General features: G+C 34.6%; 3 protein-coding genes, 1 non-coding gene and 2 pseudogenes across 11 annotated transcripts; 3 read left to right on the top strand and 3 right to left on the bottom strand.

Annotated features, from left to right (window-relative positions):
* Positions 1–26,050: 26,050 nt before the first annotated feature.
* Positions 26,051–34,198, top strand: LOC132601872 (UDP-glucuronate:xylan alpha-glucuronosyltransferase 2-like; annotated as a pseudogene).
* On the bottom strand, positions 32,240–32,312 carry TRNAR-CCU (transfer RNA arginine (anticodon CCU)). The gene has a single exon. It is a non-coding gene; the product is annotated as a tRNA-Arg (tRNA).
* Positions 34,199–35,414: 1,216 nt separating the features above from the next.
* On the top strand, positions 35,415–42,216 carry LOC132604099 (protein WEAK CHLOROPLAST MOVEMENT UNDER BLUE LIGHT 1-like). 6 transcript variants are annotated; one of them, XM_060317436.1, is made up of 5 exons: positions 35,415–35,605; positions 35,714–35,821; positions 38,351–39,258; positions 39,771–41,597; positions 41,723–42,216. In XM_060317436.1, exons 3-5 carry the CDS (start codon positions 38,386–38,388, stop codon positions 41,816–41,818), a joined length of 2,796 nt encoding a protein of 931 aa, XP_060173419.1. In that variant the 5' UTR covers positions 35,415–35,605; positions 35,714–35,821; positions 38,351–38,385; the 3' UTR covers positions 41,819–42,216. The 6 variants fall into 6 exon arrangements, with proteins under 6 accessions (XP_060173419.1, XP_060173421.1, XP_060173420.1 ...); XM_060317438.1 differs by lacking the exon at positions 35,714–35,821; XM_060317437.1 differs by lacking the exons at positions 35,415–35,605; positions 35,714–35,821 and adding an exon at positions 35,899–36,458.
* A 387-nt stretch (positions 42,217–42,603) lies between these two features.
* On the bottom strand, positions 42,604–49,934 carry LOC132604098 (uncharacterized). Of its 2 annotated transcripts, none has more exons than XM_060317432.1 (12): positions 49,537–49,934; positions 48,596–48,770; positions 47,495–47,578; positions 47,104–47,345; positions 46,648–46,864; positions 46,335–46,499; positions 45,899–46,030; positions 45,529–45,642; positions 44,757–44,804; positions 44,209–44,287; positions 43,738–43,815; positions 42,604–42,882 (listed from the first exon to the last, which is right to left on the bottom strand). In XM_060317432.1, the coding sequence occupies exons 1-12, from the start codon at positions 49,686–49,688 to the stop codon at positions 42,827–42,829; spliced, it is 1,542 nt and encodes a 513-aa protein (XP_060173415.1). In that variant the 5' UTR covers positions 49,689–49,934; the 3' UTR covers positions 42,604–42,826. The 2 variants fall into 2 exon arrangements, with proteins under 2 accessions (XP_060173415.1, XP_060173416.1); XM_060317433.1 differs by having other exon boundaries at positions 43,738–43,794; positions 49,537–49,933.
* Positions 49,935–53,905: 3,971 nt separating this feature from the next.
* On the top strand, positions 53,906–61,029 carry LOC132604097 (uncharacterized). 2 transcript variants are annotated; one of them, XR_009568635.1, is made up of 11 exons: positions 53,906–54,230; positions 54,337–54,376; positions 55,304–55,343; positions 55,467–55,552; positions 56,256–57,288; positions 58,004–58,235; positions 58,686–58,821; positions 59,034–59,128; positions 59,220–59,343; positions 59,934–60,133; positions 60,267–61,029. XR_009568635.1 is itself a non-coding variant. In XM_060317431.1 (10 exons), exons 1-10 carry the CDS (start codon positions 54,142–54,144, stop codon positions 59,997–59,999), a joined length of 1,941 nt encoding a protein of 646 aa, XP_060173414.1. In that variant the 5' UTR covers positions 53,906–54,141; the 3' UTR covers positions 60,000–61,029. The 2 variants fall into 2 exon arrangements, 1 of the variants encoding a protein (XP_060173414.1); XM_060317431.1 differs by having other exon boundaries at positions 59,934–61,029.
* A 440-nt stretch (positions 61,030–61,469) lies between these two features.
* On the bottom strand, positions 61,470–64,482 carry LOC132601871 (triacylglycerol lipase OBL1-like; annotated as a pseudogene).
* Positions 64,483–72,089: the final 7,607 nt, after the last annotated feature.

The raw sequence follows: 72,089 nt of genomic DNA, 5'->3' as shown, positions 1-72,089 counted from the left end.
CAAATATCTGATAACTATTATTAACATGGGTGAGAATATCATCCAGAACAACAACAATTTAATAATCAATACAAATTTATTAACTATTTCTGAATAATGTGTGATAAAGATTTTTAAAAAAATTGGGTTAATCTGATTTTTTTGAATAATTTAATTTGTAATCTATTTCTGAGCTGTCTACCTTAAATGTTGTGTACTCGAGCAAAGCGTAAATGAGTTTGTTTCTTTAATCTATTTTTTTTCATGAGTCTTTATTAATTTTTGGGAATATATAGTTAGTACTTTGGTTTGAGAAGTTAAAAAAGAAGAGATATGCACTGTCATTACAGTGACATCAGCAACTTAGAGGAATGAAAAGAAAAAGAACAAATTGTGGGCCCACCATGAAATGTAATCTTTCAACGTGCTAAATGACGAAAATGCCCCTCAGATATATAGAAGGACGGACGACGATCACTGACGACGAAAAAAGGCACCAACTGGTGCTTATATATAATAGTAATTAGCACTTCTACCCCAACATATAATTACTTATTTTTATATAATCAAATTTAGCATTTAAAAAATTATTAGTATTGCGTTTACGTTACTTCTATATACTATTTGTGAAGTTGAGAAGATATTCAAGTCAATTCCTACTCAAAAGAGGAAAGAAATAAAAGGAAACTTTTTTTTTCTTTATTGGTTTTCAAGTGTGATTGGGATTTAGATCCTTTCTAGGAAAGGATTAGACCTAGTAGTATAAATACATGTTAGCTAGGATTTATTATGACAGAACATAGAACCTAATAGTATTCGATCTTGTAACTTACTTTCTCCCTTGATATTAATAAAAGTGCCGGCCGTTCTCTGTGGACTAGGATCACATTGATCCGAACCACGTTAATTACTGTGTTTTTATCATACCGCGCTAACACTAATTAACAATGTAAAATAATTACTCACAATTATTACATCTAGGTTAATGTAGATGGTCGTTTAACTTCATTTTTTTCCAAGTTATATACCAATTAAGGATTCAAGCTTTAAAATTAATTGACTTGATAGTAAATATCTTTTTATGAATTGTCAATGCATAAAACTTAAATACTTAAATACGTATCTTTTTCTTGAATAGGCGGAAGGTGAGGTAAAGATGAAAGCAAAGTTGAAAGAGGCAGTGATGAATGGCAGAAAGGAAAATGATGAACAATCAGTTACCTCTTTCTTGGATACAATTATGGGAAAAAGTACGAAGGGTACCGAGAGATCTCCGGTATTCGAGCCAGAAAACCTTTATTTGGTAAGGAATAGTATACCTCCTTACTGGTTCTACATGGCTTAGAATTCGGATTACTCGGACCAGTAGATTTCATACGTGATGCCTAAGGAAATTAAAAAGAAAAAGAAGAAACATTACATATATAGACAAATTTACACTTAGTTATGCAATTGTAAAGCCCCATTTGATAGCATATTCAACTAGTACAGCCATCTCATCATCAAATATAAGACCATCTTTGTTTTTATCAGCATGTTGCATTGCCTGATAAGCTCTCAAACAACAACACCATGACCCCAAATCTTTGAAAGCAACCTTCAATTCTTGCTTATTCAATTTCCCATCTCCGTTTTTGTCGTAACTCTTAAGAAGACATTTTAGTTCCTCCTCGGATAGCGATTCTTTGAAGTAAGACATGCTAATCTAACGTTTGTTTTGAGATGGTTTGTGTTATAATTTCCAGGAACCACATTGAGGGGGTTTTTTATAGGTGCAAAAAGTGGTAACAATGTTCGTAAATAGTTGGGTGTGTTGTTTTCAAGAATTGGATTCTTGATCTAAAAAAGACTAAAGGATTTATCTTTTTATCTGTAGATAATAATAGAATCTAGTTCTTCGTCTTGGGACTTGGGGTAACTTCTTACTTACATGTTACATTTTATTTAGAATATATGATTGAGTGATCTAAGGTGATGGTATGTTGCATTCTTCCTACTAGAGGTCTAAAGCCTTCTAAAATCTTCGAGATTCTCTTGAAAAAAGAAAAACAAAAAAGTTAAATTGACTAAATGAAAACCAAATGTAATAGGAGAATTAAGTTCTGAACCCTTGTCAACTAAGATGTTAAATAAGAGACGTCGTAAAGTAATCAAGGGAACTAACAAATGTGAATTAATTAAAAATTATACAATAAATTATTTTGACCCTAATTTGGCAAGTTTAAAAGAGAAGGGAGCATAGTACTTTTGATCATTTGGTTATTGGTGAATTCTGATTTTGGTCTTTGTGATATGTGGCCCAGTATATTTAATCTTCAATTGATTAAAATGTGTAATTTTGGTCCCTTTATGAAAAATTGTGAATATTTCCAAGCAAAGGAATTAAAAGTGTACATTTCAAATAATTGATGGAGTAATTAAATATGACTTGTCAATTATCACAGGGACTAAAAACAAAATGTATCAATAAAGATGTGAATTGTGTGAAATGTGCACTTAATTTTATCTATTCCAATTCGTTTTGAAAAGTCTAATTTATCAACAAAAGGAATTTCAATTTGGGTAAGTAAAACTTGTAATTATGTAGCTAAAGTACCCCCTCTGTCGAATTCATATATGGCGGTGATTAGATACAAAGCTTAAAATGTTAATTTAACATATTTAATGTAATTTACTAGTTATAAATGAAAGAAACATATTAAAATAGTATTCGAATGTTAGAAAACTTCAAGTTGGAGTTAAATCTGAACAGTGATAAGTTTAAATTTCTGAAAGTCATAAATATTATTAACAAAAGTGACATATAAATTCGATTATCAGAAAAAGTGACATATAAATTGAGGTAATCAAAATATATGATTCTAAATTTTTTGCGGTTAATTTACACAAAATGTCACTCTTTTTGGGTTACATTAGATTTATGAGCAATTTGCAGGACTGCCCTTCGCAGGGGGTCTTTAATTTTTGCCCCTCAAATCAGTGGTCTTTAATTTTTATTTTTTATTTTTGCTTCACTACAAGCCTCTTGGTTCCAGGTTCGAACCCCCCGCTCAGTCAAAAATTTTAAAAAAAAATTGCAAGGCATAAGTTGGGATTCGCAAAGCATAAGTTGGTTTCAAACTCTACCTTAGGCAAAAAATATATATATACATATATTGCTGGAATTTGCAAACCTCTCTTTAAGGCCTAATTTTGGATAACAATTTGCCTTAAGCCATAAGTTGGGTCCAACTTATGCCTTGCGAATCCCAACTTATGGCTTGCGTTTTTTTTTTTTTTACTGAACCTGGATTCGAACCCAGGACCTCTGGGTGTTAAGCGAAGGGCAAATATTAAAGACCACCAATTTGAGGGCAAAAATTAAAGACCACCCCAAAAGAAGGACAATCCACGCAAAGAAAATGTAGATTTATCTCTATTTTAAAAAGTTGTGCACTGTAGCCCTTGGAACTAATAAAACTTCTAACTATTCTCTAAAGTTTTAGAATTTTAAATCGCCGTGTAATATTTTCTCATAACACTATTAGCTTACTCAAATGATATTTTTAACTCGTGATTTAAAAGGTATATAAATTGTAAGACAATTAAAAAAATAATCATTTCTTAAACAACTATACCAAAAAGGGTCATCCTCGAAAATTTCTTATTTTTTTGCGCTAAGATCACATAATGTTGAGATACCAATTTGTCCATTATTTGCTGCATTGTTGCAAATTTTGTAATAAGAGAAAGAATCGTACAACAGTTCAAAGGAAGAATTTGTTCCACTATCCATAGGTTCTTGACGCAAGCTACTTATCGTCATCTTCTATGACGTCATCAGTTAAATAAAAATATTTTCTGATGGTTTAACAACAACAATAACATGCCGAATTAATTCCTTAAATGGTCACTCAATTTAATCAAATTACCTAGTAAAGTTATTTAACTTTTTTTTTTTTTGTTCCTCATATGATCATGTAAGTTTATACATTTGAATAGGTGGTTCTGGATTTTTAACTCCCGATTGCCCTATGAGCAAACCTTCAAATTCAAAAGTCAAAAATTTTGTATACGGAGCAAAACTTATTAAACTTGAAGTTTTGTCCCCGCAGAATCTCACCTGTGATGCTATTCTTGTAAATCATGGTTGAGACTTGGACTCATATGCAGCTCAAATGACCCAATTCTTAATTTGGTGAACTTGTAATATTTCCAAAATGATTCAGCAATGAATATAGGAGAATTTCCATAAATAGCATTATTTAATGCCCCTAATGACAAATTATGATGATATTACTAAGTTTTCAAAATATATATATAGCAACAGTTGTTTTTCAAAGGTTGAATACATATGCGGCCTCTTAAACTTGTTGTTTTTTTCTATTTAAACCCCTGAACTAAGAATTGTACCTATTGAATGCTTCAATTTGAGTCAAACTATGCCTATTAAACACCTAAAAACAACCAACTAGAAATGTAAAACGAGTGTGTTATACGCGAATGATGTGGAAAATAAAACCATTCAGAAAAGACACATCAAAAGGAGAAAAAAAAATAACGAAAAAAGGGACATCTCCTCCATTTCACTGGCCGCCATGTCCTCCACCGTCTTCCTCCACCAGCTATACCTTCAAATTATAGCTGGAATCAATGAGGTTTTAACTCACAACAAAACCCAATCAAATTCAGGTTCAAAATTAACGCAACGCCGATTTCGAACTCAAAGTTGAATCCTTAATTAATTTTAGCAATGACTTGTTGACAAAAAGTTCATGTAAACCCTTCGGAGTTTCCAGACGTCTTATTCCATCATTCTCAGTTGTGTAAAAGTGGTGATGACAATGGTAACATGAGAGAGAATACGTGGGATGGTGGTGGCAGAATGGCATTCTCATGCACCCAAAATTAAGCGTAGTTCCCGTATTGTGCCACTTCAGTGGAGTGTGTCTAATAGGCACATTTTGTATATAGATCAAGTGTTCAATAGATACTGGTCTAAGTATAAGTGACTAAATGAAAAAAAACATACATGTTTAAGGGGCTGCCTATGTGTTCTTTTTCCGCTAAAGTCATCGATGGACCTCCGAACTTGTTTTGATCTTTCATGTAGACCCCCCAACCGAGACGTTGACCATTTGAACCCTCAAACACAAGCTAAACTGTGTCATTTGAACACAATCTAGATCAAGTGTGGTGCATGAACTAACTTGTTGTGACATGGAAAAATAGACCAATAAAAATAAGCCATGTCAATAAAAAAAAATTAAGAAAAATTAATTTTAAAATCTATTTAAATAATTAAAAAAAAAACTGAAAAACCCAATCCATCCTCTCCGATCTGAAAACCTAGCCCACTTTGCCGCCTCCGCCGCTGCCCCAGCAGCTGCCACCCCCACCGCCGCCGCCGCTTCAAAATCTATTTAAATAATTAAAAAATGGTGTCATTTTTCGTCGGAGATTTGTTTAAATAGATTTTGAAGTGGAGCGGCGGAGGCAGCGGAGGCAGTGGCGGCGGCGAAGTGGGGTATCAGAGAGGATGAGTTGAGTTTTTAAGTTTTTTTTAATTATTTAAATAGATTTTAAAATAGAGTTTTTCTTAAAATTAATTTTTAATAATTAAAAAATTTAAAAAAGAAAAAATTTGGTCTCTCACGCTCTGTTTAAAGCAGTGTACTGCACACATGTGCCAAGCTAGCACGATGTGTTCAAATGGCACAATTTAGCTTATGTTCGAGGGTCCAAATGGTCAACGTTTTAGTTAGGGGGTCTAAATGAAAAATCATGACAAGTTCAGGGGTCCATTGATGACTTTAGCCTTCTTTTTCAAAATATATATCATACATACACACATGCACTACCGGACATACTATATTACAGTCACACATGCATGCACGTATACATGCATACATACACTAGTCGTCATACATACACACATTCATATATACATTGATCGTTGTATGTACATACATACATACAACAAAAATCTTCTATAAAATAAAATTGTAGCTATTTTCATAATAACTCTAAAATATTGCTAAAATGGATAATTAGTGAGCTTAAGTCGTTAAATAACGTAATTTTCCCAATAAAGAAGTATGCAATACTGGACCCTTTGGTACTCCAATAATTGCAAGTAATCACTGTCTCAAGAGCAGCTGAAGGGTCTTGAGGAAATATATAGCAGGTTATAATGTCACGTTTATAAAAATATGACTCAGATCAACTTGCTAAGACTTGGATAGGTCAAACTATATATATATATATATTCTTTTTTATTTGTCTAATGTTTTTTAGTTAATGTTGAATCGAGGAACCATATATTCGTAAGAAAAAGAGTGATACTTCCGGAGCAACCTGTCATTCTTATAAAAGAGATATACATAGCTCGAGAAGGAATCTATATCTATATAGGGCTTAAAGGCGGAGAAATTTTTTTCAGTTAAAAAGAGGAGTATAAAGTTCCACAAAAGATGGACTAGATTTTTTTTTTTCTGTCAGGAACCCAATTCTTCTACCCTTTTTTTTTTATTCCAGTTTTGGATAAGTTTCAACTTACCATCTTTTGACTAGGATTGACTTGTTAGATATTTGGTAATATTTGGAGGTCTTAAATGAACAGACGTATTTATTCGTGAAAAAATATGACTATTCTGAAAAGTCATCTCTTAAACCTATAAATATAAGGACACTCTTGAAGTAGCATAGAAAAATCTGCAGGTATAACACGAGCTTTGTTGTATCCTAAAGGAAATTGCTTGTATTTTCCCCGACATATGTATACGGGCAATATTTCTTTAAGATTGTTAGAAAAAATAGGAAAATATAATCGAAGAAGAAATGACTTTGAGGTGTGAAAATCAATATGGATAAGCAATTCTAAACTGAATTTTCTCTTATAAAAGTTTATGTTTTGCTCGTTAATAAAGCTATAAAAGTAGTTTACTTTAATATTGAAGCTAAACCACGATGATGGATGTTATTCAACTAATAGATGAAGGAAATGTGTATTTGAATTTTCCTAATCCAATATTGATCATTTTTGGCATTTAAATGGTAAATTGGGTGATTGAAGTCACAATTTTGTGCTTAGAGAAGTACTGGAGTACATAATAGTGGCCTTTTGGACTATGAAAGAGTCGTTTGTAGTACACAAAGGGGATTTCACCCATATGCTAAATGCAGCTAGATGATAAGACAGAATCCTAGAACAGTGCTGTAAGGCGATTTGTTCACTTAGCTTATTAAGACTTAACAAAAAAAATTATTTTGTGACTTACACATTACCACTGATATTAATTGTGTTACGTCTATTTTTGTTTCACAAAAAGGTGCATCAAAGTTTGTGGATAGAAAAGTATATCATTTGGGTCTACTTTTTTTTGACAAAAAGAAGCTTAATACAATTAGTGTCAATTGTGTGAGTCACGTAATAAAATTATTTGATGTTTGCATTTAGCTAATTGAGAATGTATATTACTTAACTATGATTAGTTGTTAAAACATGTGCATGCAAAACATATGTCTTAAATTCATTGACTTAATTTAAACATTCAATAGTATGAGTAAGTTGCCTTTATCCTACTAGTTACCTCTCATATTTAGTTTATTTGATAGCATTGACCCCTCTAGACAAGACGCATGCTGCCATGTGATTTTTTTATTTTTTTTGTCCACGTGACATTTTTAAAAATATAATATAATTTTTATCTTTTTAAATTCATTTATATTTTGAATATTTTTTCGGGACTCTGGGGTATGTATGACCTTTTCGTGGTCTTTCTTCAGAAAATTCTTGTGACAACTTCGCAATTCCAGAAGCCTCTTAATTAACATGGAAAGAAATCATATCATGTTAGAATATTATCCCAATTTGCAACTACTTTTGATTTGGTAAAAATGAAAATGTGGAAGTGACTTTCGGTAACAACTAACTAATAATTTATTAGTCCCATAATGTTTATTTTTAGCGGAAATCTTCTTTGTGCCAGCAACCAAGACATTATAGTAAGATGACTAAAGGATGGCTATGCTTGTTCCGCCATTAAAGAAAGACCTTACACGAATGTTATTTAATTTTTACCTTTAAATGTTGGATACTTAAGGAAGTGTACATGTGGAAATGACCTTTTTCTAAAATAAAAAAAATAATAATAAAAAATCAAAAAATAACAAATAAGAAGTTGACGCTTTAAAACGGACAAAGAGCAAGAATACCCTATTTTGACGCCGTCATTTAACTTATGTCCACTTTTTAAATTCTTTTTGCACGTATATATACACATTTCGAGACAACTTCAGACAAATAGTGTCTGAAGTTAATCTTAATTAATAAAGTCTAACTTCAGACATTGTGTTTCACTACTAAAAAACTGGCAAAAATCGACGACGAAAATCGACGGACCGCGTCGGTTTTTTCAATGAAACCGATGGGAAACCGATCCTTTACGGTCCGTCGGTTTACATAGCCTCGCTTTTTTAAAACCGACGGACCACGTCGGTTTTTTCCGACGGACTGCGTCGGTTACGTTGTCCGTCGGGTTTTATCCAATAACTTTAAAAACTAAAAAAATAAAAAAAATAAAAAAAACCGACGGACTGAGTCGGTTTTTTTAATTTCTGATTTATTATCTTATATAAAAACAATATATATTTTATGAAAAAACCGACGCACTCGTCAGTTTTTTATTTAATTTTTTTTATTTTAAATACAAAACCGACACTGTGCGTCGGTTTTTTCATAAAATTTAAAAATTATTTCCGTCGGTTTTCTGGAAAATTTTCAAAATTAATTTCCAGAAAACCGACGAACTGCGTCGGTTTTCTGGAAAATTTCCTGCATGCAATTCCTGCATTTTCTGCAGCCACACCTGCACAGAAACCAGTACCAAAAGCTGCTCAAAACTAGCATTAAAATGCTCCAAATCAATTCTAAAAGAGCTACAACACATAAAATCACCCTAAGTAATAATAAAAGACATCAAACACTATCTAAACACATCAAATACGATCTAAATAGACCTTCAAAGTTCAGAAATATTTAAATGTCCAACCAAAAGTACCATTAACTAGTTTTAACATAAGTCCATTATTAAATCCAAACTACTACAACTGATCATCCGGTGTCCGGGCTACGTAATCACTGTCATCATCATCTTCTGGGTCGGAGGGGGGGGGGGGGGGGGGGGGGCATACCAAATTGTCTACATGCAATGTGGCTTTTAACTTGTGCCATGAGCTATTCAAGGCTCGCTTTCATAGTGTTACTTTCCTCAACTCTTTTTGCCTCAGTCTCAGCTAATTTCCTGTTAAGTTCAGCAATTTGCTGCGCCATAGCTGCGACCTGAACACCATCAACTCCATCGGCTTGTCGAGAAGACCCTTCACCTCGCAATCCTGACCAAAGGCGACTTAAGTTGTGCCTTGGGCCTAGACCGTACGCTCTACCCTTTTGTACTCCCCCAACTGCTCTACACCAAAAATCTATCTCTAATTCCGGTGGAGGACGGCTCGGATGCTCAAGCTGAATTTGGCGATACTGGTCCACATCATCCATAAATTGCGTCTGTATATTAAAAAATGAAACTTAGTATATAACAAATATATCATAATTAAACTTATATTTAATTACTTAAATAATAAAATTATCACTTACATAGGAATTACGAGCCCTGTCCTCAACCCATACGGTCGGATCCGACTCCTGCTTCTTCTTTTTTGTGTGGGTATTTAGGAATAGCTGATCGTGAGTTGGCTTCTGTCCCGTAGCTTTTTTCTGCAAAAAACAAAAAAGTTAAACATAAAATTAATAACTCAATAATGATATATTGATCGTAGGTAACTTTAAAAGTATAAAATTACTTACCATTGTCCTAGCCACGTGCCCCTGACTTCTTGCACCCGCAGTGTGCAAAGAGCCACCTTTCTAGGATGCATGGGCAGCCTTTGCTTGCTCAGACTTGGCGATAAACTTAGGAGTTCGCCAATATGCCTTAAGTTTCTCCCACTGTTCAGCGTTTAGCCATTGGGGCATCTTCATATACCTTCTAGCCCTCGAAAACCAATCAGACAACCTTGCACTCCCCTTCCTCTTAAATTTTGCAGCAACCCTATCATTGTCCATTGGATCCCATATACAATACATCTGCAAAACAAATAGCTAATGTTAAATGATTTATATAAAAGTAAATTCAAGTTATGAAATGTATAATAAGATTCATACGTTAAACTTTCTAAACATAGCCTGTCGAGTATCATATGGGATTTCACCCCATGAAGTATAAAAGTGATCGCCATAAAGCCTCCGAACAACATCCAGCAAGACATTTGTAGTTTCGTGATCTGGATAGATCCTGCAGTTAAAAAATTTAATGCACATAAGATCACGATGAAAAAAAACTTTAGGAAAACTTAATAAAAGACAATCTTACCCAGCTCCCTCAGGCACGATGAAAATCCAGCCCATCGCATCTCTATCTCCCGGATGTAAACCATGATATATCGGTGCCTGTATAGGAGCCGGTGCAGGTGCAGAAGCAGGTACAGGTGCAGGTGCAGGAGGGCGAAGATGGGTCTGAGAATGGCTGGATGGCAGTGACTCAGGCTCAGAGCTGCTATCTCTAAGGCGCAAATTAGATACACTTGGAGATGTACCACTTGGAGAAGGAGAAGGAGAAGGAGACAAAGTGGCCGATGTGCTAGGAGATCTGCCACGTGGTGGGCAATACGTAGGTATAGGTATAGAAGTAGGATAGGTAAATGACGCCGGCTGAGGTGGTGCCGATTGCAAAACCCACTGACTAGACTGGGCCTGCATAGAAGAGCCAGGCATAAAAAAAGGAGGCGGAGTAAACTGCATATTTGGAGCGGACGGAATAGACTGACTACTTAGGATCTATAGGTCTCTTGTCGTTTCTCTTACTAGTACCTCCAGCTCTACCTCTACCTCTACCTTGATCACTACCACCTGATGACATCTGTATACAGAAAGTTACTAACGTTAGAATAAAAATTTAACAAGTATAGAATTGTGTTATTATCAAGTATAGAATAAACTAACATGCAACTAGTTATCCTCCCACTCATCCTCGCTTGTTTCATTTTCATTAGATGATTCTTGCTCATCGCTTGTTTCAGGTCCATCGGTCGATTCTTCCTCAACATTTTCTATGATAGTTACATCATCTTCATCAACTTCTTCTAATATGTGTTGAGGATGTTCCAAACTATTTTCTAACTCTGTGTCAACCGTTTGATGAACAACTGGTACATCATTTTGATACGCCACATCTAATGCATTATTGACCTCAATCTTCCCCACAGGCTTAGTCTTTATAACCACCCACCAATCAGCTTTATCCCTACGCAAATGATATGGAGCATAATACACTTGCTTAGCATTTTGTGCAATTATAAAGGGATCATAGCGATTGTATTTTCTTTTGTGTTTGACTTCAATTACGTTATGTTGACGATTCACCCTTGTACCTCTTTGGCTTGGATCAAACCACTTGCACCGAAATAATGTTATCTTCTTCTTAGGGTAACCTGGATACTTAAGTTGTATGATCTCCTACAGCACATCGTAATAATCAATAGTTACACCGCTACCATCAGCATCGCCTTTAATGCACACTCCACTATTATTCGTCTTCTTATATTGAGAAACTTCTTCGGTTTGAAACTTGTAGTCATTAACAATGTACTTTTTCATTGTCCTAACTTCATTTCCTGGTCCAAGAGCTATATCTTTCACAAATTGGGAATGTTCTCCTGTATGATAAACCTATTTAATAAGAAGGAAAATTAAAATTCAATAACTTCTATGTAGCCTACATTTAATTGAAATTATGCAATGAATTTCCACACTTACAAAATCGTACAGCCAATGGGAAAACGTAGAATATATGGCTTCATCGCCCTCAAGTTCTACGAAGTAACTGCTCGACATATGCAAGATTTTCATTAGTCTCACCCTTATCAGTTACCCATTTAATTCAGTAACATAATTCGACACTCACCGAATATATACTTGAATTTCAGGGCAATTGAGCAAAACATGTGTCACAGCTGATTGCCTCTCCATACTACTCAGGGTTCGTTTTGGAGGCGTTTTAGAACCTCGTCCTGGTTGATTAAAGATGGACATTGGTGGGTAGTTAGGATCAACCCCACCCTCATCATTACGGTTGGGTCTATTTCTCATACACGACACTTGCTCTCCGAAATAATATGAACAGAATTACGCTGTTTCCTTTGCAAGATACGCTTCACAAATAGATCCTTCAATCTTAGATCTCTGCTTAGCCAATTTTTTGCATTTGCCGATGGTCCTGCGCATGTTTAATATCAATAGGAACAGTAATTATTTAACAAAATACTGTTAAAGAAAGAGGTAGTAAGTTTAGTTACTTACCTCTCGAACGGATACATCCACCTAGTTTAAACCGGGCCTCCAAGGCGCGCCTCTTGTACAAGATGAATGGGAAGATGTTCCATCACATCAAAAAATCCACACGGAATGATCTTCTCGAGCTTAGTTGTAATGACTGGTATATTCTGTTTCATTCTTTGAAGGTTTTCTACCATCAAAGTGTTAGAACATAAATCCTTGAAGAACAAACTTATCTCTGTGATTGGTTTCCATATTCTTTCCGGTAGGCGGCTAAATGCAATAGGAATCAAAGTTTCCATGAAAACATGGCAATCATGAATTTTCATACCAATCAATTTTCCTTCATTCATATCAGCACGCTTGTCAAAATTAGACGCATACCTCTCTGGCATCCGCAGATTCTTAACCCATTGACAAATCTGTCGTTTCTCCTCCAAAGTGAATGAAAAACTAGCCTTGGGCTTGAACACTTTATTATTCGCTAACTCTTGCAAGTTCAATTCAGGGCGCCTACAATATTCCTTTAGGTCCAATCTAGCTTTTGGGTTATCTTTTGTCTTGCCTTTAACATCCATAACAGTGTTGAACAAATTATCAAAGTAATTTTTTTCAATATGCATCACAACAAGATTATGCCATAGAAGATTATCCTTCCAATACTCAGGGGCGGACCTATGTACATTTTTTGGGTGCTCCGGCACCCATTAAATTCAGTTACGGAGTGTATAACTGTATAGAAAATATAAAGGAAACATATATAAATAGTTAATAGAGCACCCCCGAACTCAAAATTCCTGGATCCAGCACCCCCGAACTCAAAATCCTGGGTCCGCCTCTGCCAATACTGTAACTCCCAGAATATGCTCTGTTTAGTCCAATTATGTTCAACACCATAACCAGGTAGTCTATGAGGGGTAACTTTTAAACACTTTTGATTTGATCGAAATATTTACTACTTCATCCTTACTTTCTTCAATCCTAGTCTAACGTTTTTTTGTCATGCTTTCTCTTGAGCTGAGTGTCTTTCGAAAACGGTCTCCCTACCTCCCATGGTAGGAGTAAGGTTTGCGTACACTCTACCCTCAGACCTCACTTGTGGGATTACACTGGGTATGCTATTGTTGTTGTTGTATTTACTACTTCATCCTATATTTTTTGTGATTCCAAAAATATCATTTCCAAATGTAAAACATAATTTCCTCTTCATTCTATTACTGTCCTTTTACGATATGTAAGAGACACTTTTAAATTTATATTTGTTTAAATAGATTTAAGGCAAGCGGAACTAAAAGGAGCTTATCAGGCTTTTTACCAAACACCACAACATATTATTATATTAGCACTTCTACCCCAACATATAATTACTTATGTTTATATAATCAAATTTAGCATTTAAAAAGTTATTAGTATTTCGTTTACGTTACTTCTATATACTATTTGTGAAGTTGAGAAGATATTCAAGTCAATTCCTACTCAAAAGAGGAAAGAAATAAAAGGAATTTTTTTTTTCTTAATTGGTTTTCAAGTGTGATTGGGATTTAGATCCTTTCTAGGAAAGGATTAGACCCAGTAGTATAAATATATGTTAGCTAGGATTTATTATGACAAAACATAGAACCTAATAGTATTCGATCTTATAACTTACTTTCTCCCTTGATATTAATAAAAGTGCCGGCCGTTCTCCGTGGACTAAGATCACATTGATCTGAACCACGTTAATTACTGTGTTTTTATCATACCGCGCTAACACTAATTAACAATGTAAAATAATTACTCACAATTATTACATCTAGGTTAATGTAGATGGTCGTTTAACTTCATTTTTTTCCAAGTTATATACCAATTAAGGATTTAAGCTTTAAAATTAATTGACTTGATAGTAAATATCTTTTTATGAATTGTCAATGCATAAAACTTAAATACGTATCTTTTTCTTGAATAGGCGGAAGGTGAGGTAAAGATGAAAGCAAAGTTGAAAGAGGCAGTGATGAATGGCAGAAAGGAAAATGATGAACAATCAGACACCTCTTTCATGGATACAATTAAATATGGAGGACGAAAATATTAGCAATTGGAATATGCATGGACAAATTCCTCCACAAAAGGGTACCAAGAGATCTCGGGTATTCGAGCCAGAGAACCTTTATTTGGTAAGGAATAGTATACCTCCTTACTGGTTCTACATGGCTCGGATTCGGATTACTCGGACCAGTAGATTTCATACGTGATGCCTAAGGAAATTTAAAAGAAAAAAGAAGAAACATTACATATATAGACAAATTTACACCTAGTTATGCAATTGTAAAGCCCCATTTGATAGCATATTCAACTAGTACAGCCATCTCATCATCCACTATAAGACCATCTTTGTTTTTATCAGCATGTTGCATTGCCTGATAAGCTCTCAAACCACAACACCATAACCCCAAACCTTTGAAAGCATCCTTCAACTCTTGCTTATTCAATTTCCCATCTCCGTTTTTGTCGTAACTCTTAAGAAGACATTTTAGTTCCTCCTCGGATAGCGGTTTCATGTAGTTAGACATGCTAATCTAACGTTCGTTTTGAGATGGTTTGTCTTATAATTTCCAGGAACCACATTAAGGTGGTTTTTTATAGGTGCAAAAAGTGGTAACAATGTTCGTAAATAGTTGAGTGTGTTGTTTTCAAGAATTGGATTCGTGATCTAAAATAAGACTAAAGGATTTATCTTTTTATCTGTAGATAATAATAGAATCTAGTTCTTCGTCTTGGGACTTGGGTTACATGTTACATTTTATTTAGAATATATGATTGAGTGATCTAAGGTGATGGTATGTTGCATTCTTCCTACTAGAGGTCTAAAGCCTTCTAAAATCTTCGAGATTCTCTTGAAAAAAGAAAAACAAAAAAGTTAAATTGACGAAATGAAAACCAAATGTAATAGGAGAATTAAGTTCTAAACCCTTGTCAACTAAGATGTTAAATAAGAGACGTCGTAAAGTAATCAAGGGAACTAACAAATGTGAATTAATTAAAAATTATACAATAAATTATTTTGACCCTAATTTGGCAAGTTTAAAAGAGAAGGGAGCATAGTACTTTTGGTCATTTGGTTATTGGTGAATTCTGATTTTGGTCTTTGTGATATGTGGCCCAGTATATTTAACCTTCAATTGATTAAAATGTGTAATTTTGGTCCCTTTATGAAAAATTGTGAATATTTCCAAGCAAAGGAATTAAAAGTGTACATTTCAAATAATTGATGGAGTAGTTAAATATGACTTGTCAATTATCACAGGGACTAAAAACAAAATGTATCAATAAAGATGTGAATTGTGTGAAATGTGCACTTAATTTTATCTATTCCAATTCGTTTCGAAAAGTCTAATTTATCAACAAAAGGAATTTCAATTTGGGTAAGTAAAACTTGTAATTATGTAGCTAAAGTACCCCTCTGTCGAATTCATATATGGCGGTGATTAGATACAAAGCTTAAAATGTTAATTTAACATATTTAATGTAATTTACTAGTTACAAATGAAAGAAACATATTAAAATAGTATTCGAATGTTAGAAAACTTCAAGTTGGAGTTAAATCTGAACAGTGATAAGTTTAAATTTCTGAAAGTCATAAATATTATTAACAAAAGTGACATATAAATTCGATTATCAGAAAAAGTGACATATAAATTGAGGTAATCAAAATATATGATTCTAAATTTTTGCTGTTAATTTACACAAAATGTCACTCTTTTTGGGTTACATTAGATTTATGAGCAATTTGCAGGACTGCCCTTCGCAGGGGGTCTTTAATTTTTGCCCCTCAAATCAGTGGTCTTTAATTTTTTTTTTTGCTTCGCTACAAGCCTCTTGGTTCCAGGTTCGAACCCCCCGCTCAGTCAAAAATTTTAAAAAAAAATTGCAAGGCATAAGTTGGGATTCGCAGAGCATAAGTTGGGTTTCAAACTCTGCCTTAGGCAAAATATATATATATATATATATATATATATATATATATATATATATATATATATATATATTGCTGGAATTTGCAAACCTCTCTTTAAGGCCTAATTTTGGATAACAATTTTCCTTAAGCCATAAGCTAGGTCCAACTTATGCCTTGCGAATCCCAACTTCCGTCCTGCGAATCCCAACTTATGGCTTGCGTTTTTTTTTTTTTTTACTAAGCCTGTGTTCGAACCCAGGACCTCTGGGTGTTAAGCGAAGGACAAATATTAAAGACCACCAATTTGAGGGCAAAAATTAAAGACCACCCCAAAAGAAGGACAATCCACACAAAAAAAAAATGTAGATTTATCTCTATTTTAAAAAGTTGTGCACTGTAGCCCTTGGAACTAATAAAACTTCTAACTATTCTCTAAAGTTTTAGAATTTTAAATCGCCGTGTAATATTTTCTCATAACACTATTAGCTTACTCAAATGATATTTTTAACTCGTGATTTAAAAGGTATATAAATTGTAAGACAATTAAAAAAATAATCATTTCTTAAACAACTATACCAAAAAGGGTCATCCTCGAAAATTTCTTATTTTTTTGCGCTAAGATCACATAATGTTGAGATACCAATTTGTCCATTATTTGCTGCATTGTTGCAAATTTTGTAATAAGAGAAAGAATCGTACAACAGTTCAAAGGAAGAATTTGTTCCACTATCCATAGGTTCTTGACGCAAGCTACTTATCGTCATCTTCTATGACGTCATCAGTTAAATAAAAATATTTTCTGATGGTTTAACAACAACAGCAACAACAATAACATACCAATTAATTCCTTAAATGGTCACTCAATTTAATCAAATTACCTAGTAAAGTTATTTAACTTTTTTTTTTTTGTTCCTCATATGATCATGTAAGTTTATACATTTGAATGGGTGGTTCTGGATTTTTAACTCCCGATTGCCCTATGAGCAAACCTTCAAATTCAAAAGTCAAAAATTTTGTATACGGAGCAAAACTTATTAAACTTGAAGTTTTGTCCCCGCAGAATCTCACCTGTGATGCTATTCTTGTAAATCATTGTTGAGACTTGGACTCATATGCAGCTCAAATGACCCAATTCTTAATTTGGTGAACTTGTAATATTTCCAAAATGATTCAGCAATGAATATAGGAGAATTTCCATAAATAGCATTATTTAATGCCCCTAATGACAAATTATGATGATATTACTAAGTTTTCAATATATATATATATATAGCGACCGTTATTTTTCAAAGGCAGAATACATATGCGGCCCCTTAAATTTATTATTTTTTTTTTCATTTAAACCCCTGAACTAAGAGTTGTACCTATTGAACACTTCAACTTGAGTCAAACTATGTCTATTAAACACCTAAAAACAACCAACTAGAAATGTAAAATGAGTGTGTTACACGCGAATGATGTGGAAAATAAAACCATTCAGAAAAGACACATCAAAAGGAGAAAAAATAATAAAGAAAAAAAGGGAAAAAAGGGACATCTCCTCCATTTCACTGGCCGCCATGTCCTCCACCGTCTTCCTCCACCAGCTATACCTTCAAATTATAGCTAGAATCAATGAGGTTTTAACTCACAACAAAACCCAATCAAATTCAGGTTCAAAATTAACGCAACGCCGATTTCGAACTCAAAGTTGAATCCTTAATTAATTTTAGCAATGACTTGCTGACAAAAAGTTCATGTAAACCCTTCGGAGTTTCCAGACGTCTTATTCCATCATTCTCAGTTGTGTAAAAGTGGTGATGTCAATGGTAACATGAGAGAATACGTGGGATGGTGGTGGCAGAATGGCAGAGAAAGAGGTTGAAGCAGAAAAAAAATTCAAAAATTAGAAAAATTTGGCATTCTCATGCACCCAAAATTAAGCGTAGTTCCCGTATTGTGCCACTTCAGTGGAGTGTGTCTAATAGGCACATTTTGTATATAGTGTTCTTTTTCGGCTAAAGTCATCGATGGATCCCGAACTTGTTCTGATTTTTCATTTAGACCCCTAACTGAAACGTTGACCATCTGGACCCTCAAACACAAGCTAAACTGTGTCATTTGAACACAGTCTAGATCAAGTGTGGTGCGTGAGCTACACTTGCTGTGACATGGAAAAATAGACCAATAAAAATAAGGCATCTCAATAAAAAAATTAATTTAAGAAAAATTAATTTTAAAATCTATTTAAATAATTAAAAAAAATCTGAAAAACCCAACCCATCCTCTCCGATCTGAAAACCTAGCCCACTTTGCCGCCTCCGCCGCTGCCCCAACAGCTGCCGCCCCCACCGCCGCCCCCGCTTCAAAATATATTTAAATAATTAAAAAAAATTGGTGCCATTTTTCGTCAGAGATTTGTTTAAATAGATTTTGAAGTGGAGTGGCGGAGGCAGCGGCGGCAGTGGCGGCGGAGGCAGCGGCGAAGTGGGCTATCAGAGAGGATGAGTTGGGTTTTTCAGTTATTTTTAATTATTTAAATAGATTTTAAAATAGAGTTTTTCTTAAAATTAATTTTTAATGATTAAAAAATTTTAAAAAAGAAAAAATTTGGTCTCTCACTCTCTGTTTAAAGCAGTGTACTGCACACATGTGCCAAGCTGACACGATGTGTTAAAATGGCACAATTTAGCTTATGTTCGAGGGTCCAAATGATCAACATTTCAGTTAAGGAGTCTAAATGAAAAATCATGACAAGTTCAGGGGTCCATTGATGACTTTAGCCTTCTTTTTCAAAATATATATCATGCATACACACATGCACTACCGGACATACTATATTACAGTCACACATGCATGCACATATACATGCATACATACACTAGTCGTCATACATACACACATTCATATATACATTAATCGTTGTATGTACATACATACATACAACAAAAATCTTCTATAAAATAAAATTTTAGCTATCTTCATAATAACTCTAAAATATTGCTAAAATGGATAATTAGTGAGCTTAAGTCGTTATATAACGTAATTTTCCAATAAAGAAGTATGCAATACAGGACCCTTTGGTACTCCAATAATTGCAAGTAATCACTGTCTCAAGAGCAGCTGAAGGGTCTTGAGGAAATATATAGCAAGTTATAATGTCACGTTTATAAAAATATGACTCAGATCAACTTGCTAAGACTTGGATAGGTCAAACTATATATATATATATATATATATATATATATATATATATATATATATATATATATATATATATTCTTCTTTATTTGTCTAATGTTTTTTAGTTAAAGTTGAATCGAGGAACCATATATTCGTAAAAGGAATCTATATCTATATAGGGCTTAAAGGCGGAGAACTTTTTTTCAGTTAAAAAGAGGAGTATAAAGTTCCACAAAAGATGGACTAGATTTTTTTTCTGTGAGGAACCCAATTCTTCTAGTCTTGTGAAGTAGGGGTGGGCGTTCGGTTTTTCGATTCAATTTTATCAAACTTCGGTTTGGCTATTTCGGGTTCGGATTTTTGAAGGTGGACACCAAATACCAAATCAAACTAGTTCGGTTTCAGTTTTTTAAAGTTCGGTTCGGTTCGGTTTCGATTTTTTCAATTCGGTTTTTTTGATATGATATTAGAAGCGATTCCATTGATACTAATTCGTATTCTTAAAAGCAATAAAACATAAAACTGATAAATTGAAATCAAAATCAAACAAACAGGATACACAAGAACAAAAAACTATAATCATGATATAGGATTACTAGGTGTTATATACATACCGTAAGAATAATTAAGAAAACACATAAAGGACATACATTAATCCTAAAGACACATCTTAGTTACCTTCCTTTGTTAAGGATATTTGATTTTCTTAACTGAAGTGGAAAATTAGGGATACAAATGCAAAAGAGGACTTGATACAATTGGGTTTTTTCTGGCTTTAAACTTAATGGGCTCGGACTATTTTAATTTTTTTCGGTAATGTATTAAATTTCGGTGCGCATTCGGTTTTTCGGTTTGGTTTATCAAACTTTGGTTCGGCTATTTCGGTTTCGGTTTTTTGACGGTGGACACTAAACACCGAACCAAACTAGTTCGGTTCGGTTCGGTTTGTTGAAGTTTCGATTCGGTTCGGTTCGGTTTTTCAATTTTCGGTATTTATGCCCAGCCCTATTGTGAAGAATACTCCCTTACCCCACCTTTTCTTTTTATTCCAGTTTTGGATAAGTTTCAATTTACCATCTTTTGACTAGGATTGTCTTGTGAGATATTTGATAATATTTTGAGGTCTTAAATGAACAGACGTATTTATTTGTGACAAAATATGACTATTCTGAAAAGTCATCTCTTAAACCTATAAATATAAGGACACTCCTGAAGTAGCATAGAAAAATCTGCAGGTATAACACGGGCTTTGTTGTATCCTAAAGGAAATTGCTTGTATTTTCCCCGACATATGTATACTGGCAATATCTCTTTAAGATTGTTAGAAAAAATAGGAAAATATAATCGAAGAAGAAATGACTTTGAGGTGTGAAAATCAAGATGGATAAGCAATTCTAAACTGAATTTTCTCTTATAAAAGTTTATGTTTTGCTCGTTAATAAAGCTATAAAAGTAGTTTACTTTAATATTGAAGCTAAACCACGATGATGGATGTTATTCAACTAATAGATGAAGGAAATGTGTATTTGAATTTTCCTAATCCAATATTGATCATTTTTGGCATTTAAATGGTAAATTGGGTAATTGAAGTCACAATTTTGTGCTTATAGAAGTACTGGAGTACATAATAGTGGCCTTTTGGACTAGGAAGGAGTCGTTTGTAGTACACAAAGGGGATTTCACCCATATGCTAAATGCAGCTAGATGATAAAACAGAATCCTAGAACAGTGCTGTAAGGCGATTTGTTCACTTAGCTTATTAAGACTTAACAAAAAAAATTATTTTGTGACTTACACATTACCGCTGATATTAATTGTGTTACGTCTATTTTTGTTTCACAAAAAGGTGGATCAAAGTTTGTGGATAGAAAAGTATACGATTTGGGTCTACTTTTTTGTGACAAAAAGAAGCTTAATACAACTAGTGTCAATTGTGTGAGTCACGTAATAAAATTATTTGGTGTTTGCATTTAGCTAATTGAGAATGTATATTACTTAACAATGATTAGTTGTTAAAACATGTGCATGCAAAACATATGTCTTAAATTCATTGACTTAATTTAAACATTCAATAGTATGAGTAAGTTACCTTTATCCTACTAGTTACCTCTCATATTTAGTTTATTTGATAGCATTGACCCCTCTAGACAAGACCCATGCTGCCATGTGATTTTTTTATTTTTTTGTCCACATGACATTTTTATAAATATAATATAATTTTTATCTTTTTAAATTCATTAATATTTTGAATATTTTTTCGGGACTCTGGGGTATGTATGACCTTTTCGTTGTCTTTCTTCAGAAAATTCTTCTGACAACTTCGCAATTCCAGAAGCCTCTTAATTAACATGGAAAGAAATCATATCATGTTAAAATATTATCCCAATTTGCAACTACTTTTGATTTGGTAAAAATGAAAATGTGGAAGTGACTTTCGGTAACAACTAACTAATAATTTATTAGTCCCATAATGTTTATTTTTAGCGGAAATCTTCTTTGTGCCAGCAACCAAGACATTATAGTAAGATGACTAAAGGATGGCTATGCTTGTTCCGCCATTAAAGAAAGACCTTACACGAATGTTTTTTAATTTTTACCTTTAAATGTTGGATACTTAAGGAAGTGTACATGTGGAAATGACCTTTTTCTAAAATAAAAAAAAATCAAAAAATCAAAAAATAACCAATAAGAAGTTGACGCTTTAAAACGGACAAAGAGCAAGAATACCCTATTTTGACGCCGTCTTTTAACTTATGTCCACTTTTTAAATTCTTTTTACATGTATATATACACATTTCGGGACAACTTCAGACAAATAGTGTCCGGAGTTAATCTTAATTAATAAAGTCTAACTTCAGACATTGTGTTTCACTACTAAAAAACTAGCAAAAATCGACGGACCGCGTCGGTTTTTTCAATGAAACCGACGGGAAACCGACCCTTTACGGTCCGTCGGTTTACATAGCCTCGCTTATTGAAAACCGACGGACCACGTCGGTTTTTTTCGACGGACTGCGTCGGTTACGTTGCCCGTCGGGTTTTATCCAATAACTTAAAAAAAAAAAAAACCGAGGGACTGAATCGGTTTTTTTAATTTCTGATTTATTATCTTATATAAAAACAATATATATTTTATGAAAAAACCGACGCACTACGTCGGTTTTTTATTTAAATTTTTTTATTTTAAATACAAAACCGACCCAGTGCGTCGGTTTTTTTCATAAAATTTAAGAATTATTTCCGTTGGTTTTCTGGAAAATTTCCAAAATTAATTTCCAAAAAACGGACGAACTGCGTCAGTTTTCTGGAAAATTTCCTGCATGCAATTCCTGCATTTTCTGCAGCCACACCTGCACAGAAACCAGTACCAAAAGCTGCTCAAAACTAGCATTAAAATGCTCCAAATCAATTCTAAAAGAGCTACAACACATAAAATCACCCTAAGTAATAATAAAACACATCAAACACTATCTAAACACGTCAAATACGATCTAAATAGACCTTCAAAGTTCAGAAATATTTAAATGTCCAACCAAAAGTACCATTAACTAGTTTTAACATAAGTCCATTATTAAATCCAAACTACTACAACTGATCATCCGGTGTCCGGGCTACGTAATCACCGTCATCATCATCTTCTGGATCGGAGGGGGAGAAGGGGGCACACCAAATTGTCTATATGCAATGTGGCTTTTAACTTGTGCCATGAGCGATTCAAGGCTCGCTTTCATAGTGTTACTTTCCTCAACTCTTTTTGCCTCAGTCTCAGCTAATTTCCTATTAAGTTCAGCAATTTGCTGCGCCATAGCTGTGACCTGAACACCATCAACTCCCTCGGCTTGTCGAGAAGACCCTTCACCTCACAATCCTGACCAAAGGCGACTTAAGTTGTTCCTTGGGCCTAGACCGTACGCTCTACCCTTTTGTACTCCCCCAACTGCTCTACACCAAAAATCTATCTTTAATTCCAGTGGAGGACGGCTCGAATGCTCAGGCTGAGTTTGGCGGTACTGGTCCACATTATCCATAAATTGCGTCTGTATATTAAAAAATGAAACTTAGTATATAACGAATATATCATAATTAAACTTATATATAATTACTTAAATAATAAAATTACCACTTACATAGGAATTACGAGCCCTGTCCTCAACCCATACGGTCGGATCCGACTCCTGCTTCTTCTTTTTTGTGTGGGTCTTTAGGAATAGCTGATCCTGAGTTGGCATCTGTCCCGTAGCTTTTTTCTACAAAAAAAAAAAAAAAGTTAAACATAAAATTAATAACTCAATAATGATATATTGATCGTAGGTAACTTTAAAAGTATAAAATTACTTACCACTGTCCTAGCCACGTGCCCCTGACTTCTTACACCCGCAGTGTGCAAAGAGCCACCTTTCTGGGATGCACGGGCAGCCTTTGCCTGCTCAGACTTGGCGATAAACTCAGGAGTTTACCAATATGCCTTAAGTTTCTCCCACTGTTCAGCGTTTAGCCATTGGGGCATCTTCATATACCTTCTAACCCTCGAAAACCAATCAGACAACCTTGCACTCCCCTTCCTCTCTAAGTTTGCAGCAACCCTATCATTGTCCATTAGATCCCATATACAATACATCTGCAAATCAAATAGCTAATGTTAAATGATTTATATAAAAGTAAATTCAAGTTATGAAATGTATAATAAGATGCATACGTTAAACTCTCTAAACATAGCCTGTCGAGTATCATATGGGATTTCACCCCATGAAGTATAAAAATGATCGCCATAAAGCCTCCGAACAACATCCGGAAAGACTTTTGTAGTTTTGTGATCTGCATAGAACCTGCAGTTAAAATATTTAATGCATATAAGATTAAGATGGAAAAAAAACTTTAGGAAAACTTAATAAAAGACAATCTTACCCAGCTCCCTCATGCACGATGAAAATCCGACCCATCGCATCTCTATCTCCCAGATGTAAACCATGATATATCGGTGCCTGTATAGGAGCCGGTGCAGGTGCAGGAGGACGAAGATGGGTCTGAGAATGGCTGGATGGCAGTGACTCAGGCTCAGAGCTGCTATCTCTAAGGCGCAAATTAGATACACTTGGAGATGTACCACTTGGAAAAGGAGAAGGAGACAAAGTGGCCGATGTGCTAGGAGATCTGCCACGTGGTGGGCAATACATAGGTATAGGTATAGAAGTTGGATAGGTAAATGATGCCGGCTGAGGTGGTGCCGACTGAAAGACCCACTGACCAGACTGGGCCTACATAGAAGAGCCAGGCATAAAAAAAAGAGGCGGAGTAGACTGCATGTGTGGAGCGGACGGAAATGACTGACTACTAGTAACTGTAGGATCTATAGGTCTCTTATTTTTTCTCTTACTAGTACCTCCAGCTCTACCTCTACCTCTACCTCTACCTCTACCTTGATCACTACCACCTGATGACATCTGTATACAGAAAGTTAATAACGTTAGAATAAAAATTTTACAAGTATAGAATTGTGTTATTATTAAGTATAGAATAAACTAACATGCAACTAGTTATCCTCCCACTCATCCTCGCTTGTTTCATTTTCATCAGATGATTCTTCCTCATCGCTTGTTTCAGGTCCATCGGTCGATTCTTCCTCAACATTTTCTATGATAGTTACATCATCTTCATCAACTTCTTCTAATATGTGTTGAGGATGTTCCAAACTATTTTCTAACTCTGTGTCAACCATTTGATGAAAAACTGGTACATCATTTTGATACGCCACATCTAATGCATTATTGACCTCAATCCTCCCCACAGGCTTAGTCTTTATAACCACCCACCAATCAGCCTTATCCCTACGCAAAGGATATGGGGCATAATACACTTGCTTAGCATTTTGTGCAATTATAAAGGGATCATAGCGATTGTATTGTCTTGTGTGTTTGACTTCAATTACGTTATGTTGATGATTCACCCTTGTACCTATTTGGCTTGGATCAAACCACTTGCACCGAAATAATGTTATCTTCTTCTTAGGGTAACCCGAATACTTAAGTTGTATGATCTCCTGCAGCACACCGTAATAATCAATAGTTACACCGCTACCATCAGCATCGCCTTTAATGCACACTCCACTATTATTCGTTTTCTTATATTGAGAAACTTTTTCGGTTTGAAACTTGTAGCCATTAACAATGTACTTTTTCATTGTCCTAACTTCATTGCCTGGTCCAAGAGCTATATCTTTCACAAATTGGGAATGTTCTCCTGTATGATAAACCTATATAATAAGGAGGAAAATTAAAATTCAATAACTTCTATGTAGCCTACATTTAATTGAAATTATGCAATGAATTTCCACACTTACAAAATCGTACAGCCAATGGGAAAACTTAGAATATATGGCTTCATCGCCCTCAAGTTCTACGAAGTAACTGCTCAACATATGCAAGATTTTCATTAGTTTCACCCTTATCAGTTACCCATTTAATTCAGTAACGTAATTCGACACTCACCGAATATATACTTGAATTTCAGGGCAATTGAGCAAAACATGTGTCACAGCTGATTGCCTCTCCATACTACTCAGGGTTCTTTTTGGAGACGTTTTAGAACCTCATCCTGGTTGATTAAAGATGGACATTGGTGGGTAGTTAGGATCAACCCCACCCTCATCATTACGGTTGGGTCTATTTCTCATACACGACACTTGCTCTCCGAAATAATATGAACAGAAATGCGTTGTTTCCTTTGCAAGATACGCTTCACAAATAGATCCTTCAATCTTAGATCTCTGCTTAGCCAATTTTTTCCATTTGCCGATGGTCCTGCACATGTTTAATATCAATAGGAACAGTAATTATTTAACAAAATACTATTAAAGAAAGAGGTACTAAGTTTGGTTACTTACCTCTCGAAAGGATACATCCACCTAGTTTGAACCGGGCCTCCACGGCGCGCCTCTTATACAAGATGAATGGGAAGATGTTCCATCACATCAAAAAATCCACATGGAAAGATCTTCTCGAGCTTAGTTGTAATGACTGGTATATTCTGTTCCATTCTTTGAAGGTTTTCTACCATCAAAGTGTTAGAACATAAATCCTTGAAGAACAAACTTATCTCTGTGATTGGTTTCCATATTCTTTTCGGTAGGTGGCTAAATGCAATAGGAATCAAAGTTTCCATGAAAACATGGCAATCATGACTTTTCATACCAATCAATTTTCCTTCATTCATATCAGCGCTTGTCAAAATTAGACGCATACCCCTCTGGCATCCGCAAATTCTTAACCCATTGACAAATCTGTCATTTCTCCTCCAAAGTGAATGAAAAACTAGCCTTGGGCTTGAACACTTTATTATTCGCTAACTCTTGCAAGTTCAATTCAGGGCGCCGACAATATTCCTTTAGGTTCAATCTAGCTTTTGGGTTATCTTTTGTCTCATAACAGTGTTGAACAAATTATCAAAGTAATTTTTTTCAATATGCATCACATCAAGATTATGCCGTAGAAGATTATCTTTCCAATACGGTAACTCCCAGAATATGCTCTGTTTAGTCCAATTATGTTCAACACCATAACCAAGTAATCTATAAGGGGCAACTTCTGTGACCTTAGGCAAGTGACAAACTCTCCCCCAAATTTCTTCTCCTGACAATGTTCGAGGTGGGGGATCATTTTCAGTTTTATTCTTTCTAAATGCTTGTTTCATTTTCTTGAATTGGTCATCCATAGGCAAGAATTGACGATGACAATCAAACCATGAATTTTTGTGGCCATGTTTTAAAGTGAAAGTTTTACTATTTTCCATGCAACGAGGACAAGCAAGCTTTCCAGCAGTCATCCAACCAGACAACATCCCATACGCAGGAAAATCGTTAATAGTCCACATCAAAGAAGCACGCATATTGAAATTGCTCTTAGTTGATATATCATATATCACTACACCTTCACACCACAATTGTTTTAACTCATCAATCAAAGGTTGTAGATAGACATCAATCAAAACTTTTGGATTACGAGGACCAGGGATAACACAATTTAGGAATATATAGGGACTTGTCATACACATCTCAGGCGGTAGATTATATGGAGTAAGAAATACAGGCCAACAAGAATAGGGTGCAGCCGAAACAGAGTATGGTGTGAAACCATCCACACACAAACCCAAACGAATGTTTCTTGGTTCACTAGCAAAATCAGGATAAGTTCTATCAAAATGTTTCCACGCTTCTCCATCCGATGGATGACACATAACACTAAGTGGTCTTCTATTTTCGCTGTGCCATCTCATGTGAGGAGCAAAACTCGGCGATGCAAACAACCTCTTAAACCTAGGTATAATAGGTAAATAATGCATCGCCTTAATTGGAACCATCTTCCCACTAGGTGTCCGCTTATAACGCGCATGTCCACATATTTTACATTCATTTAAATCAGAATCTTGCTTATAAAACAACATACAACTGTTTGGACAACAATGAATTCTATCATACGACAATCCTAATTTGGAAACCAATCTCTTTGCTTCATAGTAACTCTTAGGTATGTCGAATTCCGGACTAACTAGTTCCCCTACAAGCTTAATCATTGAGTCCATAGCAGCTTCAGCAACAGTCCAATCTGATTTGATGTTAATCATTCTAACTGCAACAGACAACTTAGAATGCTGACTCCCTACCCAAAGTGGACGACTAGCCTCTTCTAATTCTTGATAGAAGCGCATTGCTTCTTCACTAGGAGGTTCCTCAAAATTTTGCTCAGGTTCAAACCCAGACTATACGCCAAAAACATCATTAACCATACCATTAACTCTATCATATTGGACATGACTATATTCCTGCGACACACTACTTTCACCAACAACCATATTGTAAAATATACCATTGACCCCATCAGTCTCTCCATGATCAGTCCAAACATAATATTTCTTCTTAAACCCACGACTATATAAATGAACCCTAACCGCTTCCGGTTTCAAATACTTCATACACCGGCAATGAGAACAAGGACACCTAATTACCCCTTCATATTAGAAAGGGTGAAGTGTCATTGCATGTGTGATAAACCCATCAACACCTTCAACAAATTCATCATGTACACCCACACGATTACTATTATTCATATTATACATTCACATACGATTCATCTACAAAAATATACCCACAAATTATTGAGGTTATAGAAATATATTATAACTTAAGAATTCTAACTTAAAATATAACTTAAGAAAACACAATCCCAACCACTTCTAACTTTGAGTTCTCAATAACAATTCTAACTTTAATAATTTATAAATTCTAACTTTAATATAATTTTGAAAAGCACAATCTCAACCAATTCTAACTTTGAATTCTCAATAACAATTCTAACCTTAATAACTTATGGATTCTAACTTTAATTCTAAAAATTGAAAAGTAAATCTAGTCAAATAAAGTCTACATTTTAGTTTTGAGGTTATAGAAATATTATAACTTAATAATTCTAACTTTGAAAAGCACAATCCTAACCAATTCTAAAAATTGAAAAGTAAATCTAGAGAAATAAAGGCTACATTTTAGTATTGAGGTTATAGAAATACTATAACTTAACAATTCTAACTTTGAAAAGCACAATCTCAACCAATTCTAATTTGGAATGATCAATAACAATTCTAATAACTTATGGAATTCTAACAAAAAGCACAATCCAACAAAAAAAAAAACTAGTCAAATAATTAAAGTATACATTTTTGCACATATTCAACATCAATAATATTACAAAGAATGATAACTAAGCTAACACAAATACATTGACAAAGAATATGAAATATAGCACAATCTCAAGCCAAAAAAAAAAAAAAAAAAAAAAGACAAGTAAACTAGTCAAATAAAGTTTACATTTTTTTCACAAATTCAACATTAATAACATTGCAAATGATGTTTAACAAAGCTAAATAGACTAGCATTAGGCCTAAAATCTACAAATAAAACTAAAATTGAAAGAATTTTAAAAGCCCTAATTCAAGAGAAACTAACCTCAATTTATTAACTTCAAAACGGGTCTGGGGTAGGTGGGGACGGGCTGCGCAGGCGGCGGGGAAATGGGCGGCGGGGCTGGGTGGAGGGGAGGGGGGCGGCGGGTAGGGTTTGAGGGGAATGGGAGTTTTAATTTGGAAGAGGAGAGAAAATGGGTATGAACCCATTTGCCATGTTTTTAAAGAAAAACCGACGGACAAAACCGACCCTGTCCGTCGGTTTTTCCCGCACATTGACCAGATTTTGACCCAATTTTTTTTTTTTAAAAAAGGAAACCGACTCTGTCCGTCGGTTTCTTAAAAAAAAATTGTTTAATATTTTTTTAAAAAACAAAATGAATTGCATATTATTTAAAATATTTTTAAAAATAAAACCGACGTCGTCCGTCGGTTTTATATTAATTATTATTATTATTATTTTAATAAAACCGACGTGGGACGTCGGTTTTTTTGGCGAAAATATATTTTCAAAATTCTGCCAAAAAAACCGACGTCGTCCGTCGGTTTTCTAATTAAAATAATTTAAAAAATTAGAAATGCAAAAAACCGACACAGTGAGTCGGTTTTCTGTCGATTTTTTAAACCGACGCAGTGCGTCGGTTTTTTGTCCGTCGATTTTTGGCAGTTTTTTAGTAGTGTTTGAAGTTCGTTATTTTTACCTCACTTCAGCCATTTTTGCTTGAACTTCGTGTCATATATGACTGAACTTCAGTCACATGTAACTTCAATCGTTGTACGTATCTGAAGTTTGTTTTTGTCAAGTCTAACTTCAACATTGCATCTATTTAAAGTTAATATATGCGATAGTTTTTAAAAATAAATACAGATTAAATGACATTTGTCACAACAGGCTGCCTGTGAAATTTTTACCTTTAAAACATATGGAAAACAATTGAAGCCCAATCATTTGGTCCGACCCTTTTGACTCCAAGAAAGGAACACTTAAAAACAAAGAAACAACAATTTTAGAGATTTCCTAGCTAGTGATTTATTTACTTCTTCCTTAGTCTTTTTTCTTAATTCGGTCTCCTCCCTTAATTTATCTAACTTCTATATAACTAATTCGCTTTTGAAAGTGAGAGACTAATGCATTTCATGATATAAAATTTCACTATGGGTGTTTTCTACACTTTCGTTTTAATTTATTTCTTGAAAAAACGATGATGATGAAAGCTTCTCCATCAAAGGCATTGATCATCAAAATCAACTTGGTTATTTTGGCTTGCTTCTTGATTGCTTACCCCGGCCTTCTTCTCCGTCCATCAACTTCCGTTTATCGCGAAAATTCAGCATCCCTTGTTACATGCTCATTGCACGAATGTCATCATAAGGTTTGTGTGAGCTTATAAAATAGTCAAACTAACTTATATGTACATTTGGAGTTATTTAGGCGTCTACTTATAAGCCAAAATCAATCATAAGTTGATCACCAGACTTGTGACTTTTCAACTTATAAACTTCTGATTTGATCGGAAATTTTACTACTTCATCTTTAATTTTCTTTTGGTAATTCCGAAAATATCAATTCTCAAAATAAAACCATAACATCCTTTTCGTTCCATTTTTGTCCTTTTACAGTATGTAAAGATGCTTTAAATTTATATTTTTAAATAGATTTAAGGGAATTTTATTTCAAACAGAAAAAAAGGCTTATGTATCACATTTTACCAAACACAGCAACAATATATTTCCCTATGATATTAGCACTTCTGCACAAGTATGTAACTGCGTAATTGTAAAGTTCATGTAGCAGTTAAAATTAGTAAGTATCGCATACAAGTTACATATGCTTCTATATACTAACTATGCAAGAAAAAAATTACTCAATTATTACATATAGGTTGTAGAAGGTTGTTTAACTTTCTTTTTTCAGGTTATATACCAATTAGTGATGATCTATGATTTTAAATTAAATAACCTGACAATAAATATATTTTATGTATTGCCAGTACATAAAACTTAAACACGTAAAAAAAAAAATTTTGAATCGGAGAAAAGTGAGATAGAGATGAAAGCAGAGTTGAACGAGCCAGTGATGAACGATATGAAGGCAGAAAGGAAAAATGATAGAACCATAAATTGCCTCTTTTCTTGATTCCAATTATTGGGAGAAGTATGAAGATAGGTATGGTGAATATGGAGGATGAAAATATTAGCAATTGGAATATGCATGGACATATTATAATACCAGTGCAATTTAAGAAAATTTCAGACTTATTTAAATGGAAAGATTTGTTTCCATCATGGATAGATGAAGACGAAGAAAAGGTTGTGCCTACATGTCCTAAAATACCAATGCCAAATTTTAGTAACTACAATACTAACATAGACATGATAGTTGCAAAATTGCCATGCAATTATCCAAAAGAAGGGTGGTCGATCAAGGGATGTGTTTAGGCTACAATTGCACCTTGTGGTGGCTAATTTGGTAGTGAAGAGAGGAAAAAATGATTGGGATGAGAAGACAAAAGCGATGTTTTTGAGCAAGTGTAGGCCAATGGTGGAGTTGTTTAGATGTGATGAATTGATGAAACATGAAGGGGATTGGTGCTATTATCAAGTGGATGTGGTTAAGTTGGAGTTAAAGGTTTCTTTGCCAATTGGTTCATGCGATTTGGCTATGCCTCTTGAGGGAAAAGTAACATTTTTTGGTACACTTATTACTATTTGCTATTTGTTTCCCTTTCCCTCTTTAACTCAGAAATGGGTTAAAAATTAGAGATAGAAAGAAACAAGAACGAATTAAAATAATACAAGATAAAACAAAGAGGAAAATAAAAAATAAAAAGACTAACGAATAAGGACGCGCCAGGTAGGGGTCGAACCTACGACTTTCTGCTTAGGAAACAGACGCTCTATCCACTGAGCTACAGGCGCTGCTTATGCCCATCTCTTCAGTCCTTTTATTAATTGTATTGTGTGACTATAATCATCTACTCATTAAGGGTAAAACGAAAAGTTTAAAATTAAATTATTTTTAAATAAGGGAATATAACTTTTTTTTATTGGGACAGTTAAAAAGAAAAGTACATCATATAAATTGTGACGGGAGGAGTAATAGTCGTTTTAGAAAAATAAAAAGTCATTAGGAGTACGTCATTTTCAGATCTTACTCTCATTCTTCTATTTAATTAGTGGAGTACATTTTAATTGACGGAGATGTTTTTATGAAGATAAAGGGTCACAAATATTGTTATGATTAAGTTTATTAAATTAATAGAGCTGTCAATATGGGCTAAGGCTCGTGGGCCGACCCAACCTAGCTCGTGATTTGATAAGGTTGGGCTTGACTTTTTGGAGCCCATTTAAGAGCGAGGCTTTTTAGCCTAGCCCGAGTAAGCCCACTGGCCCGAGGGCTTGAGCGTGCGTGGGTTGGGCCGGCCCGTGGGCCACATAAAAAGTTTTAATTAGAAAAGAAAAAAATAGAAAGAACGTGAAGATGTTAAGACAACCTTGTTAAAAGCAGATTCAGATGTGCTTGATGAAGATGATGTGTTGGTGCTGAATACACCATAAGTGTCATAGAAGTTTCTTTGAGAAATTTATTTTTTACCTTAAATGGATGGAATATTGTCATTTTCTTTTATGTTTTATTGAGATTTATTGAAACAAAGCTAGGTTAATACTCCTATTTAGCTAGTTGTATTGCTACTCATTAACTATTTAGTTTGCTATTAATATTTCTATTTGGTTCGAGTGATATCAGTTATTAATATGTTAAGTGTTAACAATGTCAAAAGCTATTCGGTTTCGCAGAAGGTTTGGTCCTACAAGATCGTTTTCTTGTTCAGTAGTACACAAAATATTTGCATAGAATGGTAGAGATTTCATACCGAAGTCATACAATCAAATCTTCACTTGAAGCCAAACTTCACAAGCCTTATTAGAATCACTTTATTTATGGATTTAAGGCTTGGTTAGCAAGTAGTAACACCATGTAACATTGTCTTGTAATTATTTATGTTAGCATTTTTAAATTAGAATTTAAATTAAAGAATTATGAAAAATATTTTTAAATGGTGGGCTGGCCCAGCCAGGCCCATAGCCTACCTACTGATGGGTTGGACTTGCTGTCTTAAGGCCCATCAAATGGTGGGCTAGCCCGGCTTGGCCCGTCAAATTCCAAAGCCTGCGTGGGCTAGCTGGAATGGGTTGGGCCAGCCCATTTTGACAGCTCTAATTAAATATCTTTCTTGGTCGAGTATGCAATTTTTTTTAAATACACATATGATATGGACAAATTAGCCTTTCATGGTTGTATTCAACATGTATCTTTGATATATTCTTACACCGCCGCGCTTGGTTCCCTTCATTGATTAATGAGAAATAATAATAGATTTATAACCTGAATTGGCTCTCCAACCTAACTAGTAATAGACTAATCTTTTGGGTTGAACATTTCATGTTCAATCAATATCAATTGGTATCAGAGCTCACCGATACTCTTATTGTATATGATATATCTAGCTCAAATTATATGTGTGTAAAAAAAAAAACTCACTTACTCTAAATCTTGAATTTGAGTAAATCTTGAATTTGCCATTGCAGGTAACGACAAGTCAATTTTCAATTCAGGGTTAATGGTGATCGAGCCATCAAATTGCTCATTTGACATGTTCATGCAACGTATGAAAGAAATTATATCATATAATGGAGGTGACCAAGATTTTTTAAATGAAGTGTTTGTATGGTGGCATAGGTTGCCAAGAAGGGTAAATTTCTTGAAGGGCTTTTGGAGGGAAAGTTCAAATGGGACAGAGTGATAAGGAGCAAATCCTCCAAAGCTGTACACAATACATTATCTAGGATTAAAGCCATGGATGTGTTACAGGGACTATGATTGTAACTGGAACATTCTTGAAAATTGCGGGTACGCTAACGATGATGCACATAGGAGATGGTGGAAATTTTATGACACCATGGATGAGAGCTTAAAGAAATTTTGTGGCTTGTAAGATTGAGGAAAATGGTGTTTGAAAATAATGGGGGAGGAAGAGGGCTGAAAAAATGAGATTAAAGGATGAGCATTGGATAATATTACTGATGCAAGAAAGTTTGCTTGATATATTGTCTTGTTTAAGTTACAAGAGAAATAGTCTTTTTAATATACAGAATGGGGGCAATTTTAGTCTTCTCTACCGGGACCAAATTAAAATGAATTTGTTTAAATCCTATAGAATTAGTCTATTTATACATTTGACTTCATATAAATTATTACAAAGAGTTGTTTATTTTATGTTCTCCACGATTTATAAGTTGAGGTCTTATTATTATTCGAAATTCCAGATTAGTTGAAACACATTAAAATTTGGTACGAAGTGTAACTGGTGTTCGAAGAATGGTTGCATTGCTAGTTCAGAAGAATTTACCTGTTATACACCATTTGTGCAAACAAATGTTTTACATCATCAGGTCATCCAAAATATATCTAGTAAACCTCTTTAATATATGAGATCTGAAATATTTTAAATAAGATATTACCTGTTTAAACATGTAAATTTCACCTATAAAAATTTGCTAACACAAACGATGGATATTATTTAAATTTGTTGGAAAATGTCACATTTGAGACATTGTTTTGCTGTGTCCAATGTTACCATGATAGTTTGAAGTCAAATGTAGATTACGAGAGGTCAAAGTAAACAACAATATCCATAAAATTACAGTCACTCAAAATAATTATGTTGCATTGCGAAATACAATCTTATGGCCACTCATTTTTCTTCCAGCAATTCCCTCCCTACCATCCAAAAATCATAAACAATAAATGGACTTCATTTTATTTTAGTCATGAAAAATGCCATATGTTTTTATTTTTTAAATTAAGAGAATCCACATTGCCCCTATATATTTGGTCGGTCAACTGTAATTCAACCACGTACTTATCTAACTGTCAACGGTTTACCATTCTTATCAAAAAAAACATCACAAATACCGAACTTTTTAGTTATTGTTATGTTTATATTCAAGAAAACAGTTAGAAGAAAAAAAGAGAGAAAACTGAAAGAAAAAAAAAGACAAAATAGAAAAAGAAAGAAGACAAAAACGAGCTACTAAACTCGTTTTTTTCTTCTTCTTTTTCGTATCATAATTTCAACAAATATAATCTTTTTGATTCATTTATACAAATTTATCTCAATTTTATCTTAAATTTTGTAATTTATACATAGGTAGGCTCCCACCCCATGTTGTCAATCATTATTGCTGTTTTTCTTTCCTTTTATGAACATCTTTTAATAATTTGATTGAATTAATTGTCTTTTCTTTTTGTTTTGCAGTAAATTTTGGACCATATATATTTAATAAGAATACTTTTTATTTCTTTTTTTGGAGAATATTTTCACACACAAAGAAATATCAATAATAGCTTCTCTGAGTTATTCCTGGTATGTTCCTTTATATTCTTTTTTTTTTTCTAACAATTTTCATGTTAATTATCTAATATTAAAATATGTTATCTATCTGTTAATCTGTAATTAACACATGATTATATTTAAGCTTTGGGTACCAGAAGGAGTAGATATGAAATGCAAATTTAGCCTAAGATGATTCTATGTTGTTTAGTTCCATCTCACATATTATAAACATGGGGGTTACGTTGGCTTTATCTTTTTTTTTTTTTTTTTTCTTTTGCCCTTTTCTAGAGCTCCGAGTTTTTACCTTTATTTTTGTCGGTGAATTACGGGTTTTGGTAAATTTATTTTGTGGGCATAAATTAATTGATTCTGATAACCCTGTTTTATGATTCCATAAACTTTTTTTCGGGTGATTTCCTCCCTTCTCCCTTCTATTCAAGCTTTGGTGGATAGAGTTATCCGATATTGTGTTGAAGGTATAGAAAATCTAAGAATGAACCGTTGATAATTCGCCAGATCATTGATACAAAAAATATCCAAATACCAAATCCGACTTCTATATACTTTCCACAAACTAGAAGAAGCTCGTGGGAAAGTCAAAGAAAGAACTTGTTCTTCTGACGCTAAGATTTCTTTCAATAATTCCGAGCCCGTTCTTTTCAAAAAAGTGCGTACAGTACTTTTATGTTTCTGAGTTAAAGTTCTAGTGCAAGAGGTACCCGTAGAATTAGTCGAGGTGCGTTAAAGCTGGCCTGACACCACGTTTATCAAAAAGAAAAAACATGTGTGTCTGATCCCGTAAACTGCAAGTTTTATGAAGGTTAATAAACTGTGGAGCTCTTTGAGAATTGGCTAATCTTGTTTTAGCATAGTTTAGTTTTTAGCTTGCTCGTTTTAGGTGTTCGATCCCATATTGATGGTTACTTCTGGTGTATATGTACTTGTTTTAGGGGGCTTGATCAGCTTGCTTAAATGAGGCCACATCCTGCGATCTCGTATTCTCGTTAGCTGCAAGTGTAGTGTTTATAATTTCTATTTCCTTTTTTCATTTACTGCTACTCTGTGGTATTTGAGCCTCAAGTGCTATGCAGGGTTGGCTAAACATAACATAATTCAGGTGTTCTAAGCAAATATTCTTCTTAATCTGAAATGTGAATATCTACTGATAAGAAATGGCTATTTAGCTGTTAAAATGAGGTCCTTTGGATGTGATTATTTACACACTGATGTCCGGTTGAACTTAAACTAGTTGAGGGTTAAACCGTCAGTCTCAAGTTAATTTTTCTCCATGTATTTTCAACTCACGAATTCGAGACAGTTATATGCCCAAAGCTGTCATTTTTACCTTTCTCGGATTATACAATGGCCTAGCGGATCAACTTATAATGGGTGTTTAAGTAGGTATCAGTCTCACTAAAAAAAGTAGATGTCATGATGCTCTTGCATATTAACTAGCTTTTGTTCCAACACTGCAAACATTTGAACTGCATACTGTTAGTCCTCAGCTTGTCATAACTTTTGTTATGAACAGTTATCTCTTGGTTGTCACTGCATTAAACCTTCTCAGGGGCATATGTTTAATGTAGTTGAAGTTATGGAGCTTCCACATGATCGCTGCACATTAATTTTAGAATTCTTTCTTATTTAACTCGTCAGTTATGACTAAGTACAAGGCAAATCCAAGATTCTTCATGAATTTTGTTGATTTAAGGACTTATCTTCTTGCTATTAATCCGCTAAGCTGCTAATCCTCACACGAATCATGGCTAACTATTCTTGTCATATCGTATCTTTGAGTGGTAGATCTATATGCTAGCTTGTTGTTCCAGACTGGAAAAGAAAAGAACTTACCACTTGATGTGCATTCAATTACTGTTCCTTCCTTTTTGTGATCGTTCATCTCTGCTATGATTATGTGTTGCTCATAATTGATATGTTACATTTTGAAGGACATACAGATACTTTAAGATTGTTACTGCAGCTGTATAACTTCTGCGATCTAATAATATGGTTTATCTTGATGTTAGGAATGTAAAATGGAGAGCCTTTTAGGCCTGCCGCAATCCTAACCCACTCCCTACCCAACCCCCTCCCCCCACCCCAACCCAAAAAAAAAAACAAGGAAGTTGTTTAGTTTTTGAGTCACTTAACTGTTCCACCAAAGGCAAACTTCACTTCTGATGATTCTAACTTCTTAGTATCAATATTCCTTAATTTAAAGAATGGTCACAGAGGACATAGATACATACAAGTAATCTAGTGTCGTGCAGAAAATGGTGCATTTTGTTCGTCACCTTATGCCCTACCTCGTCTCTGGGTCCTTAGGTATTCACTAAGCATGTTTCCTACATGGGGCTCTTTCTTCACTTTTAAGTATGCAATTCAAATTTACTTCTAAATGGATGGACCTACATAAGTGTTTGCTTTGAGTTTCTCCAGTTAGTCTTATAAAGGAAACCGATTGAAATCTCAAGTGCTATACTCATATGAGATGATTGCAGAAATTTGATAGAGAGGTTATATATCTCCTAACGTTTTCTGTGATTGATTGATTTCTAGGTCTCCACTTGGTTATCCTAAGCTCTTAACTGGAAATGGGAGATGCCAAAGATCTGAAACAAAATGCTCCAGAATCCTCTCCTATACCTGAAGTTTCCTCTCCAAATGAGGATAAATCACTTAGTGCAGCTCAAACCAGCCAACACCCGAATGAAAAAGTAAATTCCGAGACTCAAAAACCAGCCGCGGATGCTTCTGAGAATGTAGAAGAGCCTTCTCTGTCGCTTGAAAAGAGTGAGACGCATACAAAAGGAACTTTAATTTCAGCCTCTTCCACTAAATCTGATGAAGCTTCTAGTACACCTATGGTTGATCAGGAAGACTCATCTCAATTGGTACAGAGTCCGAAACCATTGGAGCCTCCTGCCGATGGAAATACAACAGCTCCATCCGATACCAGTCCATCGTCTCTATCAAGTGAAAAACCAAGTGGTTCTAATGGTGATGTTCACAGCCAGCCACATAATACTTCTGATGGTCCAAAAGATGAGACAGATACTTCATCATTATTAACCGGGAATTCAGACACATTGGCCCTAAAAGAGGAAGAAATAAAAGATTCTTCTGAACATATTCAATCTAATCATTCAGGAGCAGAAGCAAGTAATAATTCTCCTATTAGTACACAAAGTGCTGATGATTCACCTTCTACTTCTCCTATCCAAGTGAAAAAACTTGAAAATAACAGTCATGTAGAGTCATCGGATAACATTGATGAGCCCCTAGCCAAGGCGTCCACTCTGAGAGTCAAGATCCCAGGACCCACTTCCCCTTCTAAGCATCCTGAGAACTTTGACATAAACAGAGTTAATATTGACACAGCAGCACCAATCGCATCTGTGAAACAGGCAGTTTCAAAGTTTGGAGGGATTGTCGACTGGAAGGCTCATCGACAACAGACAGTGGAGGTATTCTCGTGTTAAGTGGTTGTATAACCTATTCTGAAAAGTACTTACTGCCATAAGTTCTTTTCGAAAAAGATCTTTTGGAGAGTTACAATTTGTATTTGGCTACTCACTTTTACAAGCACTTTTGCTAATATTGGAGCAACAACTTATGCTAGGCCAAGGTTCCAACAGTGCTTCTGGGGAACAATTTAGCTTTTGAAAAACAACTTCTGCTACTACTTTATAGCACTTATTTTTTTCCTAAAAGCTTGGTCAAACACCTATAACAACAACAACAACGTACCCAGTGTAATCCCAAAAGTGGGGTCTGAAGAGGGTAAGATGTACGTCGACCTTACGTCTACCTTTGTAGGGTAGAGAGGTCGCTCTCGATAGACCCTCGGCTCAAACTCAACTCTCTAAAATCTATTACTTTTGGTTTCTCAGAAGCTTGGTTAAAAAGGCTACCCCAATTTTATGTTATTTTCTTGACTTTTAAAGCTCTTTTTTTTTTTTCTTCTTTGTTTGTGCAGAAACGGAATATTATTGAGCAAGAACTAGCAAAAGTGCAGGAGGAAATCCCGTTATATAAGAAACAATGTCAGGATGCGGAAGATGCAAAAGTGCTAGTTCTGAAAGAACTAGATAGCACTAAGAGACTCATAGAAGAGTTAAAGCTCAACCTAGAGAGAGCACAAATGGAAGAGCAACAAGCAAGACAGGATTCGGAACTTGCCAAGCTTAGGGTAGAAGAGATGGAGCGGGGGATTGCTGATGACGCTAGTATTGCAGCCAAAGCACAGCTTGAAGTTGCTCGAGCCAGGCTTGAAGCTGCAGTTTCAGAGCTTAAAACCGTGAATTCTGAATTAGAAGTTCTCCGTAAGGAGTATGCTTTATTGGTGTCTGAAAAAGATGTTGCTGTGGAAAAAGCAGAAGAAGCTGTTTCGGTATCAAACGAAGTTGAAAAGACAGTGGAGGATTTGACTGTTGAGCTTATTACTTCAAAGGATTCTTTGGAGGCTGCGCACGCTGCACATCTGGAGGCCGAGGAACACAGAGTCGGAGCCACTATGGCAAGAGAGCAAGATACTCTAAACTGGGAGAAAGAACTGAAGCGGGCAGAAGAGGAACTTGAGAGGGTAAACCAGCAAATTCTGTCTGCAAAGGGTCATAAAGCAAAATTAGATACTGCTTCAGCTTTGCTACAAGATCTCAACAATGAGTTAGCAGCTTACATGGAATCAAAGTTAAAACAGGAGGCCGATGAAGAAGGGAAGAACTCAAAAGGCGAGCTATTAGAACCGGAGAAAAGAAGTCATCATGAGATACAAGAAGCAGTGGCATCGGCTAAGAAGGAACTCGAAGAAGTGAAGCTCAACATTGAGAAAGCGACAGCTGAAGTAGGATGCCTAAAAGTAGCAGCAATTGCATTGAAGGAAGAACTGGAAAAGGAGAAATCAGAACTAGCTTCCATACAACAAAGAGAAGGAATGGCGGGAATCGCCGTTGCATCTCTTGAAGCTGAGTTGAAACGAACAAAGTCAGAGATTTCCCTGTTGCGGACGAAGGAAAAAGAAGCAAGAGAAAAGATCATGGATCTTCCAAAGCAACTACAAGAGGCAGCACAAGAGGCCGATCGTGCAAAGTCACTTGCTCAAATGGCTCGTGAAGAGCTGAGGAAGGCAAAGGAAGAGGTGGAGCAAGCAAAGGTAGCTGCTAATACCATGGAAAGTAAACTGCTTGCAGCCAAAAAAGAAATAGAAGCTGCAAAAGCTTCAGAGGATTTAGCAGTAGCAGCTATAAGTGCTCTACAAGATAGTGAATCAACCGAAAACACTAAGGATGAGGCAACCAGAATAACTCTTTCTTTGGAGGAATATTATGAACTCAGCAAGCAGGCTCATGAGGCAGAGAAACAAGCTAACATAAGGGTGACTGCTGCTATGTCCCAAATAGAAGTAGCCAAGGAATCAGAGTTGAATAGTCTAAACAGGCTCGAGGAGGTTAATCTTGCTGTGACTGAAAAGAAGGAAGCACTGGAAATCGCACTGCAGAAGGCCGAGAAAGCCAAAGAAGGAAAATTGGCAGCAGAGCAAGAGCTGAGGAAATGGAGAGCGGAGCATGAGAAAAAACGGAAATCTGGTGTATCCATTCCACCAGTAAACAAAACAACAAGCGCAAAAATGAGTTTTGAGGAGAATAAAGAATCAAAAGCTCAAAGCTTAAGTCCAAAAGAAAATGTGCAAACAAGCAACACTGAAACTGACTCATCTCCAGAAGTGAAGGTCCCGAAGAAAAAGAAGAAATCCTTCTTCCCACGCATCTTTATGTATCTGGGCAGAAAGAAAGCACAGGCCAAGGCAAGATGATGATCTCTGCTACATTTTTCTTGGTTTGAAAAGGGTAAATTCTTGTAGAATATTTATGTATATGCTGAGGTGTTTTATGTACAGTACTAAAATAATTCTCACTTTCTGGATGGCAGATTATAGAGGGCAATAAGTTTGTCATAGGTTTGGCTCTGTCAATAAGCCTTTGCGTATTAAAGTTGTTGGCGGCTTCAAATGTGTACTCCTGCTAGTTCTGCAAAAAGCTAGCAGCAATTCAAAAGCTTGGCCTTGTGAAGATATGAGTTCCCTTGTGTTTCATGTTCGTATGGGTTATATAAAGCAACACATCTATTTTTGCTATCACTTGGCATATCATTCAATGCTAATCGTCTCACAGTCCGACTTCTAACTCTAAGCTCTATTATCCTAATAGTTTTGTCTGTTTGTAATAATTTCCTCCACTTTATTGCATATAGTCCTGATTGATTGCTGTAATGAATCGAGTCAAATGTGCAGTTATGTTGTCCATTTCTCATGGACAGAAGATACCTTAGCAATTTAATGTATTTACACTCTACCGAACTTCTGTGTTTTGAAAATCATCCTAAAATCCCCTGGACTTTAATCTTTGTATTGAAACCATATGATACATTATGTGTCCAATATGCTATGCTTTTTTTATTTACCTCAACTGAACATAATCTCTATTACTGGTCCTTAAGGATGTTTCAACAGTAAAAGTGTATACCTCAAGATTCAACAAGCTCTTCTAGTATAAACCGGTAGCAGTCATATCTCGCGGACAGGCAAATCCTGCCAGTTTTGCCTATCAGTCTACTTCTCATGTCCACGAGCCCAATCTCTTTTAGTATCTTTTTACAACCCCTATAAAGGATGAGTCCTTTTGAGATACTATTCACAACTTTTCTAACACCTAGAACCATATCTAGGTCCTCTGACATGTTGCAACTAGTGCTCTAAAAAGGTGATAAGTCTAGGCGTAAATTCAAGAATCAACATTACATTAATCGAAGTATTTAAAGCAAAACTGATATTTCCCATAAATGTTTTTGATTGAAATTGAGCCATGGTTATGTTTTCCTGTACATTTACCATTACATGGTGAAAGCCAGAGAGGGCAAAATTGAAACTCAAAAATTTTGAGAAATTTAATGCTGACTGCTTATTCCCATTTTTATACACAAGCAATTTGTGCTTCTTGTCCTCAGTAGAAAGGACATGCAAAGGGGACTCCAAAGTCAGCTGTCCCTGTTTTGGTCGTCCTCTTTTCTTGTGTCTTGCAACTCTACACGGCCTGTCACCAAAAACAGGAAATATCATCAGCTTCTTGAATAGAACTCACAGATAACATGTATTATTTGTATCAAAATCTCGCAAGACAGGACCTTGTGGGATGCTGAGCAACTTAGATAGAAAAGGAGCAAAAGAAATAATTTCAACACTTAGGGGTATGGGGAGCCTTGGAGCAACGGTAATGTTGTCTCCATGTGACCTATTGGTCACGGGTCAGAATCCGTTACACCCTCTGGGATGCGACCTTTCCTTGGACTTGCGTGAATGCGAGATGCTTCGTGCAGCAGACTGCCCTTTTTACTTGAGGGGAGAGGGGGGTAAAGGAAGGGAGCGAAGAAGTATAATTTTTAAGGAGTTTAGCACCATCTTTCCCCTGGTGCCACCCTTATGAAATGTGCAGGGGTATAACATCACTTAACCAACTCATAAAGCTTCATGGAGCAATTTTTGATATCAAGACTGTAAAAGCAATTCAAAAGGGTGCCTCTGAGCTTACATCAAACTAGTAAAGAGTTGCTTATAGCAGTTTGCATGAAAATGTAGTCTAAATGAGATGTTTAGCAAAAGTTACCGAGGAACTCTATGCGAAAAACATTAACTAGCTATGGTGATCCAAACTTATAGAGCCCATTTAGCAGAAAACTTGGTTCAAAATAAAGGAACAGAGTTGGTAGCAGAGCCCTTGTACATATTCCTAAGAGATATTCCTCATATAGCATTTAGCCTCTTGTTTGTTTTTAAATCCAAACTATCTAGTTCGACATCATCTGGTAGGGTAGAAAATTAAGTTCAGCAGAATCTATCTCATGTTTCAAATTCCAACAAGTGTATGTTAAATCATGTAAATTTACCGTACCAAATAATGACACTAAAGATGGAGGAGGTTTCGATCCATTTGAACTCGCATCTATCCCTGCATGATGAAGATGTCCCTCTGAAATTAGAGGTAGATCAATAGTAGAGACAGCAAATAGAATCTGCATTTTTGTTCTCTATTGTGCAACTAGATAGACAAAATACATGCAGTAGAAATGGAGATAGAACAATAAGCAAAGAATATCAAAAGCTTGTAAATGTGTCAGAGCAACCGTTCATGTGTACTTTTGGCTATTTCTAATCTCACAAATTAGAGGATACAGTTTCTACTGATGCTGCAGTAATTTATTTTAGACTAAGTAAGCAGCTAACTTACACTAATTAAGTAGTTACCTTATTGCCTTTCACTAATAAAGTAGTTTCATAAGGAACCTGACATATTCTAACTAATATATCACAGCCAAAAGTTAAAGAATTTAATTCAAGGCAGCAGTGTTTTGAAAGTTGGCACCTGAAGTTCCAGCTGATTTAAGAATGTCTGATTTCTTGTAAGTATATCCAATAAAATTGGAGTCTTTTGATGTTAACATCTGCATGTTGGAATCGACAAGTTAGGCCAGTATATACTTAATAGCTAGGGATCCAAAGTCTTTGGGAAAGGAAAAATATAACTTTAAAAATCTCAAATAAAGAAACATGCACAAGTTACTAACTCCTTCTCAAGAATCACTGCTAAACAGGTAACTGATAGGGTCTCACTGGGACAAGCATAAAGTTTCCAGATATTTAGGTGATCAGTATTTTGCTCATACAGTTAGACCTCTCTGTAACAACATTTCACTATAACGTCCAAATTTCCTTTGGAACCGACTTTCATACTATGTGATAATATATGTTATATAATAGCATCTTGCTATAGCAGCCAAAAAATATCTGGTCAGACAACGTTGTTATAGAGAGGTTTTAACTGTAGTTACATTCTAGCATTGAGTTTTCTTTTCTGTAGTGTTTTCTTAGATGACGGAGTGAAGTAATGCATTGTGAACAGGCAATCACTACCTTTCGCCAGGGTCCCACTCTTGGTGCTGTTGATTGTGAACCTTCTACCTACAAATGAAAAGTGAGTATTTAAAGCATAAAAGAGGTCATTTAAGGAAAATCTCACATAAACCTGCTTTGAAATAAAATGATAATATCACTTTGAGCAAGACACTAAAATTCTAAGATCTCCAAATTTCAGAATTTACACGGATCGTTCAGGGGCAGAGCCACATTAGGGGTTACGGGTTCGGCAGAACCCAGTAACTTTGGCTCAAACCCTGTATTTGTGTTAAAAAAGTTTATTTAATATGTAAAAATAATATATATTGGAACCCAGTATGCAAAAAGAAATGTGGTCCAGAACCCTTAAGCTAAAAATCATGGTTTCGCCTTGGTGGATCAGTGTTAAGGACAAAAGGCTTGTGGAAGTCAAATGCAAAAGAATGACTTTATCAGAAGCCGAAAGGGAGATATCTATTGATAATACTCAGAAATAGCAAAGATTCAACCGAACAAGTTCATAAATGATGGATGAATTAGTCGAATTGCATGTAGAAGTTACTAAGGTAGAGAAAAGGCGGGTGGTATCTTCATGATTTTTGGACAAGACAGAGAAAAAGTGAAAGAGATATATATGAGGATAATCACATTCATGTAAGGCTCATGGATCATGAAGCAAAAGGATGACTTCTAACTGACCTCATTGTCATGAGCGTGAATTTATAAATACTTGATCCTCCATAGAAAGTCAAATTAATACAATAAGTGTTCTATAAGCAAAAATACTCACTTCAGCAAACTTCTCAAAATTTTGAGTGTCTAGTTCTCCAGTAACAATGGGTCTGTAGGCAGCTTCCATTTCATAAAGTGCATCCCACTTAGTTCCATTGAACCAAGGATGAGCCTAGAGACATATTCACACATTAAGAGGAAGAAACTAAACCACAAAAATAAAGTCATCATGAGCATACGAACTTGTATCAGATCTTGGAAAAAAAGATGTAAATAGTGTCAACCATAGGAGGAAAAATGATCCTTTAATGAAAAAGCGACATAATTCAAAGGAGAAAGAAGCCTATTCCATTTTTATTTGTCTGAAAACAGTGTCTGCACTCTGCAGAGTCAATTGGCATTAATTCATTCCTTTAGTGGTTATTTACCTTTATTTCCTCCACTCCTCCGGTTCCCAATCTTGATTCGACATCACACAACAAACGACATATCAGATCCTTAGCCTCATCTGATACTTTTGGTTCTTCCGGGAATTTCAAGCATGCTCTCCAATTGATAATCTGATACATAAAAAGAAATATAACACATCATACAAAGATTAAAAAAGAATATGACACCATCATACAAAGAAACTTGTAAAAGCTAACAGCACGTCTGGCATGAGTTTGAAACTCATTTTTCTTGTCCAAAAGGATGCTTGAAGAATTGAGAAAGCAATCATTTCTAAGCCATGGCCTTTTTTGGAATCTTTGTTCGCAATAGTTTTGTCTCGATAAAATTCGTAGATCATTCTAGAGTCCAGGTGTGTGTGACAGGAATTATCTTATTTTCACCACATAATAAACAAAACGAATATTGAAGTACCTTGCGACATGTGAATCTTGGATCTTCTGAGCAGAAGGGAGGATAACCTACGAGCATCTCGTACAAGATTGCCCCCAATGACCACCAATCACATTCCATTCCATATCCTTTCTTCAACAAAACCTCAGGTGCCATGTAATCAAGAGTTCCCACAGTAGAATACGCCTACAAAAGAGTTCCACGGATAAGTTGATTATATTCTACAATCATCATCGCATAATTAAACGACAATGAAACCAAATAGAAGAATTTAAAATACAAAATTCTTTAGCAGACACAATAATGGAAAAATGTAGTACTAATATAAGGATACCAGGGCACGGCGGTTGCGTTTCCATTGTTGTAATTGTTCTTTTTGCATTAACCATGGAGCTTTATCACTATCAGCCTCACTTAAGGAGTTCTGAGTTGTCAGATCCTCATCTTCCAACAGTGATGAGTATTTATTTTCCAGTGGTTTACATAAACCAAAATCAGAAAGCTTTAGATGTCCATTTTTGTCCAGTATAAGGTTATCTGGCTTAATGTCCCTGAAAGCAGAATAAATATTCCTGAATCAGCTGCAAGGCGAGATTGTAGACTAAACCTGAAAATGTCTGCATACACGAAAAGATAATGGCATAGCACATGGCAACAGACAAGTTTATCCTCCCACGTACTAAAGTTAACATAGACGCATGTATTGCTATGCTTTTATATAATATAGTGAATCAATCAACATATAAGATTGCAAAAAAACCCAAATTCTGTTGATGTATTATTCAGATACCTGTGCACATAATTGTGCTGATGAATAGAATGAATTGCTAAAATACTTTCTGCCATATAGAACCGAGCAACATCTTCACAAAGAATATCTTCTCTCATCAGTAAGGTCATAATGTCACCTCCAGGTAAATATTCCATGATAAGGTATAAGAAATCTGAATCTTGGAAAGAATAGAAAAGTTTCACTATGCACCGACTATCAACCTCTACAAGCAAATTCCTCTCAGATCTAACATGCTCAACCTGAAAGAACCAGATGAAGTTTATTTATATCAGCGTACATGAGTCTATATAATTTTAGACACAGGATTGATGATTAGAAATTTCTTCAATCAGCTTCGGTATATAAACATTTCATAAAAATATTATTTCACTATATCATCAACTTTCACCTGCCCTCGGCTAAGCATCTCTGATTTCTTCAACTTCTTCATGGCAAAAACGTCGCCAGTAGTTTTAAATCGACACAGTCTAACCTGCATTAGCAAATTAGATCCTGTAAGAAATCACTTCATTTGATATCTGTTTTCTTCCTGTCCACACGTGGACATTGTGTATTGTGTCTCAATATCCTAGGCAATAGAGCTCTTACTGAAAGTAGAATTTATAGTGCACATTCAGTACAAACATAGTTCTCGTATCTAGCATAGTGCTTACACTATAATAATGAGTTCCTTGCCTGCACATATTTTATAAACGAAAAAATGATAAAGCTTAGAACAAATGAGAACGCAAAAGACTCTTGCCCCAAAGACCTATTCATGTGGGGAAAAGGGGGTTGATGCAGTTCTAAAGACCAGCATATATTTCCCATTAATATCATGTGCAAGCATTTCGGTAGCAAACATTACGAGCTGGAGATCATATGTGCTTCTCCACAACAATGCCAGTGCAAGTCTTAAATACTAGCATAACAAGAAATGTGATGTGCAGATATTTCAGACTCTTGACTCCACCGATGCTCATTTTGGCAGCAAACTCACCTCTGCTAATCCATCTATCATCTTGTTTAATCAATTAACTTCCTTAAAGGAGATGAAGTAAGGGATAATATGCACTCTAAAATCTTCTATATCTGTCTATATGACTAATTTAAGCACCTCTTTGCTCACAATTAGTGATCATAAGTTGGTCAGCATAGATGGTTTTTGTTTTGGAAGTTCCATAACTTGCAAAGACACTAACTTTAGCCTTAACAATCACTTAATTGAAAAACTAAGACATATGTTAAATGAATCCTATTAAACAGGATCATTTGATTTGTTGATCCATGTATCTGATGCTGATCAGTGCTAAATTACTAAACTGATCAACGAATGAACTATGCCTCAATCCCCAACTAAGATCGGCTATACGAATCCTCTATATCTATTCTGCTCTATTCGATTTCAAATCATTCCAATACTCAAATAAGGCAATACGATTACCATCCAGACATCTTCTTAACTAAATTTACTCCAATTCTATGAAATGGAGTTGGGAAAAAGACGTACCTCCCCGAATGCGCCTTTACCAATGACTGTCAACAGTTCAAAGTCATCAATTCCAACTTTATGCCTCTGCAATCTCATAAACTCAGTCTCCCTCTTCTCCAAATTCCTCAGCATCTTCTCTTGCTCATCATCCGGTATCTGTGCTTCTTGCGCCTTCCTCTGCAACGCTCTTCGCCTGAAACACACAAACATAACAGAAAACAATTAAAGAGTCAAATACAAACTACACATAATGCGTAAATACAACAACTATGTCTCACTCCCAAACAAGTTGGGATAGGCTATATATTCACTGACCAAGTCAACATATACAAAATGAGAAGTACTACAAGTTCTCTATATTTCCTGCTGGTGAATCTTTGATAAGGCTAAAAGACTCCTAGAAAGTATAGGACCTAAAGTAAATGGTATTAACATTACTAAAATATATTCCCAACTAATTGGCATTGCGTATAAATCTGGTCAATTCATGTTGAATCCTCACACTATTGCGTAAAAAAGAACATTTCTTTGCGATCTTGCAAGCTAGAAGTTTTATTATATGGGTCATGAACAACAATTCCTTTTTACTTACTAGAGTCTGAATAGATTATTTATAACATACTGTATTAGATAAATTTCTTAACACAAATACAAGATTTGAGCCAAAGTTACTGAAATCTGCGGAACCCATAACCACTAATGTGGCGCCGCCCCAATTAAAACAATACAAACTACAAACGCATGTTAAAATAGGCGGAGCCAGAATTTTTAGTTCATGGAACCACAAATCCTTTTACTACTAGTATTAAATGAATTCTTTTAACACAACTACAAGATTTGAGTCAAAGTTACTATGTTTTGCTGAACGCGTAACCACCATTGTGGCTCCACCCCTAGACTTAAAACAACACAAACTACAAACATTGTGTAAATGCAGGCATGTAAGAGATATAAATAACCTTTCTTTGCGATCTTGCAAGCCTTGAAGATAGTTCTTGTAATGATTCTCAATGATTTGCTTAGCTGCAGCTGCTTTTTGGCGTGTGACTGGTGAAGAAGCAGAAAATTCTGGCTCCAATGAATTGAATACCTGATCAGCAGCTCCCTCCATTTGATTCAAACTAAAACTTCCCAGATCCCAAAACTGAAAGAATGAAAGAACTAAACAGAAGAAAACTATAAAGGGTGTCTTGTAACCAATAAAAAAGATTCAAGATTTGGAGTTAGTTGTTTTATAGTGAGAGTAAATTCAGTTAAAGAAAAGACAATATTTGTCTGTTTCTATAACATACTTAGAGAAGTAAAATGAAAGGAGGAGGGAATCTTGAGAGTGAGTGAAGTTGGAAGTACGAGGCAAACTGAACAGGAAATAAATAAGGAAATACTCGCTCCGTCTCAATTTAAGTGTTCTATTTTTCTTTTTTGATCTATCCCAAAAAGAATATTTTTTTCTATGTTTAATAAGTTAATAATTTAAATATCCACATGACAAATATAAAACTACAAGATTTCAAGAACATTTTAATATATTATACATATATTTAATTTAGAATTATAAGATTCAATAATTTTTTTTATAATTAAAATTTGATATTTAGTTAAATTAAGACATTTAAATTGAGGACGGAAGGAGTAAGAAAGTGGGGTATTTGTCAGTGTCAGCATAGGAGTTAAAGACTTTGTCGGGAGAAGTACTTTGTACAGATGAAATACTGATAGCTTTTGGTGGGCTGTCAATTGACAGTATTCAGATGAATTAGCTGTAAGTGTGATGGGGAATTGGGGGGGCTGGCGTAGTATGAGATTTGTTGGGAATTGGAGTGATAGTGACGCCTATAATAATATCCCAACTTGTTGTATTGAGAAAGTGAAAAGATTTTGACAAGGAAAGAACCTGGGAAGCATTTTTGAGGACCCATTGGGCCTATTACATCACTTTTCCTTTTTTCCTTTACTTCTGTTGACATGTGACAAATTCAACAATGGAGTATTCAATTGGACAAAAACCAGAATTTCGGGTCAAATATTATAGGGAAGAGGTATAAATTTGCTCTTAATTATGGATCTAGTGGATCTAGTTAGCATCTCAAACACTTCGATTAGCGCCTGAGGTTGCCACGTGTCCCCGCATGATCAACTATTATAGAATGACATGTCTAGACGATTTAGCAAAGTTTAGTGATGAATATGTTCATTTTCCTTTATTTTTCTTTCTTTTATCTTTCAAGAAATCACGCTCTCAGCTAAAAACTCTTCTCTGTTGCGAAATCCTATCCTCAAGAAATGTTCTCAATTGAAAACTCATAGCAAAAATAGTTATTCATTATCTCAAAGAAATTGAAGTGCAAACAAAGCACTATAAGAAAATTTCATCTTAAGAACTGTTTTATTTGCAACTTAATTAGAGATAAAAAGGATTTGTTTACATTTATAAGTGGAGAATCACTATTTATCCTTTGATGGAAGGGAGAAAACTTAAGGGCCGTTTAACCATGAAAATTATTCACTTTTTCGGATTGTTTTTTTTTTTTTTGTGCGGATTGCCCTTCATTTGGGGTGGTCTTTAATTTTTGCCCTTCAAATTGGTGGTCTTTAAATTTTACCCCTCGCCTAACACCCCAAGGTTGTGGGTTTGAACCCCAGCTCAGTAAAAAAAAAATCGCAAGGCAGACTTTGCAAAATTTTGCCTCGGGCAGAATTTTGCAAATCTGTCTAGCGAAATTCTGCCTTAGGGCAAAATTTCTGCCCATGCAAATTCTTCCTTAAGGCAGAAATTCTGCCTGTGCCATGTAAATTCTTCCTGAAGGCAGAATTTTTGCCTGAAGGGAAAAATTTAAAGACCACCATTTTGAGAGGTAAAAATTAAAGACCACCCCCAGCGAAGGGCAATCCTGCAAATCGCCCAAATTATTTTACTTTATTTGGAAATCAGCTTTTGGCCATAAAAATTCCAAATAATTTGGAAAACAACTAAAACCTTGTTTTCACTTTCAATACATTCAAACAACCAAATATTTTTTGCAAAAACTATAACCAAACACAACTTCAACTCCAACTCCCAAATTCCAAATATAGTGAAAAATATTTAATTTTCATGGCCAAACGCCTACTTAATAAAAATAGTGTCACTTTTGTAAAAATGCATCTTGCACCTAGCTCAACCTCAAAAGCTAGCTTATAAGAAGAGGAATAATCAAGTCCAACCATCCCTTAAACGATGGATGTGGGATATTTTAACAACTTTTGCCAACAATTTCTTGTGGGTCACAAGACCACTTTTTAACTAATGGGGATTGAAACTATAAACGGATAAAAACTTAATTAAGGGTTGACTTTGAGAAGAAAGGCAATAGGTAAAAAGTAGGTTAATAGCTTAATGCTTTATTCATGGGACCATCTTGTACTATTTGAGACTTACCGGATTATAAGGAATTGGATCACGACATATAACTCCATCTACAAATAGCAAGTTGCCCGTTAGTGGAAGTCCAAGTGCTAATTAACAGTTTGCTGTTTAACGTCAAATAACACCAAGGACAACAAGTATCGCACCCCTACAAGTCCAGCTAATCCACTTTCAAGAGTTGGTAAGTGGTAGCAATAGTAATTAAAAAAAAAAAAAAAAGAGGTCCCATCATAAATGCGTATATGCTATTGAAGGGTGTAGTAAGATTGATAGAATTTTTATTCTTAATTAGAAGTTTGAGTTCCGCTCGTATAAAAAAATTCTCAGTAGGCAGTGTTTCTTTCTTTTATAGACCTTATATTAATTAGGCCCCAATATAAATACCGATATTAGGTGGGGAAAAATAGGTAAATACGTATAAGAAAGACACATGTTTTATTCATTAATTACGGGTAAATATCAAGTGCGCGTAAATTTTACCGATCGCTTAACAACTACTACTAATAATTACTTATTTAAGGAAATTTGGGCAAGCATGTTATCTGAACTATGTTCAAGCATATCCTAAGAGACGTCGATGAATTTTAAAAGGATGAAGACCGAAAATTTTCTAAGTTTTACAAGAACTTCATGTCCATGTATAATTATATAACTTAAAAGGACAGTCTTTTTTTTTTTTTTTTGGTTAAAACTTAAAAGGATAGTCGCATACAAGAAGTTGTAAATAAAGCTTAAGACATGTATTAAGGCCTTATTTGTTTTCATTAAGATTAAGACGTCTAAATCTGAATGGACATCTGAATGATTAAGATGTTATCTTTAGATCTAAGCACGGAATGATTAAGACTGTTTGTTTTACAACATCTGAATGTGCATAATGTATTTATTAAACATAATAAATATACAATTCAAATAAAAAAGTAACTAAATCTTAGAAAGTAAAAAAATATTATTTGATAAAAAAAAAAAACATTTATGTTCGTTGGTGATGGTGGAGATGCTTTTTGTAGTGGTGGTGGTGGTGATAGTTGTGATGGTGGAGGTGGTTGGTGTTGTAGTAACTGGTGTGATGGTGTTGGTTGTCATGGTGAAGTTGGTTGATGCTAGTAATTGACGGTGTTGATGGTGGTGGCTAAAAAATGTGGTGTGGTTGACAATGGTGTTGGTGGTAATTGGCGATGGTGCTAGTTATGATGGTAGAGGTGGTTGGTAGTAAGGATTTTCCACAGTGGTTGTAGTGGGCTGATAGAGGTGGTGGTGACGGCAGCGGCGGCGGCGGTTAGTGATGAGGGGCAGTTGTCATGACAGAGGTGGTTTAGGGTAAGGGTGGGAGTAGGTAGGGCGGGGGTAGATGGGTGGTGGCCTTAGTGGGAGTGGGGTTGGGACGTGGAGGGTGGTGGTGGTGGTTGTGAACAGAGTAGTGGTAAAATTAGCCATACAAAAATACCTCTTAATGATATTAAGACTTTGTTCAAGATTTTAATGATTAAATCCTATTCAGACCAAATAAGTGTTTAGATCTTAATATAAGCAAATGCACTTAATGGCCTAAGGTCTGAACCATTCAGATTCAAACCTATATTAAATGCAAATAAACGAGGTCTAAGATTATGTATGGAATGGGTAATAACTATAGGGATCCGATAGAAATGATAAAATTAGTTCATAAAAATATAACCCGTCTAACCTGCTCAAGTTTGGGTAGTCAATGACTTGTCATTTACTCATTCATTAACACATCCCATTTTGATCTAACTCAAACTCATCTAAAAGCTAGATTATAAGTAACTCAAATTGAACCATCACATATTTTAATTTTCGATCTAATAAATCATATATAATCATAATTAAAAAAAAAAAACAATTTTCTTATGTACTTAAACAAAATTTGCTTTTCTACTCACAAAATTATTATTAAATCATCATAAAATAGAAAAACATAACTAGCCAAACATATCTTCAACATTTACCAAAAAAAAAAAAAAAAAAAACATTTTCTTTTTCAAAAACCTCCATGTCCAAAGTTTTCCTGCAAATTCAACGTCTTAAAGGCGTTTCAACTCAAAAAAGAAAAACCCGAACCCGTTTATCTTCCTTTAACGGTGCTACAATATTTCTTTGTTCTTTGAATTCACTGAACTGAATTGTATAGTAACAAATGAAAAGCTTAACGTTTGAAGTTGAAGAAGAAGGCTCAGCAATTGCAGTTCTTGGCTCACTATTCAACCTTACTGAAGTTCATCTTTCGTAAGCATTCTTTTTTTTTAATTTAATTTAATTTAATTTGAATGTCTAATATTAGCTATATTAGGGCAACTGATTTTCAAACTTCAAATTGTTTGTTTTTTTACAGAGATTATTCGCAAGAAGGGCAGCTTTTATTGGAATCTACAGTAAGTTCACTTGTCTCCTTTTTTATAGTTTCAACTGGGTATTTGCATAGTGGAAGCTAGTACAACTTTTTTTTTTTTTTTTTTTCCTAGTTTAAATGGGCATGAATAGAAAAAGAAACTATTTTTTAGGTTTGGGTTCTAGTTTAAATGGGCATGAAGCGAAAAAGAAATTATTTTCTAGTTTAAATTGGCATGAATATAAAAAGAAAGGGGATAAGTGTATTTCATAGATACCAACTAGTTTGGAATTGAACCTTAGTTGAGGTAGAAACATATATATCTTTATGGAACGTATGCATCCATACACAAATACATATATACACCAGCATACCTAGTGTAATCTCACAAGTAGGGTCTGGGAAGGGTAGTGTGTACGCGGACCTTACCCCTACATTGTGAGGTAGAGTGTTTGTTTCCGATAGACCCTCGGCGAGGAAAAACATTTCAAAGTAGTTAGGGATACACAAATTCATATATTTTTGTGTATATATACATAGCCTCGTTCTCACCTATGTTGCTTAGACTCTTCATACTTTTGGTACACTCTTCAAAAAGTAGTCATTTTTAGAGGATCCGACACGGCTACGAACATTTTTGAAGAGTCCGAGCAACATAGACCCTCATAGGGCTTTGGTTCAATGGAAAAGGTCATATAATAGGGGATATGTGGTATATGCCCACCTCACAAGCTCGGAACATGACTATGAACCAAGTTGTATGTTTAAGTGGAGAAGGGTAGAGGAGTATGCCCATTACCCGTCGAGTCTCAAAGCTGAAATATTGATTTTTCGAGTCTCAAAGTTGAAACACAGACACACACTCTCCCTCTCTCTTTAGGTTGTGGTTTGATTTCCTTGCCGATTATGCATCTCAGTATAACCATTGTGCTTCTTTTATTTATTTATTTTAATTTTTTTTTGTGTGCAGAACAGTGATATCTACAAAAATAATGCATCCCCATTAAATGGCAAGTGCTCCGTTGTATTATTATCGAATTGCTGATTACCTGTTACATATGATATTTGTGTTATTAAGGAGATACTGGAAAATTTGGAGTAAAATATCTGGCAGTTTTCTTTTGTCTTGGCAGAGTTTGGCTCTTTACCGGAAGATTTGGAGCTTGCCAGACAAATGAATGAAATGGGCCTTCCTGTTTCATTCCACACTAACAAGGAGGTATCCCATTTTCTCTTATAACTTGTTTGATTTTCATATGTTTGTTTATTATATAATTCTAGCTCCATTCAAGTAGTATTCCAGTTTTCGCAGATATTGGGACTGATTTTTTGATAGTATAAGTACAAATAATGCATTATCCAGGTTCTTAATTGATAAATAAGGTAAGCACTTCAATGGTCTTAGTGTTAAAATCAACTTATTAAGGTTATTCCCTCATTGTATGGTGACTGAAATATTTATTTCGTTCAAGTTCCTGTCAGAGATATTCATTAAGTAATGAAATAATATGTTTGAACAGTCCAGTGAAGCTCATTCCCATTATCCAAAAAAAAAATTAAAAAAATACAAGTGTAGCCTAGTGGTTAGTGAAGGGGGTTGAGAACCATGGGGTCTCCATGAGGTCTCAGGTTGAAATCCCAGTGGAGGCAAAAGCACTAGGCGATTTCTTTTCATCTATTCAAGCCTTGGTAGACAAAGTTACCTGGTACTTGCGCTAGTGGGAGGTAGCAGGTACCCCTTGGAATTAGTCGAGGTGTGTGCAAGCTGGCACAGACCCACGGTTATTAAAAAAAGGTTGTTCAATAAAGCTCATGGATTCTATAAATTTGATTTCCTAGATGATGTTGCTGTTTTGCACTCATTCAAGGGGTATAACTTCTTCCCTTATGTCTCTTTGTATGTCTCTCTCTATCTCTTCTAGCACAGGAGAAATCGAACAGGTAAGGGAAAAATAAAGGATGAAAAGAAGAAGCATCTTTGGTCGTGCGAGAATACTCAGGATGAAGTGCTAAATGCAATACAAGAGCAGGAGGAGGAATGTGAGTCTAATGGTACTCTGCATGGAGACTCAAACAATGCTTCTTCCTGCATGTCAATTCTTGGACAAAGTGAATTCTCTTCCTGCTATACTGGGGATGGTGATGCCCATTGTCTTAATGGTGGAGAGGAAGGTTTGAACAATCAGCAACCAGATCTTAGTCTGGATAATACAAAGGATACTGTCTCTACATGTGAAAAAGTTCAATCGGCAAAAGATGTCGGAGTAATGGTTGGCTCAAGTTTGGAATGTGGAAGCCATGCAGAAATCTGTCCAATAAATAGCAGTGTCGAAAGTGGATGGATCAGTGGAGAGGGATTAAATGGTCATTGTGAGGGAAATCCCTTAAATGGAGAGCAGATGGAGTGTGCCTGTATGGGTGCTCCTTTAACTGGGGAGCAAATAGAGTCTACTGCTATGCAAACGGATGAACATGACACAGAAGATGGGCTACTCTGCAATGATGATGGTGAAGTGTTAAATAGTCGTAATACAACTAATAATAATTGTGACGGAACTATTGATGATTGGAGGTTGTATTGGGACAATGATTACGGAAGAAACTACTTTTATAACATTGTGACTTTGCAATGTACATGGGATCCACCTCCAGGAATGGAAGACCTAGTATTTACTAATTTTACTGCCAAACAACCAGAAAGGACACTTGAGATGGTGGAGTTTGATGTTGCAGATTTAAAAGAATCTAATGATCTGCAAACTTCTGCAAGTATACAGTCTGAACTTGACATTGCAGATGGAATTAGGGAGGATGATGTACTGTTGGACAGACAGCTCAATGAATCAGAGGGAACAGGACAATCTGCTGACAAAATGTGTACTTTTAACTCTACAAAACACAAGAAGAGAGTCAGAAAAACGAAACCCAAATGGAAGATACCAACTGAAGCTCAAGGTTTGTTAACTAGAGCAATCCTTAATCTTGCCTTACATATCTATATGCGTTTACTTACCTGGTATTAACTGTGTTAACTCTCCATCTTTGATGTGTATGAAGAGTGGTGTAATCGAATATGAATTGTTGGTAAGCATGGTTTGTTAGTTCTGAGCCATGGGTTCATAGTGAACAGTAACCCTGTGTGAATCTGGACTTGGTCATGCCATGTACCATGTCCTGCCTGAGTACAGCTGATAACCTTTTAAAAGTAACTGAGATTTTATCTATGGATCCCTGATTTAGGTCTATTTTTCCAAGAGTGTTCTCAACTAGAATGCTATTTTTAATCAGGTTGAACTTAATAATTGTAAATTTGATAAGTAGCATATACTTCTCTTCAAAATTTCTGTTCCTGAATTTTTCTGCTGACAATTTAGTTGTTTTTGTAGCTTAAGTTTAGAATCTATTTCTTCAATGACTACGCTTGTAGCTAGAGTTGAAATCATTCTGATAAACTGAAACAAACAAGTCTTTTGGGATTGCTGGCTTTATTGAGTAAACTACTTCGACAGTGGATACTGGGGGTCACTTCCATCTCCATTTCTATGAATATTATCATTCCGTAACCTCCTTATATGTGTCAGAGCTTTTAGTGGCTCTAGCTAACTAAAGTATGAAGATCTGATTATCTTTGGTTGATGAATTTTCTTCTTTTTCTTTTCCTGGTCCATAGAGCTGAAATTCTGCAATATTAATGAAGAAGTATCTCCCAGTTTGAACAAATATTGGTGTCAAAGGTATCTACTATTTAACAAATATGATGAAGGAATAAAGATGGACGAAGAAGGATGGTTCTCAGTTACGCCAGAGGCCATAGCCAAGCATCATGCACTTCGCTGTGGTTCTGGTACTATAGTGGATTTATTTACTGGAGTCGGTGGGAATTCAATTCAATTTGCTAAGAGGTGAGTATGACTGAGTTTCACTTTCTGTTTTTGGTATGGGCTATATCATCAGTCCTTAGACATCTCAATCCCATTGAATGTGCAAAGCTCAAAGATCTTTGGGCCTTATATGGAGCTTGAGCTTCGAGTCGTCCTATTATTATTTCTGGTAGACTTGCGTCCTTTGTTCCTTGTATCCTGTCTTTGAAGACTTTGTGTGTACTTGAGGCATACTTTTATCAATTGGACATTTTCATTGTTGAAGTAATGGAATGGACTATTTTGGCGATATTATAGGGAATATTTTCCTTTTTATCAGTAAACAAAAGTTATCTATAGAAAGTATTTATGCAGCACTTGTTGAATGCTTTTCTTATCTATCCTAGCATGGGTAGGAATGTCGATACTTTCTTTCACCGACAGCACACTCAAATACCTGCAAGTATTAATTCGATGGATAACGATTTTCAGGAGTAAGCATGTCATTGCAATCGATATTGATCCAAAAAGAATAGACTTAGCTCAATATAATGCTGCTATCTACGGAGTTCGCGACCAGATAGACTTCATTAGAGGCGATTCTTTTGCTTTGGCTCCAAATCTGAAGGTAACAAATTTCCCAACAGATCATTAGGTTATATATTTATGTTAGAAGTCTGCTGTTTAGTTTGTATATTTGCTGTGTCTGATAGTTTAATTCAGCTTTGATGGCTCTCTAGTTATTTTCTTTGATTGTGAAAATCTTGTTCAAGTTTTGTCTTCTCTCTCCTTTCTTTTCTCCTAGTTTCAAGATTTAAAATGGTCTTTGCTTTGCTTCAGGCAGATGTAGTCTTTATGTCACCACCTTGGGGTGGACCAGACTATTTGAAGGAAAGAACATTTGACATGAAAACGATGCTTAGGCCACATGATGGGTATGCTATTTAGATTTGCCTTCTGCATCAATTCTTATATTTCTCAAACAGTACTTCTGATATTGTGCATATCTTTGTCTATTACTATCAGGAACTTCCTCTTCAGCATTGGCAGGGGAATTGCCTCCAAAGTTGTTATGTTCCTTCCAAGAAATGTCGATATCAATCAGTTGGCAGAATTGTCACAGTCCGCAAATCCACCATGGTCATTAGAGGTATTCATCCAGCATTCGCCTGCCTTGTTGCGAATATTTGCGTTTTATGAGGGCATACAACATTTATGTTGTTATCTTTCTCTGTAATCACTTGTGATAGACTCTGTCTACAATAAATAGGCTTTCCTATTTATTGCTATAGTGCGTGCACAAGTTCATGGGGATAATGTGTGTGTGTATAAGTATCTGGTACGAGTATGACAAGTTCTTGCTAATTTTGATTCTTTCCTTCTGGAGTACCCTCACTTATATTACACCAGTTTTACATCATGATCAATGTTAACATGGATTTATTGCTTTCACCGGTTTCCTTTTCTATACCTAGAGGCTAGAACTGTTTCCATTCAAAACTTTGTGATGAAGTTGTGAAGAGAATGGACTTCACTGATTGCCTCATCGCTTATTCCTTTGTTTGGTTTATTTGGAATGAGTGATTTATCATATCAGCTGTGCTTTTTCCTCCTCTAGTCTTCCATTTCTCCTTAAAAGCCAGCAGGTAGGGACATATGAGAATTCTTTGTAATTTGGTTTCATAATTGACTTCATTTACTCTTACACTATAATTTATTCTGGGATGCATATGACCTCAGGTGGAGAAGAATTACTTAAATGGCAAGTTCAAGGCCGTTACAGCATACTTCTGTAAACCCTCGTGATAAGCTGTGGTCAAATGAATCTGGTAATCTCTTTTGCCAAGTGGAATTATGGATTCCTTCTTAAATGGCAAGTTAGAGGCTGTTACAGCTTACTTCTGTGGACCCTCCTGATAACCGGTGCTCGGATGAATCTGGTAATTTCTTTTGCCAAGTGGAATTATGTTATACCTCTCTCCGGAGCACATGGGGTTTGTCTTTGCTTTGGCCTTCTTCTGTATAGTGAAGTATGTATGCTCATATATACTTAATATGATGTGGAATTGACAGTGATTGTTGTCAGACAGCTGTTTCTATTGGCGTATGTATTAACAGGAAGGGTCAGTAGAGCTCTACTGGTTGTTAGTAGTGCAATGGAATTTCGGCGAGTGAAGTTCATTTTGCTGTGAATGACGGAGTGGTGTACGAGTCTTATCTGTCTAGTTCTACCGTGTACATGTAACGATCCCTTCTCTCAGGGTTATCATGTGTGGCAATTCCACAGCATCCAAGGGTGTGGTCTACCTATCTATGAAGTTGGTGAAAACCATTGGAGAGCAGGGTTAATACCAACAGAGCCAAAAGCAAAGCACTAGGTGATTTCTTTCTCATCCTCCCGAGGTTTGATGGGCAGAGTTAGTAGATACTTTTGTGATGGGAGGTAGCAAGTACACATCGAAGTGTACACAAGTGGCCCGAACACCACCGTTATTGATTATAGGAACAAAGCTTGTGGAAATTCCATCAACCATTTGCCGCTTATGCTTCTACGACGAATTGCGAAAAGTATGTCGGAAATTGACCGACAATTAGACTTGGAAGGTAGAAAAATGATTCAACTTGGTGCCCTGGTGTACGACTCTGCGCTTTTAGATGTGATGATTTTGGATGAAATGATGGTGAGATGCCATTTTGATTGGACTATGTAGAAATTATTATGTTATCGTAATATGTTTAACCATGACAGGTAGAAACTGATATTTTGTAATGTTCAAACTCGTGGCATAGCATTATTAGGGAGTTATTAGTGGCTATTCAAATTCTCCTCTTTTTTTATGGTAGGGTAAAGCTAAATGGCTAGCATACCATGCCAAGTTCAATCAAATACTAACGAACATCTCCATTCCTCAATGGATGCAGTCATCCTTTGAAGAAAGCGTAATAGCTCATGGGAGCGCTTTATGACACTGAAAATATATATATAAGTTTAAGTGCTTCACGCAAGCGACAAGCTTTGACAATTGTATCTTGTAAAAGTCCATAAATCTAGGCAGAGTGGTTAAAACTTAAAAAGTACTTTATTCTTTCTCAACTTAAATTAATGTCACAATCGATAAGATTCTGTTTCGGTAATACAATCAATATGAATTTTGTAAAGCCAAATGGCTACCAGCCTACCACAAATATCACACTATATACATGCCTTGAGGGTATTTTCACCCTAACTGAGTAAAATGGAGCAAATTCGCTTGTGAATTAATCGTGTTTAAGTCCTTATGATTGAGGAAGACGAAGAACGGATCCTAAGAGTGTAATATTAACATAATCTACTGAACCATGAGCTGGTAATCCCGGGATTACTAATCCAACCAACCTAAACATTATCTCAGACCAGCTTTGTTTGTAATCACTTCCTTTAATCCAAGGGAGAGTGGAACTCCTAATTAGCTCAAAAGTTGCATTCAACACCATTGGTAAAACCCATAGCAGTGAGAAGTAATTCTTGTTTGGTTCTTCCTCCATAACCTGCAATTAGCAACAAATTATGACTTTAGTGAATTGAAACCGACTCCATACACAACTAAAATTTAATTAAGGATGATGAAATTGTTTAATTCATAATCAATGATATTGATAAATATGTCTCCGATCTAATTCAGTGACCAAAGTGGCATATATAGTCTTTCAGCTCGAACTATATATACAAAATCGTAGAGTTCTAAAGATAATTCCCTTCATTTAGAAAAAGAATGATTTATTATTTGAGGAGTCAATCGGAGCGATTCCTCTTTAGCTATTAAGATACGATTTAATACTTTTTATGTAACTTTTGAATATGTAAAAATCCTTTTATTGAAAAAAAAATTGATGTTTCAATTAATGATAAAAACTAAATATGTTGACCTCCGTACTATAATCCCCACTAGTACTCTTTTTGTAACGGTAGAAGTACATTTTATATAAGTAGGCATCTATTGTCACAAACACGTAGTAAGTGTAATGGTGCTCCACCCCATTATCTTTAAATATTAGATTCATATCGAAATCGAAAATGTAAGAATAGTGAATGTAGTAATATACCGCATGCATTATCTTAAAGTTTTAGATTCGTTACTGACAAAGATCCATCATATAAGCGTGACAAATCCTTTAAATATAGTAGAGAGAAGACCAAAAATTTTATCTTGCCATTGTAGAGGCTATTGTAGTATAGACATGATCCAAAGTGCTTGAAGAAGAGAGTTTTGTCATCACAGGGCAATCTTGGCACCATATCATTGCAATAACCATACCTAAAATACTTCACAACAAATTTCTTCAATTTCTCCATCATGAAATTCCCAAATTTTTCATCTCCAACTCTAGGTTGTCCAAATGTATAAACCCCTTCCAATTTATCCAATAGCCACTCTTCTTCATGCAAAATTAACACAGATGCAAATAAAATTGCTAATGCACCACCTAAGCTATGTCCTGTCACTATGAACTTTGCTTTCTCATTTTTGCTCAATATTTTCTTCAATTCTTCTCTGATTTTGTAATATGCAAATTGCTTAGCACTATTTTTTTTTTTCGTTGGGTTTCTTGATTAATAATGTCTTTGGGCCAACCAATGGGCTTTTGCAACCCTAGGGCTTTCATGAACCCTGCATGGATTTTACCCATGCCTTCAAAATCATACCCTGAGGCCTGATAGGTCTATATCTGAAATCCATGCATTTGCATCAAATGGGCCTGTCCCTCTAAATGCTACCACAACTAAATTTGGATCTTCAATTTGGTCTTGAAACATTGTGGCTTGGGTCGAATATTGTTCCTCGTAAAGCTGCAAAACAAAAAGGGATTCGAACAAGTCTTATGTATACATAAATAATCTTGTTTTTACCTATATATACATAGTACAATTATCCAGCGAAAGGGATTCAATTGAACCCTTTCACCATAACTTCTCAACTGTATGCACGTAAATGAATATTTACATTATGCCTCTTAAAAGATAATTACAAGTGCTCGTCTAATTAGATTAGTAACCTAAAAAAAGGGACATGTACGTGCTACAATAGGTTAAAATACACTAATAGTGTAAAGATTCTTGTAATGGCTAAGTGGACACTCTTTTTAATAGGGGGGAGTATTTATTAGGAGTAAAACATTCTAAATTAACTCTTACTAATTATGCTTTGAACTTTTAAGTTTGAATACTAATACTCTATATATGTAGTTACTTGATGATAAAGGGTATTATACGAAGAAATTAATAAATCTTTCGTGATTTGCTAAAATAAACAAGTAAAAGGAAAAAATTATATATAGTATAAGGAACCAGAAAAAGGAAGGGAAAGAGTAGTCTAATAGTGACAAAAAGAGATCCACAAAAAAATACTACTCTCTCTGTCCCAATTTATATGGCACAATTTAAATTTTGAGAGTCAAACAGTTTAATTTTGACTGTGAATTAGGGCATAGAATCTTTAAGTTTTTTAATTAAAATTTATATATTTGGAAACAACGTAAAAAGTATTATAAGTCTCAAGCATTGATAACCCAAAATATTTAAAAGACATAAGAAAAAATTACGATCAAAGACAAATTTATTTGAATCTCAAAATTCGAAAGATGCCACATAAATAGAGACTGAGATATCACTTTAGGCCCAATTAGAAAGGCCCAAATGAGAATGGCCATAAAAAAATGACTGAGGGCAATACGTAGGGAAAAAAGGACAGACACGTGTTGCAGTCTCATAGGACTAAACAATCTGTGAGGACGACAAAACATCACGGTTCAAATTTATATAGAGTTGTAAAGTCCAAAAATTAAAAGAAAAACTCAAATATTAGTTTAATATTAACTAAGTACTCTGTCCCAATTTATGTGATTCTTTTTGCTTCCCGAAAGTCAATTACCTAAACTTTTGAGCTAAATTAGATTAGGTTAACTTCATATTTTACAATTAAAATTTAACTATTAAATAATTATTTGAAAAGTGCTATAAATTGCAAATTTTTTCTTGTCAATTTGATGAAAAATATTATAATATCGGTCAAAGATTACATAGTTTGACTATTAAAAAATGAAAAATGTCATATAAATTTAAAAAGAGACACATATTCTAGTATCCATTCGATTGTGTACTTTAAACGGAGACAAATAATTTTATGTTGTGTATTTTAAGAGATAGAGAAAATTTTATTAGCAATCTGAATAGCTTAGAATGGAACTTTTTTAATCTTTTATCTTTTCCTATTACATGATTAACAGAAACGCAATGAACAACACCAACCATTCAAGGGTCATAGGTAGGGGTGTCAATGGTTTTTAAAAAACCGACTTAACCGACCGCATCGTACCGAATCGATTCGTAGGTTTTCTTTAAGAAAATCGACGGTTTTTATATAAATTTATAACCGTACTGAATAATTAGGTTGGTTTTTATATAAAAATAAACTGAAAAAATACCGAACCGTACCAAATATATTTATATGTATATATTTTATATGTTAAATTTAAAAATAACAAAATATTAAAACTTCGACCTTGGACCTCGGGTGATGGAAATGACTATGAGCCGCCAACATAATTAACACCCAAGGTCCTAACATTGAAACTTATTATACTACTTCTATATATTTAACTAAATTAGTTCTAGGATCTCGATTAGTAACATGTAAACTACAAGGTATTCGAACGAATTTGGATAGCAAACTACAAGATATTATACAAGATATTAGATATCATCTTTCCTCTCGTATGATTTGAATTATATTTCTCTTATTGGATACTTAATCTTAGTAGACTCAGTTCTTGAGTCTCATATTGATTGATTTCTTCCCACTTGTGTGATTTAAATTATACCTTTTGTCTTTGCTAACATTATTTTACACTATCGTAAAATAGTGAGATCAATCTCTTTCTTGTCGTCTTTCACGTTTTCTTCATTTGTAACCTTTAAACAGTAAAAATGTCTAGATAGTTTTTGTCAAAGTCCAACCGGAGTATGCATGGTGTCGTGCTCTAACTTTTACTATTGATTTTTTACATGGAATTTTTGTTTTAAAAAAAATCAAAAATTAACCGAACCGTACGATACCCAAAAAAACCAAGATGATGGGACGATTTCTAAAAGTCTAATTTTTGTTATACTAACCGAAAAATCGTTATGGTATAAAATTTATAAAATAACCATCCAAACCGTACCATTGACACCCCTAGTCATAGGCTCTAATCTTATCACCTTAATATGGTAAACTTCTCCAAATAGAAGAATACAATATGACAAATAGTAATTCTATCTATTGTGTGACAAAATATTCTAGTATCCATTCGACTGTTTTATCCTCTTAAGCTTTCTAGGGCAATTCTGAGAATTGCCCTCCTTTTGGGGTGGTCTTTAAATTTTGCCCCTCATATTTGCGGTCTTTAATTTTTTCCCCTCATATTTGTGGTCTTTAAGTTTTGCCCTTAGCTTGGATACCTGAGGTTCTGGGTTCGAACCCCCGCTCAGGCATAAAATAAAAAAAATAATTTCGCAAGGCAGGGCCGGAGGGAGTGTATGCCGGATCCGGCATAAAGTCCTTAAGGAAAAATTAAAGTTATGTCGGAGGGAGCATAACTTTTCCTCAAGGCATAGTTTAGTTATGCCTTATGGGGCAAAACTTTTCCTTAAGTAACTATGCCTTATGGGGCAGACTTTTAATTAAGGCATAACCAAAAGTATGCCTCATAAGGCAGAACTTTTAGTTATGCATTAAGGAAAAGTTCCGCCTTATGGGGCATACTTTTAGTTATATTTTATGGGGCACACTTTTAGTTAAGGCATAACTAAAAGTATGCCCCATAAGGCGAAACTTTTCCTTAAGACATAATTAAAAGTTTGCCTTGAAAAGTTAAAAAATAAATAAATATATGTCTCAAGGCAAAGTCTGCCCCCTCCAGCATAACTTTAGTTTTTCCTTAAGGATTGTATGCCGGATCCGGCATAAAGTCCTTAAGGAAAAACTAAAGTTATGCCGGATGGGGCATAATTTTTCCTCAAGGCATAGTTTAGTTATGCCTTATAGGGCAAAACTTTTCCTTAAGGAACTATGCCTTATGGGGCAGACTTTTAATTAAGGCATAACCAAAAGTATGCCTCATAAGGCAGAGCTTTTCCTTAAGGCAAACTTTTAGTTATGCCTTAAGGAAAAGTTCCGCCTTATGGGGCATACTTTTAGTTATATTTTATGGGGCACACTTTTAGTTAAGGCATAACTAAAAGTATGCCCCATAAGGCGGAACTTTTCTTTAAGGAATAATTAAAAGTTTGCCTTGAAAAGTTAAAAAAAATAAAAATATATATATATATATATGTCCCAAGGCAAAGTCTGCCCCCTCCGGCATAACTTTAGTTTTTCCTTAAGGATTGTATGCCGGATCCGGCATACACTCCCCCCAGCCCTGCCTTGCGAAATTATTTTTTTATTTTATGCTTGAGTGGGGGTTCGAACCCAGAACCTCAGGTATTCAAGCAAAGGGCAAAACTTAAAGAACACAAATATGAGGGGCAAAATTTAAAGACCACCCCAAAAGAAGGGCAATCCGTGCAAAAACATGAACTTTCTAAGGGTCCTATCCACTGACCATCTTCGAAACGAAATCCTGTGAGTTTAAAATGAAAATCGAAAAAGGGATTTAAGTAAATCCTACTACAACCATCTTTATAAGCCGCTCATTCTTCGTAAACCTTGACTGATCTTATATTAGTTATATAATTCGTGTTGAAAATCTTACGGAAAATACTTGATTTTACGAATTATAGAAAATTCTTAAAAGTTTGAGGCGTGTCATAGACACTGTCCTAAAATTCAACAAGCTCTTATAATATAAAACTAGTTCAGCGTACGCGCTTTGCGCGTACCTCATGTGAGTGACAACAAACACCTCAAGGAAAAAGTTAGACTTAGCTACAAACTTAGCACAAATTATGTAAAACAGAAATATACATTAAAATACATATGGATATTCACTTGTTACATTGAACTATTGAAGCAATAGTTGATTTTTTTTTTTATAAAACAAAAAAATTCAATATCTTCTAAACCTGCTATGATTTATAATTTAGTTGAATCAATTATATTAAATTTACTAAAATGCTTAGTATGTCTGCAAAGAATACTAAAAAGTAAATACATGTAAGTAAGAAATATGATTATATTAAGTTTCATACATTTAATGTCAGATTAATTAATAAATCTAAATGAACTGAGTATCAAAGATTGTTCTATTGATATATTTTGTTGCCTCTTTGAATGCAACAAAATTAACTATTTGAAAAACTAATGGTGGAGATGCGATTGTTGCATTCTTGGACTTTATTCAATGAAATTTCACATTAAGTTTAAAATAAAATTACTCTGTTTCTCAATAATTTTCGCGTAGCTTCAACCACAAAATATTTATATTTGACCGAGTTCCCAAGTGGATGTTTTAAAAGGTGAAAATTTTAAAAATGATTCAAGGGAGTAATTTTCGACCAAAATTTATTCATACTGAGTATTTATATCAAGTCAATAAATGTAAAACATATACTATCTTGCATATACACTTTTTAACACTTAATCGCGGTTAATTATATTTATTTTAATTTTTTGATTATGAAGGTTAATTGTTTTGTTAGCCTTCTATGCAAAAGATTTATATAGGAGTTTATTTAGCCTACTGATTTTAAATTTAAATTCCCAATAATAGGAGTTTATTTTATTTAAATTAGGAAATATTTAAGAACGAAAATTTTGGTTGATTCAAATTCCTAAATATAGGAAATTTAAATTCCAAAATAATAGGAGTTTCTTTATAGTTCAAATAAAGAAAGATTTTATAACCAAAATTCTAATTGATTTCAATATTCTAAATATTAGAAAATAATCAAATTACTACATTGTCCATTGTGACTACAGTTAAATGGTAAAAAAGGCAAACAACATTTCGCTAAGAGCTTTCGTGTTAGTAAAACTATAAAGCAATAAGACTAAATAAGGATGGTGAGGGTAATTATCTCATCGGATGCTTACACCAAACCAAGGGATGTATGATATGTGTTTGAATATATACAACTATCATTTAACCATGATTAATTAACACATACATTCACTTCATTAAATCATTAAAATATAACAAATTGCATCGACTTGATGTAAGTACCTGGTGTGGATAAGTATTTAGCTTTTTTCAATTGGTGTGCTTAATAGAGACAATATCAAGTAAAGAACATAAAAGAGATGGAAAACAAAATCAATAAAGGAGTTAGAAACAGAATTAGACTTCAGCAATGTAATAAAATATCAAAATCAAATTAACTATTGATATGGCAAACTAAAAAGATAAGACAATTGCAATAATGACTGATCATAGTAGAAGAAGAAACTAAGAGAAGTATGAAGAGAAGGAAGACGCACAGAAAAATAAAAAGTGAGAATTGAGTCAATTAACGTACCTCTTTAAACCTAATTTTATGGAGAATGTAGGCACGGCAATCATTTATATAGTACTTGGTGTCGGTTTAAATTGTTTAGGATTGGTATTTAATTATATTATTAGTATATAAGGTAATATTGTAAAGTCATAAATATTAGAACTTCCTTCATAATATAATTAAATAATAATTCAAGAAAAACAGTAAATGACAATTTTATCCATTGTAGAGTCTTTTAATAAGGACAAAAAGTTCAAACAACATTTCTAAGACCCTCGCTCTTTTAATATAATATAGATTAGAAGCATAGAAACTAGCAAAGATTCAATAAAAAAAAAAAACCAGCACAATATATAATATTAAAGGAATATTTTATCTTGAGATCATATATTAGATCGTCCTTAGGAAAAGAAGAAGACTAGATTTATATAGATTAAGACCACAAGGCTAAAGCCTCCTTGTCATAAGTCCATAATGATGCTTATTAGCAGTTCTTTTTTTTTCATTGAAAAGGGCAACTGTTTCCTTTGTTACTTCATCAATTTTTTTCTTCTAATTTCATTGGTGTGAGCTTGTTCAGTTGTTCTCTTCTAACGTACCGTTATAGTTAGTAAATTTTGTAATTTTACTATTGTAAAAAAATAAAGTATAATTACTTTAATGTGACAAAACATAATTAAATTCTATAATAGTTAATAGTAGAATTTAGTAACCATACGTGAAATAATTCCGTAACTGTAACAGTGTTTCCAAAACTTATTCTTGTTATCTGATTGAGTAGTCTGTCTGTGATAATTAAGATTTAATAGAACAGAGAGCTGTGAAGGTAACTACTTTGTTAGACAAAAGATTTTGACATTTCGATTGAATAAAAATATTAATTGAAGATTGCTTTTGAGGTTGTTTACTCGTACATGATTAATTAATTATTGACTTGTATTTTCAATTTTATTACTTTATCTCTCCTAATTTATAATATGATGTTTGATTGGGTATGAATTTATGAAAGGAAAAAGACATACTTTTCAACTTGTGATCCGTGAAAAACAACTCATATATATTTATGCAGCTATTAATTTTTTTAATTATAAGGGTAGTATGAGTTAGGGAATGTTAAATTGTTTTTTTTTGTTTATTGGAGCATTTTGTCTATCGCTATGCCCTTCCTTGTTGGAAACTCCCACTTCACTTTTAAGGCTATACCATCCTAAGGTGATGGTAAATGCACTGATCTTATCAAGTTCATGTTAGAATTAGACTGTAGATCGATCTACCCTAGACTTATCATGTCAAATCATCGAGAAAAATAGACTCAACATGGAAGCGTAAATGAGTGTGATTTTTCAATCTCATGGTTCTGGTCTTCCAAATCTAGATGTGAGGCAATATCTCTTTAACTGATGATGGGATGTCACTAAAGAAAACCCTGGGGACCATCATACGTATAAAAAAGTATCATTGTTGTACAAAATATGTATCCCTACCGTATATCTATAGAAAATATATCATAGGTTTGTATCATTGTTGTGTAATTTGTGTGTAATAAATGTATCATAAACATATACTCACTAATCATACATATATTATACATTAGTTATACATTGATTATACACTAATGATTCACATATTATACATACTTCATACATATGTATAGAAAATGTATCATTGTTGTATAATTTATGTATAAACTGTATCATTCTTTTATAGAAAGTGTATCATACGTCTAGAAAATGTATCATACATATACAATATATAAACTGTTTCATTCTTGTATAGAAAATGTATATAAACTATATCATTCTTGTATAAAAAGTGTATATATAATTCCAGCATATGTATATAAACTGCATCATTCTTGCATAGAAAGTGTATATAAACTGTATCATTCTTGTATAGAAAGTGTATATATAATTCCAGCATATGTATATAAACTGTATTATTCTTGTATGGAAAGAGTATCATACGTTAAAAAAATTTATTACTTCTGAGATTGGACATTTTTTTTCTTGTGAGATTCAGCTATGTGCCTTGGTGTTTGGCTCCGCTTTTAGATGTGATAAGTTTGGATGAAATGGTGGTGAAACGCTACTTGGTAGGGGTGAACAAAACCAAACTACAAAACCGCATCAAACCGACAAATCGAGTCAAACCGAAAAAATAACCTAATTACTGGTTTGGTATTTAAAAGAAAAACCTGACTATAAGTGGTTTGATTTGGTATTAACAAAAAAAGTCAACCCGAGACCAAACCAACCCGACATTATATATATAGTATAACTTTAAAAAAATTTATACATAAAATTTTTTATTATACTAAGTGTAATTTATATCTTTTTCTTTGACTTTGTCATAGTTTTTATTTTCTAGAAAAGAATTTCCTTTCACTTATCTTGGAGTGCCTATCTATTATGGAAGGAGAAGAATTGGTCACTTTAAAGAGATTACTGAGAAGATACAAAATAGATTGAGTTTGTGGACTAGAAAATTGCTTTCAGTAGGGGGAAGAACTACTCTTATTAACCATGTTTTACAGAGCATGCCTATTCACTTATTATCAGCCTGTGATCCACCTGTTGGAGTTTTTGGTCAAAATACATAGAATATTTGCTAAGTTTTTCTAGAGTAACTCAGTGGGAAATTCAAGCAAACATTGGGTGTCTTGGTCAACTTTATGTCATCCAAAGGAAGAGGGAGGTATGGGTTTTAGATGTCTTCAGGACATGTCCAAAGCATTGTTTTCCAAGCTATGGTGGAATTTTAGAACAAAACAGTCTTTGTGGAGGACATACATGAGTAATAAGTATCTGAAGAAATGCAATGCTGTCATAGCACAATGGAAGGGGGGGTACCTATATGTGGAAAATGATGCTACAATGTAGAAATATAGTTGATCAGGAGATTTAGTGGAAATTGAAGCAAGGAAACTCTTATTTTTGGCTAGATAACTGGATAGGAAAGGGAGCCTTAATTCACAGATTACCACCTAATTACTCTTGTGATTTCACTGTTGTTTTGGTAAAAGATGTACAGGTGGATGGAAGATCGAATGAAGAGCAAGTAAGGAATTTGCTTCCAGAAGAGATAGCAAACCGCATTATTCAACATGTTCAACCACCTACTGGAGAGGAAACTGTTCATAAGGTTATTGGAAATTGGATACTAGTGGTTCCTTCTTAGTAAAGTCTGCCTACCAAGTGATGAGACAAAGAAAAGAACCAGGCAAAGTGTATGAATATATGTGGATTAAGGATTGCCTACTAAGATTGGTTTTTTCATCTGGAAACTTTGGCAATCTAAATTGCTCGTAGATGATACATTGAAGAAGTGGGGGTTCCAATTTGCTTCAAGATGTAACTGTTGTACTATTCCACAGGAGGAGACCATAGCTCATGTTTTTCTGAACTCCACTGTGGCACAGACAATTTGGAGGTATTTTTGTGACC

This window comes from Lycium barbarum, chromosome 7 (assembly GCF_019175385.1).
Source record: "Lycium barbarum isolate Lr01 chromosome 7, ASM1917538v2, whole genome shotgun sequence".
Classification (NCBI taxonomy): domain Eukaryota; kingdom Viridiplantae; phylum Streptophyta; class Magnoliopsida; order Solanales; family Solanaceae; genus Lycium; species Lycium barbarum.
The sequence above is the reverse complement of the archived record's forward strand: the minus strand, read 5'-3'. Positions and strand labels throughout refer to the sequence as shown.

Excerpts from the sequence above, each read along its gene's own strand:
- LOC132604099 (XM_060317438.1), top strand. The coding sequence starts at position 38,386 with ATGGGAGATGCCAAAGATCTGAAACAAAATGCTCCAGAATCCTCTCCT. Across the intron at positions 39,259-39,770 it reads ATCGACAACAGACAGTGGAG|AAACGGAATATTATTGAGCA; the intron begins GTATTCTCGTGT and ends TTGTTTGTGCAG. Across the intron at positions 41,598-41,722 it reads GAAAGAAAGCACAGGCCAAG|ATTATAGAGGGCAATAAGTT; the intron begins GCAAGATGATGA and ends TCTGGATGGCAG.
- LOC132604098 (XM_060317432.1), bottom strand. The coding sequence starts at position 49,688 with ATGGAGGGAGCTGCTGATCAGGTATTCAATTCATTGGAGCCAGAATTT. Across the intron at positions 48,771-49,536 it reads TTGCAAGATCGCAAAGAAAG|GCGAAGAGCGTTGCAGAGGA; the intron begins GTTATTTATATC and ends TGTGTGTTTCAG. Across the intron at positions 45,643-45,898 it reads GAGGAGTGGAGGAAATAAAG|GCTCATCCTTGGTTCAATGG; the intron begins GTAAATAACCAC and ends ATATGTCTCTAG.
- LOC132604097 (XM_060317431.1), top strand. The coding sequence starts at position 54,142 with ATGAAAAGCTTAACGTTTGAAGTTGAAGAAGAAGGCTCAGCAATTGCA. Across the intron at positions 55,553-56,255 it reads CATTCCACACTAACAAGGAG|CACAGGAGAAATCGAACAGG; the intron begins GTATCCCATTTT and ends TATCTCTTCTAG. Across the intron at positions 58,822-59,033 it reads CTTTGGCTCCAAATCTGAAG|GCAGATGTAGTCTTTATGTC; the intron begins GTAACAAATTTC and ends GCTTTGCTTCAG.